The sequence below is a fragment of the Crinia signifera genome, chromosome 12 (genome assembly GCF_055691185.1).
Source record: "Crinia signifera chromosome 12, ASM5569118v1, whole genome shotgun sequence".
Lineage (NCBI taxonomy): Eukaryota > Metazoa > Chordata > Amphibia > Anura > Myobatrachidae > Crinia > Crinia signifera.
The window spans coordinates 31,421,649-31,482,596 of NC_139228.1; the positions used below are offsets into that span (position 1 = coordinate 31,421,649).

A 60,948-nucleotide genomic window follows, 5' to 3' on the forward strand; every position below is an offset into this window, starting at 1 on the left:
GGTACACATCCAAAATTTATTACTGAGTTGAAAGAAGTGGATTCTGGTGCATGGTTTTGAAACCGCAGTCAGAAAAAAAAACACATCCATATCAACATTTTTATAACCCTCGGGGCTGTCGTTTTGGTCAAAAAATGAAAATTCTAAAAGTTCCGTTTTTTCTGCTTTAAACTCTAGGTACACATCCAAAATGTATTACTGAGTTGAAAGAAGTGGATTCCGGTGCATGGTTTTGAAACCGCAGTCAGAAAAAAAAATCACAACCATATCAACATGTTTATAACCCCCGGGGCTGTCGTTTTGGTCAAAAAATGAAAATTCTAAAAGTTCAGTTTTTTCTGCTTTAAACTCTAGGTACACATCCAAAATGCATTACTGAGTTGAAAGAAGTGGATTCTGGTGCATGGTTTTGAAACCGCAGTCAGAAAAAAAATCACAACCATATCAACATGTTTATAACCCCCGGGGCTGTCGTTTTGGTCAAAAAATGAAAATTCTAAAAGTTCCGTTTTTTCTGCTTTAAACTCTAGGTACACATCCAAAATGTATTACTGAGTTGAAAGAAGTGGATTCTGGTGCATGGTTTTGAAACCGCAGTCAGAAAAAAAAACACATCCATATCAACATTTTTATAACCCTCGGGGCTGTCGTTTTGGTCAAAAAATGAAAATTCTAAAAGTTCCGTTTTTTCTGCTTTAAACTCTAGGTACACATCCAAAATGTATTACTGAGTTGAAAGAAGTGGATTCTGGTGCATGGTTTTGAAACCGCAGTCAGAAAAAAAATCACAACCATATCACCATGTTTATAACCCCCGGGGCTGTCATTTTGGTCAAAAAATGAAAATTCTAAAAGTTCCGTTTTTTCTGCTTTAAACTCTAGGTACACATCCAAAATGTATTACTGAGTTGAAAGAAGTGGATTCTGGTGCATGGTTTTGAAACCGCAGTCAGAAAAAAAATCACATCCTCATCAACATGTTTATAACCCCCGGGGCTGTCGTTTTGGTCAAAAAATGAAAATTCTAAAAGTTCATGTTTTTCTGCTTTAAACTCTAGGTACACATCCAAAATTTATTACTGAGTTGAAAGAAGTGGATTCTGGTGCATGGTTTTGAAACCGCAGTCAGAAAAAAAAACACATCCATATCAACATTTTTATAACCCTCGGGGCTGTCGTTTTGGTCAAAAAATGAAAATTCTAAAAGTTCCGTTTTTTCTGCTTTAAACTCTAGGTACACATCCAAAATGTATTACTGAGTTGAAAGAAGTGGATTCCGGTGCATGGTTTTGAAACCGCAGTCAGAAAAAAAAATCACAACCATATCAACATGTTTATAACCCCCGGGGCTGTCGTTTTGGTCAAAAAATGAAAATTCTAAAAGTTCAGTTTTTTCTGCTTTAAACTCTAGGTACACATCCAAAATGCATTACTGAGTTGAAAGAAGTGGATTCTGGTGCATGGTTTTGAAACCGCAGTCAGAAAAAAAATCACAACCATATCAACATGTTTATAACCCCCGGGGCTGTAGTTTTGGTCAAAAAATGAAAATTCTAAAAGTTCCGTTTTTTCTGCTTTAAACTCTAGGTACACATCCAAAATGTATTACTGAGTTGAAAGAAGTGGATTCTGGTGCATGGTTTTGAAACCGCAGTCAGAAAAAAAATCACAACCATATCAACATGTTTATAACCCCCGGGGCTGTCGTTTTGGTCAAAAAATGAAAATTCTAAAAGTTCCGTTTTTTCTGCTTTAAAATCTAGGTACACATCCAAAATGTATAACTGAGTTGAAAGAAGTGGATTCTGGTGCATGGTTTTGAAACCGCAGTCAGAAAAAAAATCACAACCATATCAACATGTTTATAACCCCCGGAGCTGTCGTTTTGGTCAAAAAATGAAAATTCTAAAAGTTCCGTTTTTTCTGCTTTAAACTCTAGGTACACATCCAAAATGTATTACTGAGTTGAAAGAAGTGGATTCTGGTGCATGGTTTTGAAACCGCAGTCAGAAAAAAAATCACAACCATATCAACATGTTAATAACCCCCGGGGCTGTCGTTTTGGTCAAAAAATGAAAATTCTAAAAGTTCAGTTTTTTCTGCTTTAAACTCTAGGTACACATCCAAAATGTATTACTGAGTTGAAAGAAGTGGATTCTGGTGCATGGTTTTGAAACCGCAGTCAGAAAAAAAATCACATCCATATCAACATGTTTATAACCCCCGGAGCTGTCGTTTTGGTCATAAAATGAAAATTCTAAAAGTTCCGTTTTTTCTGCTTTAAACTCTAGGTACACATCCAAAATGTATTACTGAGTTGAAAGAAGTGGATTCTGGTGCATGGTTTTAAAACCGCAGTCAGAAAAAAAATCACAACCATATCAACATGTTAATAACCCCCGGGGCTGTCGTTTTGGTCAAAAAATGAAAATTCTAAAAGTTCATTTTTTTTCTGCTTTAAACTCTAGGTACACATCCAAAATGTATTACTGAGTTGAAAGAAGTGGATTCTGGTGCATGGTTTTGAAACCGCAGTCAGAAAAAAAATCACATCCATATCAACATGTTTAAAACCCCCGGGGCTGTCGTTTTGGTCAAAAAATGAAAATTCTAAAAGTTCCGTTTTTTCTGCTTTAAACTCTAGGTACACATCCAAAATGTATTACTGAGTTGAAAGAAGTGGATTCTGGTGCATGGTTTTGAAACCGCAGTCAGAAAAAAAATCACAACCATATCAACATGTTTATAACCCCCGGGGCTGTCGTTTTGGTCAAAAAATGAAAATTCTAAAAGTTCCATTTTTTCTGCTTAAAACTCTAGGTACACATCCAAAATGTATTACTGAGTTGAAAGATGTGGATTCTGGTGCATGGTTTTGAAACCGCAGTCAGAAAAAAAATCACATCCATATCAACATGTTTATAACCCCCGGGGCTGTCGTTTTGGTCAAAAAATTTAAATTCTAAAAGTTCCGTTTTTTCTGCTTTAAACTCTAGGTACACATCCAAAATGTATTACTGAGTTGAAAGAAGTGGATTCTGGTGCATGGTTTTGAAACCGCAGTCAGAAAAAATATCACAACCATATCAACACGTTTATAACCCCCGGGGCTGTCGTTTTGGTCAAAAAATGAAAATTCTAAAAGTTCCGTTTTTTCTGCTTTAAACTCTAGGTACACATCCAAAATGTATTACTGAGTTGAAAGAAGTGGATTCTGGTGCATGGTTTTGAAACCGCAGTCAGAAAAAAAATCACATCCATATCAACATGTTTATAACCCCCGGGGCTGTCGTTTTGGTCAAAAAATGAAAATTCTAAAAGTTCCGTTTTTTCTGCTTAAAACTCTAGGTACACATCCAAAATGTATTACTGAGTTGAAAGATGTGGATTCTGGTGCATGGTTTTGAAACCGCAGTCAGAAAAAAAATCACAACCATATCAACATGTTTATAACCCCCGGGGCTGTCGTTTTGGTCAAAAAATTAAAATTCTAAAAGTTCCGTTTTTTCTGCTTTAAACTCTAGGTACACATCCAAAATGTATTACTGAGTTGAAAGAAGTGGATTCTGGTGCATGGTTTTGAAACCGCAGTCAGAAAAAAAATCACATCCTCATCAACATGTTTATAACCCCCGGGGCTGTCGTTTTGGTCAAAAAATGAAAATTCTAAAAGTTCATGTTTTTCTGCTTTAAACTCTAGGTACACATCCAAAATTTATTACTGAGTTGAAAGAAGTGGATTCTGGTGCATGGTTTTGAAACCGCAGTCAGAAAAAAAAACACATCCATATCAACATTTTTATAACCCCCGGGGCTGTCGTTTTGGTCAAAAAATGAAAATTCTAAAAGTTCCGTTTTTTCTGCTTTAAACTCTAGGTTCACATCCAAAATGTATTACTGAGTTGAAAGAAGTGGATTCTGGTGCATGGTTTTGAAACCGCAGTCAGAAAAAAATCACAACCATATCAACATGTTTATAACCCCCGGGGCAGTCGTTTTGGTCTAAAAATGAAAATTCTAAAAGTTCCGTTTTTTTCTGCTTTAAACTCTAGGTACACATCCAAAATGTATTACTGAGTTGAAAGAAGTGGATTCCGGTGCATGGTTTTGAAACCGCAGTCAGAAAAAAAATCACAACCATATCAACATGTTTATAACCCCCGGGGCTGTCGTTTTGGTCAAAAAATGAAAATTCTAAAAGTTCCGTTTTTTCTGCTTTAAACTCTAGGTACACATCCAAAATGTATTACTGAGTTGAAAGAAGTGGATTCTGGTGCATGGTTTTGAAACCGCAGTCAGAAAAAAAATCACAACCATATCAACATGTTTATAACCCCCGGGGCTGTCGTTTTGGTCAAAAAATGAAAATTCTAAAAGTTCCGTTTTTTTCTGCTTTAAACTCTAGGTACACATCCAAAATGTATTACTGAGTTGAAAGAAGTGGATTCTGGTGCATGGTTTTGAAACCGAAGTCAGAAAAAAAATCACAACCATATCAACATGTTAATATCCCCCGGGGCTGTTGTTTTGGTCAAAAAATGAAAATTCTAAAAGTTCCGTTTTTTCTGCTATAAACTCTAGGTACACATCCAAAATGTATTACTGAGTTGAAAGAAGTGGATTCTGGTGCATGGTTTTGAAACCGCAGTCAGAAAAAAAAATCACAACCATATCAACATGTTTATAACCCCCGGGGCTGTCGTTTTGGTCAAAAAATGAAAATTCTAAAAGTTCCGTTTTTTCTGCTTTAAACTCTAGGTACACATCCAAAATGTATTACTGAGTTGAAAGAAGTGGATTCTGGTGCATGGTTTTGAAACCGCAGTCAGAAAAAAAATCACAACCATATCAACATGTTTATAACCCCCGGGGCTGTCGTTTTGGTCAAAAAATGAAAATTCTAAAAGTTCCGTTTTTTCTGCTTTAAAATCTAGGTACACATCCAAAATGTATTACTGAGTTGAAAGAAGTGGATTCTGGTGCATGGTTTTGAAACCACAGTCAGAAAAAAAATCACATCCATATCAACATGTTTATAACCCCCGGGGCTGTCGTTTTGGTCAAAAAATGAAAATTCTAAAAGTTCCGTTTTTTCTGCTTTAAACTCTAGGTACACATCCAAAATGTATTACTGAGTTGAAAGAAGTGGATTCTGGTGCATGGTTTTGAAACCGCAGTCAGAAAAAAAATCACAACCATATCAACATGTTTATAACCCCCGGGGCTATCGTTTTGGTCAAAAAATGAAAATTTTAAAAGTTCCGTTTTTTCTGCTTTAAAATCTAGGTACACATCCAAAATGTATTACTGAGTTGAAAGAAGTGGATTCTGGTGCATGGTTTTGAAACCACAGTCAGAAAAAAAATCACATCCATATCAACATGTTTATAACCCCCGGGGCTGTCGTTTTGGTCAAAAAATGAAAATTCTAAAAGTTAAGTTTTTTCTGCTTTAAACTCTAGGTACACATCCAAAATGTATAACTGAGTTGAAAGAAGTGGATTCTGGTGCATGGTTTTGAAACCGCAGTCAGAAAAAAAATCACAACCATATCAACATGTTTATAACCCCCGGAGCTGTCGTTTTGGTCAAAAAATGAAAATTCTAAAAGTTCAGTTTTTTCTGCTTTAAACTCTAGGTACACATCCAAAATGTATTACTGAGTTGAAAGAAGTGGATTCTGGTGCATGGTTTTGAAACCGCAGTCAGAAAAAAAATCACAACCATATCAACATGTTAATAACCCCCGGGGCTGTCGTTTTGGTCAAAAAATGAAAATTCTAAAAGTTCAGTTTTTTCTGCTTTAAACTCTAGGTACACATCCAAAATGTATTACTGAGTTGAAAGAAGTGGATTCTGGTGCATGGTTTTGAAACCGCAGTCAGAAAAAAAATCACATCCATATCAACATGTTTATAACCCCCGGAGCTGTCGTTTTGGTCAAAAAATGAAAATTCTAAAAGTTCCGTTTTTTCTGCTTTAAACTCTAGGTACACATCCAAAATGTATTACTGAGTTGAAAGAAGTGGATTCTGGTGCATGGTTTTAAAACCGCAGTCAGAAAAAAAATCACAACCATATCAACATGTTAATAACCCCCGGGGCTGTCGTTTTGGTCAAAAAATGAAAATTCTAAAAGTTCATTTTTTTCTGCTTTAAACTCTAGGTACACATCCAAAATGTATTACTGAGTTGAAAGAAGTGGATTCTGGTGCATGGTTTTGAAACCGCAGTCAGAAAAAAAATCACATCCATATCAACATGTTTAAAACCCCCGGGGCTGTCGTTTTGGTCAAAAAATGAAAATTCTAAAAGTTCCGTTTTTTCTGCTTTAAACTCTAGGTACACATCCAAAATGTATTACTGAGTTGAAAGAAGTGGATTCTGGTGCATGGTTTTGAAACCGCAGTCAGAAAAAAAATCACAACCATATCAACATGTTTATAACCCCCGGGGCTGTAGTTTTGGTCAAAAAATGAAAATTCTAAAAGTTCCGTTTTTTCTGCTTTAAACTCGAGGTACACATCCAAAATGTATTACTGAGTTGAAAGAAGTGGATTCTGGTGCATGGTTTTGAAACCGCAGTCAGAAAAAAAATCACATCCATATCAACATGTTTATAACCCCCGGGGCTGTCGTTTTGGTCAAAAAATGAAAATTCTAAAAGTTCCATTTTTTCTGCTTAAAACTCTAGGTACACATCCAAAATGTATTACTGAGTTGAAAGATGTGGATTCTGGTGCATAGTTTTGAAACCGCAGTCAGAAAAAAAATCACATCCATATCAACATGTTTATAACCCCCGGGGCTGTCGTTTTGGTCAAAAAATGAAAATTCTAAAAGTTCCGTTTTTTCTGCTTTAAACTCTAGGTACTCATCCAAAATGTATTACTGAGTTGAAAGAAGTGGATTCTGGTGCATGGTTTTGAAACCGCAGTCAGAAAAAATATCACAACCATATCAACACGTTTATAACCCCCGGGGCTGTCGTTTTGGTCAAAAAATGAAAATTCTAAAAGTTCCGTTTTTTCTGCTTTAAACTCTAGGTACACATCCAAAATGTATTACTGAGTTGAAAGAAGTGGATTCTGGTGCATGGTTTTGAAACCGCAGTTAGAAAAAAAATCACATCCATATCAACATGTTTATAACCCCCGGGGCTGTCGTTTTGGTCAAAAAATGAAAATTCTAAAAGTTCCGTTTTTTCTGCTTAAAACTCTAGGTACACATCCAAAATGTATTACTGAGTTGAAAGATGTGGATTCTGGTGCATGGTTTTGAAACCGCAGTCAGAAAAAAATCACAACCATATCAACATGTTTATAACCCCCGGGGCAGTCGTTTTGGTCTAAAAATGAAAATTCTAAAAGTTCCGTTTTTTCTGCTTTAAACTCTAGGTACACATCCAAAATGTATTACTGAGTTGAAAGAAGTGGATTCCGGTGCATGGTTTTGAAACCGCAGTCAGAAAAAAAATCACAACCATATCAACATGTTTATAACCCCCGGGGCTGTCGTTTTGGTCAAAAAATGAAAATTCTAAAAGTTCCGTTTTTTCTGCTTTAAACTCTAGGTACACATCCAAAATGTATTACTGAGTTGAAAGAAGTGGATTCTGGTACATGGTTTTGAAACCGCAGTCAGAAAAAAAATCACAACCATATCAACATGTTTATAACCCCCGGGGCTGTCGTTTTGGTCAAAAAATGAAAATTCTAAAAGTTCCGTTTTTTCTGCTTTAAACTCTAGGTACACATCCAAAATGTATTACTGAGTTGAAAGAAGTGGATTCTGGTGCATGGTTTTGAAACCGCAGTCAGAAAAAAAATCACAACCATATCAACATGTTTATAACCCCCGGGGCTATCGTTTTGGTCAAAAAATGAAAATTTTAAAAGTTCCGTTTTTTCTGCTTTAAAATCTAGGTACACATCCAAAATGTATTACTGAGTTGAAAGAAGTGGATTCTGGTGCATGGTTTTGAAACCACAGTCAGAAAAAAAATCACATCCATATCAACATGTTTATAACCCCCGGGGCTGTCGTTTTGGTCAAAAAATGAAAATTCTAAAAGTTAAGTTTTTTCTGCTTTAAACTCTAGGTACACATCCAAAATGTATAACTGAGTTGAAAGAAGTGGATTCTGGTGCATGGTTTTGAAACCGCAGTCAGAAAAAAAATCACAACCATATCAACATGTTTATAACCCCCGGAGCTGTCGTTTTGGTCAAAAAATGAAAATTCTAAAAGTTCAGTTTTTTCTGCTTTAAACTCTAGGTACACATCCAAAATGTATTACTGAGTTGAAAGAAGTGGATTCTGGTGCATGGTTTTGAAACCGCAGTCAGAAAAAAAATCACAACCATATCAACATGTTAATAACCCCCGGGGCTGTCGTTTTGGTCAAAAAATGAAAATTCTAAAAGTTCAGTTTTTTCTGCTTTAAACTCTAGGTACACATCCAAAATGTATTACTGAGTTGAAAGAAGTGGATTCTGGTGCATGGTTTTGAAACCGCAGTCAGAAAAAAAATCACATCCATATCAACATGTTTATAACCCCCGGAGCTGTCGTTTTGGTCAAAAAATGAAAATTCTAAAAGTTCCGTTTTTTCTGCTTTAAACTCTAGGTACACATCCAAAATGTATTACTGAGTTGAAAGAAGTGGATTCTGGTGCATGGTTTTGAAACCGCAGTCAGAAAAAAAATCACATCCATATCAACATGTTTAAAACCCCCGGGGCTGTCGTTTTGGTCAAAAAATGAAAATTCTAAAAGTTCCGTTTTTTCTGCTTTAAACTCTAGGTACACATCCAAAATGTATTACTGAGTTGAAAGAAGTGGATTCTGGTGCATGGTTTTGAAACCGCAGTCAGAAAAAAAATCACAACCATATCAACATGTTTATAACCCCCGGGGCTGTAGTTTTGGTCAAAAAATGAAAATTCTAAAAGTTCCGTTTTTTCTGCTTTAAACTCGAGGTACACATCCAAAATGTATTACTGAGTTGAAAGAAGTGGATTCTGGTGCATGGTTTTGAAACCGCAGTCAGAAAAAAAATCACATCCATATCAACATGTTTATAACCCCCGGGGCTGTCGTTTTGGTCAAAAAATGAAAATTCTAAAAGTTCCATTTTTTCTGCTTAAAACTCTAGGTACACATCCAAAATGTATTACTGAGTTGAAAGATGTGGATTCTGGTGCATAGTTTTGAAACCGCAGTCAGAAAAAAAATCACATCCATATCAACATGTTTATAACCCCCGGGGCTGTCGTTTTGGTCAAAAAATGAAAATTCTAAAAGTTCCGTTTTTTCTGCTTTAAACTCTAGGTACTCATCCAAAATGTATTACTGAGTTGAAAGAAGTGGATTCTGGTGCATGGTTTTGAAACCGCAGTCAGAAAAAATATCACAACCATATCAACACGTTTATAACCCCCGGGGCTGTCGTTTTGGTCAAAAAATGAAAATTCTAAAAGTTCCGTTTTTTCTGCTTTAAACTCTAGGTACACATCCAAAATGTATTACTGAGTTGAAAGAAGTGGATTCTGGTGCATGGTTTTGAAACCGCAGTTAGAAAAAAAATCACATCCATATCAACATGTTTATAACCCCCGGGGCTGTCGTTTTGGTCAAAAAATGAAAATTCTAAAAGTTCCGTTTTTTCTGCTTAAAACTCTAGGTACACATCCAAAATGTATTACTGAGTTGAAAGATGTGGATTCTGGTGCATGGTTTTGAAACCGCAGTCAGAAAAAAATCACAACCATATCAACATGTTTATAACCCCCGGGGCAGTCGTTTTGGTCTAAAAATGAAAATTCTAAAAGTTCCGTTTTTTCTGCTTTAAACTCTAGGTACACATCCAAAATGTATTACTGAGTTGAAAGAAGTGGATTCCGGTGCATGGTTTTGAAACCGCAGTCAGAAAAAAAATCACAACCATATCAACATGTTTATAACCCCCGGGGCTGTCGTTTTGGTCAAAAAATGAAAATTCTAAAAGTTCCGTTTTTTCTGCTTTAAACTCTAGGTACACATCCAAAATGTATTACTGAGTTGAAAGAAGTGGATTCTGGTACATGGTTTTGAAACCGCAGTCAGAAAAAAAATCACAACCATATCAACATGTTTATAACCCCCGGGGCTGTCGTTTTGGTCAAAAAATGAAAATTCTAAAAGTTCAGTTTTTTCTGCTTTAAACTCTAGGCACACATCCAAAATGTATTACTGAGTTGAAAGAAGTGGATTCTGGTGCATGGTTTTGAAACCGAAGTCAGAAAAAAAATCACAACCATATCAACATGTTTATAACCCCCGGGGCTGTTGTTTTGGTCAAAAAATGAAAATTCTAAAAGTTCCGTTTTTTCTGCTATAAACTCTAGGTACACATCCAAAATGTATTACTGAGTTGAAAGAAGTGGATTCTGGTGCATGGTTTTGAAACCGCAGTCAGAAAAAAAATCACAACCATATCAACATGTTTATAACCCCCGGGGCTGTCGTTTTGGTCAAAAAATGAAAATTCTAAAAGTTCCGTTTTTTCTGCTTTAAACTCTAGGTACACATCCAAAATGTATTACTGAGTTGAAAGAAGTGGATTCTGGTGCATGGTTTTGAAACCGCAGTCAGAAAAAAAATCACAACCATATCAACATGTTTATAACCCCCGGGGCTGTCGTTTTGGTCAAAAAATGAAAATTCTAAAAGTTCCGTTTTTTCTGCTTTAAAATCTAGGTACACATCCAAAATGTATTACTGAGTTGAAAGAAGTGGATTCTGGTGCATGGTTTTGAAACCACAGTCAGAAAAAAAATCACATCCATATCAACATGTTTATAACCCCCGGGGCTGTCGTTTTGGTCAAAAAATTAAAATTCTAAAAGTTCCGTTTTTTCTGCTTTAAACTCTAGGTACACATCCAAAATGTATTACTGAGTTGAAAGAAGTGGATTGTGGTGCATGGTTTTGAAACCGCAGTCAGAAAAAAAATCACAACCATATCAACATGTTTATAACCCCCGGGGCTGTCGTTTTGGTCAAAAAATGAAAATTTTAAAAGTTCAGTTTTTTCTGCTTTAAACTCTAGGTACACATCCAAAATGTATTACTGAGTTGAAAGAAGTGGATTCTGGTGCATGGTTTTGAAACCGCAGTCAGAAAAAAAATCACATCCATATCAATATGTTTATAACCCCCGGGGCTGTCGTTTTGGTGAAAAAATGAAAATTCTAAAAGTTCCGTTTTTTCTGCTTTAAACTCTAGGTACACATCCAAAATGTATTACTGAGTTGAAAGAAGTGGATTCTGGTGCATGGTTTTGAAACTGCAGTCAGAAAAAAAATCACAACTATATCAACATGTTTATAACCCCCGGGGCTGTCGTTTTGGTCAAAAAATGAAAATTCTAAAAGTTCCGTTTTTTTCTGCTTTAAACTCTAGGTACACATCCAAAATGTATTACTGAGTTGAAAGAAGTGGATTCTGGTGCATGGTTTTGAAACCGCAGTCAGAAAAAAAATCACATCCATATCAACATGTTTATAACCCCCAGGGCTGTCGTTTTGGTCAAAAAATGAAAATTCTAAAAGTTCCTGTTTTTCTGCTTTAAACTCTAGGTACACATCCAAAATGTATTACTGAGTTGAAAGAAGTGGATTCTGGTGCATGGTTTTGAAACCGCAGTCAGAAAAAAAATCACATCCATATCAACATTTTTATAACCCCCGGGGCTGTCGTTTTGGTCAAAAAATGAAAATTCTAAAAGTTCCGTTTTTTCTGCTTTAAACTCTAGGTACACATCCAAAATGTATTACTGAGTTGACAGAAGTTGATTCTGGTGCATGGTTTTGAAACCGCGGTCAGAAAAATAATCACATCCATATGAGCATTTCCGTAAGCCCCGGAGCTGTCGTTTTGGTCAGAAAATGAAAATTCCAAAAGTTCCTCTTTTTCTGCTTTAAACTTTAGGTACACATCCGAAATGTATTACTGAGTTGACAGAAGTTGATTCTGGTGCATGGTTTTGAAACCGCGGTCAGAAAAATAATCACATCCATATGAGCATTTCCGTAAGCCCCGGAGCTGTCGTTTTGGTCAAAAAATGAAAATTCTAAAAGTTCCTCTTTTTCTGCTTTAAACTTTAGGTACACATCCGAAATGTATTACTGAGTTGACAGAATTTGATTCTGGTGCATGGTTTTGAAACCACGGTCAGAAAAATAATCACATCCATATGAGCATTTCCATAAGCCCCGGAGCGGTGGTTTTGGTCAGAAAATGAAAATTCCAAAAGTTCCTCTTTTTCTGCTTTAAACTTTAGGTACACATCCGAAATGTATTACTGAGTTGACAGAAGTTGATTCTGGTGCATGATTTTGAAACCGCGGTCAGAAAAAAATCACTACCATAGGAGCATTTCCGTAAACCCCGGAGCTGTCGTTTTGGTCAGAAAATGAAAATTCCAAAAGTTCCTCTTTTTCTGCTTTAAACTTTAGGTACACATCCGAAATGTATTACTGAGTTGACAGAAGTTGATTCTGGTGCATGGTTTTGAAACCACGGTCAGAAAAATAATCACATCCATATGAGCATTTCCGTAAGCCCCGGAGCTGTCGTTTTGGTCAGAAAATGAAAATTCCAAAAGTTCCTCTTTTTCTGCTTTAAACTTTAGGTACACATCCGAAATGTATTACTGAGTTGACAGAAGTTTATTCTGGTGCATGGTTTTGAAACCGCGGTCAGAAAAATAATCACATCCATATGAGCATTTCCGTAATTGTCGTTTTGGTCAGAAAATGAAAATTCCAAAAGTTCCTCTTTTTCTGCTTTAAACTTTAGGTAGACATCCGAAATGTTTTACTGAGTTGACAGAAGTTGATTCTGGTGCATGGTTTTGAAACTGCGGTCAGAAAAATAATCACATCCATATGAGCATTTCCGTAAGCCCCGGAGCTGTCGTTTTGGTCAGAAAATGAAAATTCTAAAAGTTCCGTTTTTTCTGCTTTAAACTCTAGGTACACATCCAAAATGTATTACTGAGTTGAAAGAAGTGGATTCTGGTGCATGGTTTTGAAACCGCAGTTAGAAAAAAAATCACATCCATATCAACATGTTTATAACCCCCGGGGCTGTCGTTTTGGTCAAAAAATGAAAATTCTAAAAGTTCCGTTTTTTCTGCTTAAAACTCTAGGTACACATCCAAAATGTATTACTGAGTTGAAAGATGTGGATTCTGGTGCATGGTTTTGAAACCGCAGTCAGAAAAAAATCACAACCATATCAACATGTTTATAACCCCCGGGGCAGTCGTTTTGGTCTAAAAATGAAAATTCTAAAAGTTCCGTTTTTTCTGCTTTAAACTCTAGGTACACATCCAAAATGTATTACTGAGTTGAAAGAAGTGGATTCCGGTGCATGGTTTTGAAACCGCAGTCAGAAAAAAAATCACAACCATATCAACATGTTTATAACCCCCGGGGCTGTCGTTTTGGTCAAAAAATGAAAATTCTAAAAGTTCCGTTTTTTCTGCTTTAAACTCTAGGTACACATCCAAAATGTATTACTGAGTTGAAAGAAGTGGATTCTGGTACATGGTTTTGAAACCGCAGTCAGAAAAAAAATCACAACCATATCAACATGTTTATAACCCCCGGGGCTGTCGTTTTGGTCAAAAAATGAAAATTCTAAAAGTTCAGTTTTTTCTGCTTTAAACTCTAGGCACACATCCAAAATGTATTACTGAGTTGAAAGAAGTGGATTCTGGTGCATGGTTTTGAAACCGAAGTCAGAAAAAAAATCACAACCATATCAACATGTTTATAACCCCCGGGGCTGTTGTTTTGGTCAAAAAATGAAAATTCTAAAAGTTCCGTTTTTTCTGCTATAAACTCTAGGTACACATCCAAAATGTATTACTGAGTTGAAAGAAGTGGATTCTGGTGCATGGTTTTGAAACCGCAGTCAGAAAAAAAATCACAACCATATCAACATGTTTATAACCCCCGGGGCTGTCGTTTTGGTCAAAAAATGAAAATTCTAAAAGTTCCGTTTTTTCTGCTTTAAACTCTAGGTACACATCCAAAATGTATTACTGAGTTGAAAGAAGTGGATTCTGGTGCATGGTTTTGAAACCGCAGTCAGAAAAAAAATCACAACCATATCAACATGTTTATAACCCCCGGGGCTGTCGTTTTGGTCAAAAAATGAAAATTCTAAAAGTTCCGTTTTTTCTGCTTTAAAATCTAGGTACACATCCAAAATGTATTACTGAGTTGAAAGAAGTGGATTCTGGTGCATGGTTTTGAAACCACAGTCAGAAAAAAAATCACATCCATATCAACATGTTTATAACCCCCGGGGCTGTCGTTTTGGTCAAAAAATGAAAATTCTAAAAGTTCCGTTTTTTCTGCTTTAAACTCTAGGTACACATCCAAAATGTATTACTGAGTTGAAAGAAGTGGATTGTGGTGCATGGTTTTGAAACCGCAGTCAGAAAAAAAATCACAACCATATCAACATGTTTATAACCCCCGGGGCTGTCGTTTTGGTCAAAAAATGAAAATTTTAAAAGTTCAGTTTTTTCTGCTTTAAACTCTAGGTACACATCCAAAATGTATTACTGAGTTGAAAGAAGTGGATTCTGGTGCATGGTTTTGAAACCGCAGTCAGAAAAAAAATCACATCCATATCAATATGTTTATAACCCCCGGGGCTGTCGTTTTGGTGAAAAAATGAAAATTCTAAAAGTTCCGTTTTTTCTGCTTTAAACTCTAGGTACACATCCAAAATGTATTACTGAGTTGAAAGAAGTGGATTCTGGTGCATGGTTTTGAAACTGCAGTCAGAAAAAAAATCACAACTATATCAACATGTTTATAACCCCCGGGGCTGTCGTTTTGGTCAAAAAATGAAAATTCTAAAAGTTCCGTTTTTTTCTGCTTTAAACTCTAGGTACACATCCAAAATGTATTACTGAGTTGAAAGAAGTGGATTCTGGTGCATGGTTTTGAAACCGCAGTCAGAAAAAAAATCACATCCATATCAACATGTTTATAACCCCCAGGGCTGTCGTTTTGGTCAAAAAATGAAAATTCTAAAAGTTCCTGTTTTTCTGCTTTAAACTCTAGGTACACATCCAAAATGTATTACTGAGTTGAAAGAAGTGGATTCTGGTGCATGGTTTTGAAACCGCAGTCAGAAAAAAAATCACATCCATATCAACATTTTTATAACCCCCGGGGCTGTCGTTTTGGTCAAAAAATGAAAATTCTAAAAGTTCCGTTTTTTCTGCTTTAAACTCTAGGTACACATCCAAAATGTATTACTGAGTTGACAGAAGTTGATTCTGGTGCATGGTTTTGAAACCGCGGTCAGAAAAATAATCACATCCATATGAGCATTTCCGTAAGCCCCGGAGCTGTCGTTTTGGTCAGAAAATGAAAATTCCAAAAGTTCCTCTTTTTCTGCTTTAAACTTTAGGTACACATCCGAAATGTATTACTGAGTTGACAGAAGTTGATTCTGGTGCATGGTTTTGAAACCGCGGTCAGAAAAATAATCACATCCATATGAGCATTTCCGTAAGCCCCGGAGCTGTCGTTTTGGTTAAAAAATGAAAATTCTAAAAGTTCCTCTTTTTCTGCTTTAAACTTTAGGTACACATCCGAAATGTATTACTGAGTTGACAGAATTTGATTCTGGTGCATGGTTTTGAAACCACGGTCAGAAAAATAATCACATCCATATGAGCATTTCCATAAGCCCCGGAGCGGTGGTTTTGGTCAGAAAATGAAAATTCCAAAAGTTCCTCTTTTTCTGCTTTAAACTTTAGGTACACATCCGAAATGTATTACTGAGTTGACAGAAGTTGATTCTGGTGCATGATTTTGAAACCGCGGTCAGAAAAAAATCACTACCATAGGAGCATTTCCGTAAACCCCGGAGCTGTCGTTTTGGTCAGAAAATGAAAATTCCAAAAGTTCCTCTTTTTCTGCTTTAAACTTTAGGTACACATCCGAAATGTATTACTGAGTTGACAGAATTTGATTTTGGTGCATGACTTTGAAACCGCGGTCAGAAAAAAATCACTACCATAGGAGCATTTCCGTAAGCCCCGGAGCTGTCGTTTTGGTCAGAAAATGAAAATTCCAAAAGTTCCTCTTTTTCTGCTTTAAACTTTAGGTACACATCCGAAATGTATTACTGAGTTGACAGAAGTTGATTCTGGTGCATGGTTTTGAAACCACGGTCAGAAAAATAATCACATCCATATGAGCATTTCCGTAAGCCCCGGAGCTGTCGTTTTGGTCAGAAAATGAAAATTCCAAAAGTTCCTCTTTTTCTGCTTTAAACTTTAGGTACACATCCGAAATGTATTACTGAGTTGACAGAAGTTTATTCTGGTGCATGGTTTTGAAACCGCGGTCAGAAAAATAATCACATCCATATGAGCATTTCCGTAATTGTCGTTTTGGTCAGAAAATGAAAATTCCAAAAGTTCCTCTTTTTCTGCTTTAAACTTTAGGTAGACATCCGAAATGTTTTACTGAGTTGACAGAAGTTGATTCTGGTGCATGGTTTTGAAACTGCGGTCAGAAAAATAATCACATCCATATGAGCATTTCCGTAAGCCCCGGAGCTGTCGTTTTGGTCAGAAAATGAAAATTCCAAAAGTTCCTCTTTTTCTGCTTTAAACTTTAGGTACACATCCGAAATGTATTACTGAGTTGACAGAAGTTGATTCTGGTGCATGGTTTTGAAACCGCGGTCAGAAAAATAATCACATCCATATGAGCATTTCCGTAAGCCCCGGAGCTGTCGTTTTGGTCAGAAAATGAAAATTCCAAAAGTTCCTCTTTTTCTGCTTTAACTTTAGGTACACATCCGAAATGTATTACTGAGTTGACAGAAGTTGATTCTGGTGCATGGTTTTGAAACCGCGGTCAGAAAAATAATCACATCCATATGAGCATTTCCGTAAGCCCCGGAGCTGTCGTTTTGGTCAGAAAATGAAAATTCCAAAAGTTCGTCTTTTTCTGCTTTAAACTTTAGGTACACAGCCGAAATGTATTACTGAGTTGACAGAAGTTGATTCCGGTGCATGGTTTTGAAACCGCGGTCAGAAAAATAATCACATCCATATGAGCATTTCCGTAAGCCCCGGAGCTGTCGTTTTGGTCAGAAAATTAAAATTCCAAAAGTTCCTCTTTTTCTGCTTTAAACTTTAGGTACACATCTGAAATGTATTACTGAGTTGACAGAATTTGATTCTGGTGCATGGTTTTGAAACCGCGGTCAGAAAAATAATCACATCCATATGAGCATTTCCGTAAGCCCCGGAGCTGTCGTTTTGGTCAGAAAATGAAAATTCCAAAAGTTCCTCTTTTTCTGCTTTAAACTTTAGGTACCCATCCGAAATGTATTACTGAGTTGACAGAAGTTGATTCTGGTGCATGGTTTTGAAACCGCTGTCAGAAAAATAATCACATCCATATGAGCATTTCCGTAAGCCCCGGATCTATCAAGTTATTTGTAGACTTGCATCGGGGTGGGATTTCCCTATGATCTCACTGCGATCAGGTCTGAATCAGGCCCATAGTCAGTGGCGTAACTACTGTGGGTGCAGGGGACGCAGCTGCTATGGGGCCCGGGCCTTTGGGGGGCCCAAAGGCCCTGCAGGCTATCCCCTGCACCCATTTGTTTTCCTTCATATACTGCTGCAGCGCGGCCGCGGTCTACCTTCAGTGGCGGGACCCAGCGCACAGGAAATCAGCGGCTTCCTGATTCCCTTGCAGGAGCCCGTGCCACATGACATGAGGGGGGGCCCTTACGAAAGTTTGCTATGGGGCCCACACAGTTCTAGTTACGCCTCTGCCCATAGTTATTAGAAATTAGAGAGTGAGGCATAAAGAGGTGGTTTAAGGGGAGGAGGGGAGCCATCTTGGGCCCCGCAGAAGCTGCATCCCATGCACCTATGGTACTTTATATATATATATATATATATAGAGAGAGAGAGAGAGAGAGAGAGAACTCCAAATACTGCAGCACTCCAGTCTTGTGAAACAATCGTGAAAAATTTAATGAGCAACGTTTCAATACAAAATAGCTGTATTTTCCTCAGGCTAACAAACATGACAAACACACCAACCTTATATGTGTACAACCACGCTGACCCAGCCCGCCGGCGCGCACGCCTCGGCTGTCAGCGCTAACACATGACGTCACACTATGCCGTGATCGGCTTTTCCAAACATCAGTGTATCAGAGGTTGCTCATGGCAACCAAGTAGGAATGTGGAAATATATATATCTAAAATCTACATAATATATACATAAAAAATATATATAGAAAAAATGTGAAAAAGGTTAAAGAATGAAGAATAAAAAAATGAAGAATAAAAAAATACAAAACAGTATATGGCAATATGGCTAATATCGGACATATAGAATAGCTGTTCACTAATTAGTAACAAGTAGACCTTCTTAAGATCCTTAGGACCACCAACAATTCTTAGATAAAGGCCCCTAATCCCGCTGCTTCATTTAAGCCGCGGGGGGAAATAGTATCAAGCTGCATAATCCATTTTGCCTCACATTGGATGAGGAGTCTACCCCTATCTCCTCCCCGGATTGATGCCACAATATGGTCTATCATGCGATATTTTACACTTGTTAAAGAATGCCCAGCAGCGGCAAAATGCCGAGCAACAGGTTGTTGACTATTTCCAGTCGACAGAGCTGCTTTTATGGCCGACCGGTGTGCCGACATCCTCTCTTTGAAGGCACACTCGGTCTTACCAATATAGCTGAGCCCACACGGGCAGATTATCTGATAGACCACAAATCTCGAATTGCATGATAAAGTGTGTCTAATTTTTAAAGGTTTCCCCGACTGAGGGTGGTAGAAGGTATCACCTGGGATTAAGAATTTACATGTAGTGCACGTGCACCTGACACAGCCAAGAATTTTCTTAGGTGTATGGGCCTGATCTGCTGGTGTGTATGTTTTAACCAATGTATCTCTAATGCTCCTAGATCTTTTATAGCAAGGGAGTAAGCGGGTGTTATTTAGTTTGAGATCAGGATCGGTTTGAATTACCGGCCAGTGTTTCTTTACATTTTTTACAATTGCAGGGCTATTGTCGGTGTAAGTACTTACAAAAGGTAAATATCCTACATTGGGATTTTTCTTTTGATTGTTTCCACTAGAGGACAGTAAAATATCTCTGTCTAGTCTAGTTACTTGTTCTTTAGCTTTAAGGAGATGTTCTTTTTTATATCCCCGTTTGGTGAATTTTTCTACCATCATATTCATTTGTTCTTCAGCTTTACTTGCATCAGAATTGATGCGTTTGACTCTCATTAATTGGGACCTTGGAAGACCTTGTATAGTTCCTCTGGGATGACAACTCGAGGCATGCAAGAGATTGTTTCTATCTGTTTTTTTTTTTTTTTTGAGAAAAGGCTAGTGTGTATCAAGCCATTTTCAATATCGATCTTTACATCTAGAAAAGTGATACTCTTGTTACTCATATCGTGTGTGAATTTTATGGGGCTCAGGCCATCATTATGTGTATCAATCACGTTCTTGAGGATCTCAGGGGGACCCCTCCAAATAATGAACAGATCGTCGATATAACGGACATAGAATAAAATCCTGTCCGCTATATCGATGTTGGAGAAGAATACCTCTTGTTCTATTTTGAACATAAAGATGTTCGCAAATGAGGGAGACACCGCCGCCCCCATTGCACACCCAATCTTCTGTAAATAGAATATGTCCTTGTAGACAAAAAAAATTCTAGTGAGAACCAGTCTCAATAATTGGAGTACAAGTTCCACAGCAGGTCCATCATAATTAGAGTTATTTGTTAGGAAATCTTCAATGGCTGACAGTCCATCTTCGTGGGGTATAGCAGTATACAAACTGCTCACATCGACTGTACACAGCCAGATCTCTCCTTCCAATTTAGGTAAAAGGCGCAGTCTGTTTAGCAACGATGTTGTGTCCAATAAATATCTAGGTTGTTCCCGAATATACGGCTGTAAGATGCTATCAACATACACTGAAATTCTCTGGTACAGTGAGTCTCGGGCAGACACAATGGGTCTGCCCGGAGGATCCACCAGCGATTTATGTATTTTTGGGATACAATAAAAAGCTGGGGCTAATTGAAACTGAGGGATGAGCTTGTCCATTAACTCCTTAGAGATGTCTTTTCTAATGACCGCTTGTCGCAATACTTCTTGTAGTTCTTTCTTATATTTATCAGTGGGGTCCATTGGCAAACGACTGTATGTATCCTTATCTTCCAGATGTTTTAGTACTTGGGTATGATATTTATCACTGTCTTGGATTACCAGGGCACCCCCCTTGTCCGCTGTTCTGAATATTAGCGTCTTATTTTTGGACAGCTGCTCGAGTGCTATTCGGTCTGCTGTATTGAAATTACTCACAATGTTCTGCTGCGTATTTAGTGTTGCCAAAGAGTCCTGTTGTATAAGCCGCATAAATGTTTTGGTTGATGCATTGAATGATTGAGGTTCAAATGAGGACTTCGGCAATATTTTCATCAACTGGGCTGGCAATTTTTCTTGAGTCGACTCTGTGTCGTCTTTTTTGGCATAGTACTCCTTAAGCTTTAATTGTCGATGAAATTTGTGTTTTTCTATTGACCACTGCTCTTTGGTATGACGGGTAGAAGGGATAAAAGACAACCCTCTATCTAACACCTTGATCTCTTCAGGTGAGAGGGTATAAGACGAGAGGTTGACAATTAAACTCTCTGTTGTGTCGGCGGTTTTGCTGAACGACCTCTTCCTTTTTGTTTGGCCACCTCGGCGGGTATAATGCCGCCGCCTCTTGCCACCCGGGCCCTTGTCTTGGCCCCTAAAAGGTGACTCGGTACATTAAAGTTACCTTGGTTCCTTGGGCCTTCGCTTTCGCTATTAGTGGAATTGAAGTCTGTGGACGACTCCTGGTCACCAGCATACCGGTCTCTATTACGCCTAAAGAAAGGTATTCTTCGGGGCTTCCGCTTCCGGGTTCGATGGAGTAGCAGCTCCTTCCCAGAGCTCCGTTCACCCGCCCGCATCTACGCTATTCTAACGGCTCCTGGAGCCTCCACGGACTCAGGTCCCGACACCCTTAACTCCCGCAGCAGTGGGGGAACCCTGATGGAGCGATCCCTGGCTCCACAGAGCACGCAGACGCTGCAAACACCGCGCGCTGATCGGAGGAGGGCAGCAGGCAATATGGCGCCCGACGATGCCGGCGAAACGCAGCTCCCAGCAACAAAAAAGCCCACAACCTCAGGTACAGCTCAGGGGGGACACACCAGACAAGGGCTGGACACCCCAGTGACATACAGAGAGGTAGTGGAGGCTATTACAGCCACGATGACTCCCCTCCTTAACAGAGCAGTTGAGGATATCACTGCACAGATACAGCAGCTGACACAGAGAGTGACTATCACTGAAAATCAAATCGGGGCTGTCGCACATGACATGGCTATTGCCCAACAGGACATAATTAAAATGTCTAAAGACAGTTACCAATTATGGAACAGGGTAGAAGAACTCGAGAACAGGTCGCGCAGGAATAATATCAGACTGGTCGGCCTCCCCGAATCAATTAAGGGCCCTGCTCTGGCCCATTTTGTTAGAAACACCCTGCCTTCGCTACTGGGGATTGAAGCAATTTGCCAGGACATGGTTATCGAGAGGGTGCATAGGGTGGGACCGGCACCAACCCCCAACAGACCCAGACCCCGGGTCACCCTATTTAAGTGTCTTAATTACCTACATAAAACTGAAATATGGTCCGCCTCAAGAAAAGTCAAAAACCTCACTTGGGAGGGGAACAGGCTGTTTATATTCCAAGACTTCTCTGCGGAGTTATCACGTGCACGGAAAGCATTTTCCCCCATTTGTTCTGCTATGGCCACAGACGGTCGGAAGTTCGGCCTATTGTACCCAGCCAAGCTCCGTATATATGAGGGAACCTCATTCAAAGACTTTACAAACCCCAATGATGCGGCTGCCTATTTAAAAGAATTATCCAAAACCTCTCCAGAGGACATCTCGGATAACCCAGCCTGAGTTACATTGCTGACTGATTTCTCCCTCACCGACGGGCTTATTGCTCTATCCTTAATATTTTGCTCTGTTGTGCTGCCCTCAGGGACTACATAACCGTGGCAAATGGTACTCTCAGTTACTGATTAATAGCCTGGGAACTTTCGCATGATCAACCCCTTCTCTACTGATGTCGCCATACCATGTGTTATATGAACGGTGCCTCTTCCTGGATATCGCGCTCTTGGTCTGGGTCACTTCTGTGGTCTATACGTTTCACCACAAACCCAGGTTCACGTTATCTCCAGAATGTTTTTTCTATGCCCATTAACATTTATCATCGACCCAAGGCTAATGTTTATTAATGGCGGATTTTAACATTTGAGCACATATATTTAATCTGCTGTTTCTCTCATATGGCCACATACTGCAACATGCTCTCAAACCAGCAAGTCTCTCCTTTCTTTTTTTTTTTTTATTACTTTATTACTTTTTATTTTTATTTTTTTTTTCCAAAAAGGACTGTTCGGTGTCGGAGACCTGGACTCGAAAATGTTATGATTATGCTATGTTTAATTAGTTGCGTGGGTGTGGGGTGGGGGGATGGGGTTATGGGTACGTCCCGAAAGATTAACCCATACTTGTATTTCATGTGGTTCATTGTAGGAAGTCTGCCCCCAGGTTTTTATACCTGCGGGGCTCTCTATGTTCTAATACTACTTACTTTCCTGTCCCTCTCTCCCTTACCTTCTTTCCCTTTCCCCCTTCCTTTACCCTGTCCTGTCGGCATCTCCACACATTCCGTCGATTCTCCAGGGGGCATGACGTCAACCAAAATGATGCCCGATGTGGTCAGACCTCTTCTGAGTCTGACCGCTGAGGGACCTTGTATTGGTTTACCTCTCTTCTGGTTCCACTTCCACTGGTACATTGGATGACTTCTGAATTAAAAATTGGGACATGGAACATGGGAGGGATTAACTCACCGATCAAGCGGAGGAAACTCCTGATATATCTCTCTAAAAATTATGTGAATGTTGCCTTTTTGCAAGAAACCCATCTCTTGTCAGCGGAGGTACTCAAATTACAGATGCTAGGCTGGTGTGTACTTGCTCACTCCTCTTTTACTTCCAGAGCCCGAGGGGTGGTGACCTTGGCCCGACGGTCTCTCGCACTGGACACTGTAAGCTCACAGGTGGACGCCGACGGCAGATATGTGGTGGTCACGGTAAAACTAAATGGTCAAACTTTCACTCTGGTTAATATTTACGCCCCTCCACCATATTCAAAGCCCTTCTTTCGTAACTTAATAGCCCTTATCACTCCCTTTATGGATGGGAATCTCATAGTAGGTGGCGACCTTAACTTAGTTTCCTCTCAGGTGCTGGACAAGTCCAATATTAGGGGAACACCTCCCCCTTTGCCAAAAGTTGGGGTAAACTTATTAATTAAATCCCTGAGGCTGATTGACGTGTGGAGAGCCCTCCACCCTGTGGACCGGGACTTCACCTGTATTTCTGCTGCACACGGCTCCCTCTCTCGCATTGACTTCCTCTTTGTCTCCCATTCCCTCTTCCCAATGGTCCAAGACTCACACATAGCCCCTATCGTAATATCAGACCATGCTCTGGTTTCAGTAACACTTCAGTTACCCAAAGAGCAGGGTTGCACTAGATCATGGAGATTTCCTTCCCGTTTCACTAAGTCTCCCAAATTCAAACAGTTCCTGGAGGCGGCCTGGAAGGACTATCTCAGCAATAATTCGGATCACCTTACTGCAGACCCAATATTATTTTGGATGTCCCTGAAGGTAGTTCTGAGGGGAGAGTTGTTGTCCTTCACGGCGGCCTCTAATAAAAAGTACACTCAAAAATATTTATCTTTACAATCCTCGGTCACTGACGCTTTCCATGACTTTAAAATACAGCCCTCGCCCCTGGCTAAACAGAAATATCTAATGGCCAAAACACAATTAGAAGGATATATAGCAGAAATGGGTGACAGGCAATTTTTTGCTGTTTCTCATAAATTTCATCGCTTTGGCAATAAGTCAGGCAAACTTTTATCCAATTTGTTGAAAGGCTCTCAGAAACCAGCCGTGGTTTACCCTCTTCAGACACCCTCAGGAGACCTGACTAAAAACAACAAGGAAATAGCCCAAACTATGCAAAATTTCTACAAAGAACTCTATTCCTCTACCATAACTCCATCCAGCTTATGATCTGACACTTCCCCCTCCAGACCCAATGGTACTGCCCCTCCCCACTCTCCTTCCCCCATGTGGGATTCCTTGGTATTCCCCTCGCTGACCTCAGAGCAGTCTGCCTCTCTTGTCTCTCCCATTATGTTGGAAGAAATAGATAAAGCTATCAAGCATCTAAAGCCCAATAAAGCCCCAGGCCCAGATGGGTATAGTGGGGAATTTTATAAACTCTTGGCTCCCCTCCTAGCTCCAGTTCTACTCAAAGTATTTAATGCCTTACTCTCCACCCCCAGCCCTCCCTCTCACTTTAACACTGCAATATTAAAAATCTTACCGAAACCGGGGAGGGATTTATCTATGCCAGGTTCATATCACCCCATTTTCCTGTTGAACCTTGACTATAAACTATTTGCAAAAATTATCGCTGACAGGCTTAAACTAATTTTACCTACAATCATTCACCCAGACCAAACAGGATTTATCGCAGGGCGACATTCTAATCAAAATGTTCGGAAGGTCATCGCTGCAATATCTCCTAACCCCCACAATCCCTCACCATCGGCCCGAGCCATTATCTCATTAGACGCTGAAAAAGCTTTCGATCTCATTGAGTGGCCACACCTATATTATTCCCTACACAGATTCGGCTTTCCCCCAAATTTCATTCAGATCCTGAAGGTCCTGTACCACCGCCCCCACACCCAGGTCTCATGCAATGGCTTTCTATCTGCCCCATTTGTTATTGAGAAGGGAACCAGACAGGGGTGCCCGTTGTCCCCACTTCTGTTCGCCATTGCCCTGGAACCGCTGGCGATGGCCCTGAGAAATTCACATATATACAAGGGGACCCATATCAGACAGGTGGAACTTAAAGTTTCGCTGTTCGCTGACGACATGTTGTTGTTCGTCTCTGACCCAATCCCATCCATTCGAGAAATACTGAGACTTATAGCCGAATTTGGCTCAACGGCGGGATACAAAATCAATATAACTAAATCAGAGCTGCTCCCTCTAAATTTTTCTCCTTCCCTTCTCACACAAATAACCGCCTTATCTCCATTTACAATCACAACCTCCCACTTTAAATACCTAGGGGTACAGATACCAAGGGATCCTCACGATATCTACGACCTTAATCATAAAGCTATAATCTCAAAAATAATCAATAAAATGGAAGGTTGGATGGAGCTACCCCTTTCACTACTGGGCAGAATCGCGGTGGTCAAATCAATCCTCTTTCCCAAATTGCTCTATGTATTGCAGCTTCTTCCTTTTAGCATCTCTGCAGCAGAGGAAAAACGTCTGAAGAGGGCTATCACATGCTTTTTGTGGCAAGGAAAGAAGCCTAAGATTGCATTCAACAAATTGGTCCTTAACAGGGAGGAGGGGGGGACAGGTACACCCGACTTTTCCACTTACTCTCTGGCCATCCTAACCCGCTGCGCAGCTGACTGGATACTAGGCCAGAGCACTTACACGGACTACACATTAGACTCAGACATAGTTTTTCCCTACTCACTCAATGCTCTTTTACACACGAAAAAATCTCTCATCCCAACACAAATACTTAACCACCCCCTGTTCCGGGATACATTCTTGGCATGGGTTGGTGTCCACAAAAAACTAGGGCAGAACCACACCACCTCCCCGTTTGCTTCTCTTTGGGGCAACCCTTCCTTTCCCCCTTCATTGACTAATAATCTCTTTCTCCAGTGGAAGAGGAGGGGCCTGTGTGCGGCGAACCAGATGTTTGACCCGGGGGGCTCTGTAACCACCTTTGCAGCACTAAGGGATTTATATGGGCTCCCTAACTCCCATTTCTTCATGTTTCTGCAAGCCAGACATTACGTCCTATCTCCACGTCTTGTTAATCCCGTCCCAGGGGATTCTAACCCAATCCTTAAAATCCTGCAGCGTTGGAAATCTTCCGCATATAAACTAAAACATATCTACGATCCACTCATCCACAGCCAGGCTAGACAACCCTTTCAGACTCCCGTCAGCGCCTGGGAGAGAGACATACCTTCCATAATCTCAGTTGATTTATTACTTACCAATTATGCCCCTACATTAAAACTATTAGGCTCAGCCTATTTACAAGATGTCCACATAAAAACCATCCACAGAGCTTATATGCCTCCTGCAACAAGAGCTCATTTCGACCCTTCCGTAGAAGCGCAGTGTTCCAGATGCAGGAGATCTCGGGCCGACTTCCTACACTGTCTCTGGGACTGCCCCAAGATCCGAAGGTTCTGGTATAAAGTATATTCGTTTGTTAACACTCATTTCTCTGTAAACCTGCAATTATCTCCTAGTGCTAGCTTATGTTTAATATTCAATGAATGGGAGTCGGACTTAAATGTTAAACCACTACTTTATCTGCTCTCAATGCTATTTACAGTTGCCAAAAAATTAATTTTGAAGCACTGGACCGTCAAGACTACTCCCTCAATTTCACAACTACACATTATGATGCTACAACAACTGTACTTTGATAAGAGGTCTCTTATTTCCTTGTCGGGGGGATCTCCCGCCAGATTCCATAAAAAATGGGATCACTATATCTCAACGCTGACCCCACTCGATAGAGATAAGATCCTACGCTCCAACGACATACTCACATGGACTTCTATAGCCCCACCCAAACCTTGCAGGCCCAATCCTTAAGCACTCATAGCCAAGGAGACTTTGCATATGTTCCTGATGGTCTGAGTCCGCCGGGATGGGCATCTGGCTGGGTCGCCCACGAGAACTCCTTATTGCTATCTCTCGTATCTTTTTCCCTATATTCTTTTTAGCAGGCAACTCGATGTGACGGAAGGTGAACCCCTCCCAGATATCATGCCAAACCCTTATTTTACAAACAAGGGCAGGCTCCCTTAAATTCTATTGTGTGGTGTACATGCCCCCCCTCCCCCCCCCCCTCTACCCCTCCACCCTTACCCCCCCCCCCCTCCCCTTCTTATACTACTTAGTATTGTTGAAAGATGTAGTGCATCAGGCCCTGCCTGTACTTTTTACTCAGAATAATTTTGAAGATGTTTATGCCCTCTTGTAGGAATGATGTTGTTATTAAGCTGTGTTAACTCTATCTTGAGGTGTACACAAATGTTTATTGTTTATTGAAAAATACAATAAAAATGTTTAAAAAAAAAAAAAGAAAGGTATTCTTCGATTACCTTGTTTCTGGGTATCTGTCCATCTATATACAAGGTTTGCCTCATAATCCCCATCTACCTTCAGTCGCTTCTCTCTCTTGAATTTCAAGAGGTCTCGCTTATATACTTGAATTTGGTTTTCCAGTTTTTCATACCAATTAGTTTGTGTGTCAGCAGTCAATGTGGTTTTATGTTGTGTCTCAAAGACGGTAATCTTCTCCTTGGTTATATTAATCTCTTTTGTACACTGTTTGATTATCAGCAATATTAAATCGAATGAACAAGTGCTATAATCGCTACCCACTTACGGCAGAATATCGGGTCACTCTTACCAATTGTGGGGCTATTTCTCACCCTCAGACCTCTTGGTATCTTTTTACTCCTATGGTATTCACTTAAAGTGGACCCATGCAGGAAAAGCTATTTTGTATTGAAACGTTGCTCCCGTCCAAGCTGAGTTTACAAGCGGCCGTGACGGACCACCGTGCTACGATATATATATATATATATATATATATATATATATAACTTCAGTTTGGAGGTGCGGCACTCACGGCATAAAGAAAGAAGATGTGGTACACTGAATCAGGTTATAACGTTTCAATGTCGTTTATTTCGACATTTTCGTCAGGTATAAAGAACAACAAACATATGCATACATTTATACCCCACCGTGTGAGCGTGATCCAGACGCTGGAAGATGACGTCAGACCCAAAGGGCTGCGTGCTACCATCACCATGGATACATATACATCACCATGTATATGTGTTATCTACTACCACAGTGAAGGCACCGGGTGAAGTACTGTATTGAGAAGCGCCGCTGCGGCGCTGTCGTGTGTGCCGGACTTCTGCTCCCCCTATATATATATATATATATATTACACAATATCTCTAGAGTTTGCGCTAAGCAGGGTCGGTCGCTTGATAACACTTGATCTCCTACTAGAGAGATCCACAACCAATAGCCAAACCAATAGTGTTATGTAGCGCCCTATAAAAATCAAGATACTTCTAGTCTTTCCTTTATAATACCATGATTACCATCAGCATTTTCCAATATAAAACATTTATTAAAACATTTAAAACAAATCACAATGCAAATCTTGAGGCAATTTTTCTAGTACAGACGTATTCTTTAGATTTATAGATCGTAATGGTTTTCAATGGTTACCCAACGCGTTTCGTCTCTTTATGAGACTTCATCAGGGGTGAACAATTTTATATCAGATCTTAATAGGTCTTTTATCAAAAATAGTTTTGCTATTTTGCAGAAATACAGGGTCCGTTTATAGGCTCAAGTTTTTTACTCTAATGGGTAGAGGAATAGGCTCCTGGGTCTTTATATTATGTTAGAGATCTTTAGGCAATGGGCGGTTGCCCGTACTTGCAGCTTGAAGAATTATTGTTTATTCATAATTTTTAGGTACCATTAATGGACCTTTAATGTTCTTAAGTCCTAATTTGAATAAAGTTTTTAGAGTATAATATTTGAAGAGTGGTCCCCTTATATAATAATTAGGAGTATACTCCAATTTCCAATAAGCAAACTCCTTAAGGATCACAGGAGTGAAAATGTGGTCCAAAAAAACCTTTCTGGCTCCTAGAGATGTGCATTCTCCTGTGTCCAAACACCAAGTGACTTCCAAAGAACCGGACAGGGTTTCCAATAGAACAGACCATACGGCGGCACTCCTCCCAATAAACGATTCTTTAAGCAGTGATGATAATCAACGTTTCGAACTTTTAATAGACAGTTCTTCTTGTATCCTGAAGAAGAACTGTCTATTAAAAGTTCGAAACGTTGATTATCATCACTGCTTAAAGAATCGTTTATTGGGAGGAGTGCCGCCGTATGGTCTGTTATATATATATATATATATATATATAGCATCTCACATGCAATTTTAACTAGATGCAATGTGATCAAGTACAAAACTCCTGCTCCAGCGATTCCCTCCAAAGCACATAGCACATGACCACTAGGCTGATGCGCTATGTCTCACTGGCCATCCAGCTCCATGTCAACATAGGTCGACATGGACACCGCCTAAGTGTACCGCATCTCCTCGCAAAAGGTTGAAATTGAAAAAGCCGACATTGAAAAAGGACAACGCAAGTTTTTTCAGGGTATTTTGTTTCTATCTGGACATTGGTTAACATGTGCTCCATAGTAGTGTACCGCTGTGACTGTTTATACATTTGCCCCCCGCTATTGGCATGCCAAGGGGCGCTATCAGTGATCACGATTGTCCTCCTTCATACATGGGCGAGAGTTGGGGTAAGCGCAGATAACGGCACTGATACCACTTCTCGGAGCCAGATTAAGGTCTAAATGGGCCTGGAGCTGAAAATGATCAAGGGCCTATTATAGGCAATAATAGGGGTTGCGGCCAGCACCTAATAATGTGGGGGGCGTGATCAGTGTTCTGTTTGGGTGGTCTGCTCATGGGTGTGTCTCTATTTGTGTAACTACTTTCAACTAATTACTGTATATATGCCTGGAAAAGGCAGGGGGCTGGCATAGGAAAAATGAAGGGAGATATATTGGTGGGTGCCCTCCAAAGGTGCACCCGCAGGATGCCAATGTCCTAAAATAGTTGCGGGTGAGGCGGCACTCCAGTCATAAAAAAATACTGAAAACCGAAACTTGGTAGACAATATGTCAGCACCTTTTATGTGGTAACCTAAGTTTACCACACCATATACCCCTTATACAAATCATGCAACACAATAGTAACCCCTTATTACTGTACTTGCTTCTTACATATTTTGCCACATGGAATGAGACAAAATTCACACCGATTGAGCAAATATTCACACTATGGCACACAGATTGAGTCAAAATTCACGTTATGCCACACAGATCAAGGCAAAATTCACATTTTGCCACATGGATTGAGCCAAAATACACACTGTACAAGGTACAGATGGGGCAGGTCCCATCTTGGCAGGGGATGGTGATGGCGACGCCAGCCGCCATCCCCCGCCAGCGGCATATCGATGGCGAGAAGGGGACGCGCGCGCACGAGAGGCACGCGCGTCCCCTTCCGACGGCGCTTTCATCCGCTCCCCCGGATTCCCGCCGGCTTGTCGACGGTAACCCGGGCTCCCCGCCGCCTGCCCACACCTCCCCCTAACCCCCCCTAACCCTGTCCGTCTCCCTGAGGCGGAGACTGACAGGGTTTCCATCGCCCCGCCGACGGAGATTGAGACGAGCGTGCGCGTGAGACGCACGCACGTCTCAGTCTGATGGATGGCGAGGCTGCTGGCGGATCGCCAGTGGGGACGTTCTGGCGATCCGCCAGCCAGGATGAAGCCTGCCCCATCTGATTGTCCAAACAGTGGCCCTCCAGATGTTGTGAAAATACACGTCCCAGCAAGCCTTGACATAGTTTTAGCATTTCGTAATTGCAAAACTGTGGCAATGCATGATGGGACTTGTAGTTTCACAGCTGGAGGGCCATAGTTTGGACATGCCTGCACTATGCCAAGCAGATTGAGCAATAATGCACAATATGTCGCACATTAAAACTTTACACCATAATTTCCATTACGTATTATGCCAAACACCATAATGCCTATTAAAAATTATGCTACATAAGTGTTGCTTACCTACATGTTCATTGCCAGGGGTTCTATGTTCATTGCCAGGGGTTCCATGCTCATTGCCAGGGGTTCCATGCTCGTTGCCATGTGGGATTACATGCTCATTGCCAAGGGGGAATACATGCTCGCGGTAACTGGGGGACAGTCGCCGCCGGGCAGAAATGACAGCCATTAACAACCGGGCAGAGAGCAGGGGGCTGCCCGGCTGTATTCAGAGTACTGCATATCCCGGCTATTTGAAATAATACCCCTTTCATATCAGAAAATGCAGGGAATATGGTCCCAGGATCATGCAGGGACATTCTCGGACTGGCCCCATTTACACCAGCCTAGTCCCTGCATTTTCTGGTGTGAGGAGGAAAGAAAACCACCCCGCCCCCCTTTAAACAACCAGCTATATCTTCGGAACCAACTGACCCATTTACATGTAGCCTTCGAATGATTTTGGTCCCGTGAAACTGGGCCGTTTGGTTCTAGAGAAATCTGTCCTCAAACAACATGAACAGCCATGAAATTACATTTCAGAAATGAAAAAAAAAATAGTTTTACCTGCAATATCTCTAGAACCAATGAACCCATATCGGCCAGGTATCAGATTGAAGGCCCAGCGATTTGGGTTTGACTGAGATCAACCTCGAGTTTCTGTGATGCTGTAGGGGGAACTGGCAGCCGTTGGAACCGGGTGGAGGTCGGAATTAGCGGGTCCCATGTTATCCTATGGGGAAAACGTTCCAGGTTTGCCTGGCCATATCTCCGGTTCCCGGGGGGCTAGAGACGCGGGGCTGGTCTCGTTGGAAAGCCCTGACCCTCAGCTACAAAATGGGCCTATTTGGAGAGTGGGCCTGGAGCTATAGCTCCATCAGGCCCATTGTTAATCCGGCTCTGCGCACTTCTCCCCTATAATGACATGTAATACATTTCCCTCATGGTTCTTAAAAAAAAAAAAAAAATCGCATAGGTTAGGTCTTGAGCTCAGAGTGTATAAGATCTGGACACAGCAGCTGATGACTGACTTTCACATCTAGCATGCAACTTTTGGTTGTGGACTTATTTATTATAATTTTTTTTACAAAAAGTCTTCTATCGCTCCCCAGGGACATAACAGGTATTATCAGTCCAAGCTGGAGCCAATGGGCAGCCTTGATGCGCCGCAGAAACAGGGGGAACTGCACAAGCTTGGTTATCTCTTTCCGGGGGACGCGTTTGTAGTAAGGACGTAGTAATGACTGCCAGTTTGCTGAGGCCGTTTCCGGGTGCACGTATGGTGGAAGTACGGTGTGTTGCGGATATATTGTTCCCCCTTAAGGTGATTGAGGTTATTACAAGATGCTGAGCACGTTATGGCAATCTTTTAAAAACAATAGGACGTTGCGATATGGAGTTCCCATGATGGTGAGTTGTACTGGAGAAAGGATATTGTTATATTATTAAGAGGGTGTCCCTGCCAAGTGTGTGCCAGTAGCAGGTCTGATAATCCTGGCAGTTTATGGGTAGCTGTGTGCTCTGTGTAATAACATAATGCAACCTTAATGGATTTTGTAAATTGTCCCTGTTTTGTGCCAGGCGTGCGCTCAATGCCATGCTACAGGTGTGCCCTCACTGCCGCACTCCAGGTGTGCACTCTCTGATATGTGCAAGGTGTGCCCTCGCTGCCACGCGCCAGGTGTACACTTCTGCCTCGCTCCAGGTGTGCGCTTGCTGCCTTGCTCCAGGTGTGCGCTTGCTGCCTTGCTCCAGGTGTGCGCTTGCTCCAGGTGTGCACTTGCTGCCTTGCTCCAGGTGTGCGCTTGCTGCCTTGCTCCAGGTGTGCGCTTGCTCCAGGTGTGCGCTTGCTGCCTTGCTCCAGGTGTGCGCTTGCTGCCTTGCTCCAGGTGTGCGCTTGCTGCCTTGCTCCAGGTGTGCGCTTGCTGCCTTGCTCCAGGTGTGCGCTTGCTGCCTTGCTCCAGGTGTACGCTTTAGCCTTGCTCCAGGTGTACGCTTCTGCCTTGCTCCAGGTGTACGCTTCTGCCTTGCTCCAGGTGTACGCTTCTGTCTTGCTCCAGGTGTGCGCTTGCTGCCTTGCTCCAGATTTGCGCTCTCTGATATGTGCAAGGGGTGCGCTCTCTGATATGTGCAAGGTGTGCGGTCAATGCCGCACTCCAGGTGTGTGCTCTCTGATATGGGCATTGTGTGCCCTCGCTGACTTGCTCCAGGTGTGCACTCTCTGATATGTGCAAGGTGTGCGCTCGCTGTTATGCTCCATGTGGGTGCTGTGGGTGCGCCCTGTAAAAAAAGGTCACTTTTGCCTTGGCTGCAGGTATGCGCTTGCTGCCGTGCTCCAGGTAGCCGTTCACTGTTATGTGCAAGGTGTGCGCTCACTGCAGCGCTCCAGGTGTGCACTCTCTGATATGTGAAAGGTGTGTGCTCGCTGCCTTGCTCCAGGTGTGCACTCTCTGATATGTGCAAGGTGTGCGCTCGCTGTTATGCTCCATGTGGGTGCGCCCTGTAAATTCTCCAGGGGGAGGCGTTGACTAGTATATGAGTGTCAGATTTACACATACTCTTATACGATTTGGTGGTGAGTTTTTTTTTTTTTTTTTTTTTTTTTTATATAAAAATTTGTTATAGTAATACACAGATTATATGAATAATTTAACATTGTAAGTATATTATTTGTATCCCAGTTAGATGAAAGGTAGCATATAAATGCATTACACATTCAGTCATGTATATTCTTTATTTGCAGACACCATTTAATAATAAAAATGTATCTAATGATTATAACAAAAACTTAAGGTGCGTACACACGGGGGGAGATATATTGCTAGCAATATATTGCTGAGCAATATATTGCTCAGTGTCTCCTTTTCATCAGCGACCAGAGATGGTCGCTGATGAAAAGAAACCTCTGCTGGGGGAGCCGCAGATGTAATTAGCTGGTCGCAGGAGCTTGCGATTACAGTGGTGCAGAAACCGGGAGCGCGCACCCGGCGATTTATCGCCGGGGCACACTTCCATCACTGGCAATATGGTCGCCTGCGACCATATTCCCAGCGATTATAGCCCCTATCGCCCCCGTGTGTACGCAGCATTATTTATTGTAGTTGTTACATTGTTGTATAAACAAATAGCCGTAAAGTACTGTATACACTTTCCCTTTAATGTGTACATGCAGTAAGTTATAATGTACTACACAATATTACCTGAGTACTCGTGGGCTATTACTGCACTCATATGGTACATGGTGGTTAGGTTGACACTATTAAGGTCACATTGGGTCGACCACTGAAGGTTGACATGGCTTTAGGTCAACAGGTTCATAAGGTCGACGCAAGCATTAGGTCAACAATGGGAAGGTCGACAGTCAAACGGTTGACATGGGTTTTTTATGTTTTTTTTTGGAGCCGGCGTGTGCCGACAGGCGGTATTTCATGCCCTACCATCCACTAGGGTGTGGGGGGAGAATATAATAGTGTGCTGAGCAAAGTGAGCCATGCGAGGGGGCGCTGTGCACTTTTTCAGAGTCCACGTTGACATTTGGGACAGAAAACGTGAAAAACCTGTGTCAACCTTTTGCCTGTCAACCTTTCCATTGTTGATTTAATGCATGTGTCAATCTTATGACCCTGTCGACCTAAAGTCATGTCAACCTAGTGAAGGTGTCGACCCAATGCAAAAACTGCTGAGCGTATAAACAGTACCTGACATCTCGACTGTATTGTAAACTGTCTTCATTTATGTGACGCTCAATCCTTAATTAAAAAACAAAACACAAAAAAAACAGTACCTGACATCTAGCGCCAGACACAGTGATCAGTATTGGAGAAAGATGCACTATGCAGAGAATCCAGTTGTCTGCATGCCAGTCATACAGGAAAAGTGAATCTGTCTCCAACTCCAGAGATTCTGTTAATAAGTGCGCATTTCACCGCGCCATTTATTTATACAGGGGTCAACTTACTAACAAAGACTGTGGCCGCGCCCATGGAAACACTACATGTACCCCTGCGAATGCAGGCATTCCCCTGCATCCTCTGGGCGGGTGGCAGACATACATGATGTCAGCACCTGCCCCCAATTCTGCGGATTGCGGGCATCTGAAAAGCAAGTATAGACTTTTCAGAGTGAAGACTGGAGAAATCTTTTGATGGTGATTGACCTTCGAAGGATTTCTCTTCTGTGCAGCCGCATGCGAGCGGATTTGTAACCATACACATCCGCTTGCATGCTAGTATGGGGATTCGCTCAGCCAGAGGGGCGTGCCTTCAGTGGTGTGGTGTTTACCTGCTCACTAGGCAGCGATTATACGCAGCCTAGCAAGCAGGACTGAATCAGGCATATAGAGAGGTCCTTTTTAATATGAAAACGTTATTCATTCCAAATGGAATATGTATGTATGTATATAAGGGTTACTAAATCAAAAATCTACTTCTATAGACATTCTGGGCCAGATGCACTAAGCTTCAAAAGTGATAAAATGGAGAGTGATAACCAACCAATCAGCTCCTGTCTGTTGTTTTTTAAACACAGTCTGTGACACGGCAGGTGGGAGCTGATTGGCTGGCTGTTTATCACTCTCCATTTTATCACTTTTGAAGCTTAGTATGTTATTGCAGTTGTAGCTATGCCAGCAGTATTGTATGTACTTTTATGACCGCACAATATATTTTTAATGTTCCAATTAACATATGGGGTGAGATTTAATAGGAGAGATTCAGAAAGTGAGAGATTTGGGAGAAAATCTCCAGGTTTTTTTTTAAAGCGGCAATCATTTACACTGTAAAACCAATTTGATTCTGTAAATGATTGCTGCTTTAAAAAAAAATGGAGATTTCTACCCAAATCTCTCACTTTCTGAATCTCTCATCCTATTAAATCTCACCCTTAGAGTCCCAAAAATATCAAGATTTTCTTCAACATGTTCTCCCTTTACAGCTATTGGTCATAGGTGGCTCCTTTGGGCTCCGTGAATTCACCCAAATCCGGAACGACGGGAAAAAATCAGTAAGTGATGTACCATATTGTAGGCTGATTGTTTCATTGTGATCTTCTTTATGTTGTATGTTATTGCCGTTCTTTCTGGTAACTTCAGAAATGTTGCTTGATTGAATAAATCTTGGCTGATGCTTACAGCAGTGGTTCCCAATAGGACTCATTACTCAGGAGAAGGCCAGATAATGGAAGTACCAAGGGGACCTGGGTCTGTGCTAGAAATGCGTGGCTGGCCGGCAGGGCACAAATGGTGCATACACACTGAGCGATTTTCGTCCGTCCAAGTGATCTTCCCAGGGGTGGACAACTTTCCATCACTTATATGCTGGTAATGCTAGCAGATGAGCGGCAGTGACCTGAGATGATGTGAGAGCGCCCATCAGTGCTCACCGCTCATTGCCAGGCCATACACATTGGGTGGATTTTCAGCTGAAAGCCGCCCAGTGTGTATGGCTGGGCGGTGAGAACTGACGCGCGCTCCCACATTATCGATGGCTGCCGCCGTTCATCTGCTGGTATTACCAGCCAAGTGGACGTCCTTCCATTGCCTCCTGTTATGGAAAGCCGTCCACCCCTGCGAAAATCTGTGTATGCACCTTAAGAGGCATTGTAGTGACAGTAAAGTGGGGTTTGCTCAAAGCTATAATATTTGATGGGAACCAGAAACAGTGGAGTAGGACCGGAACATTATAGAGTGAGGGGTCCCTATTTTTTTTTAACTCAGAGCATGGTCACTACCTACAGTAATTCCACCACACCCCCATAGTAATGGAACACACAGTCTCCCATAGTAGTTCAGACCCACAGCAATTAAATACCTGTGCACGTGAGTAAAAAGTTTTCCCCTCAGTGTCAGGAGCACTGTGAGGTGGCGGAGAGCTGCACGGACACTGATCAGAACCATGCAGCAACGACAAAAGTGCAGGGAGGGGGTATTAGGACAGGGCTGTGAGGTCAGAGAGGAGAAGTATTAGGACAGGGATGTGAGTGCAGAGAAGGGGGTATTAGGACAGGATTGTCCTGATTATACAAATAAGATCAGCACTACATAATGGGCTTCTTAGTACAGTGTGCCCAAATGACAGTAAAATGTGTACTCTGCATAAATGTATTACATGCATACCATGGGCACCAAGATCTCCAGTCTCTTACTAAAGTCCTGGTCCACATCTTTCACCACAGTTGAGCCTCCTCAGTTCTGCACTGTCTGGTTGGAAGAATGGATGGTGTCGCATGTTGCCGTTGACTCCGAGTCGTCTGGCGGGATCTTGATTGAGAAGCTTTTCAAGGATGTCTTTCACTGCATTTCCAAGTCCATGAAATCGTGTAAGATCATAATGTAATGTAGACTTCCAGTGATCATTTGTGTCATAATAACACCAAATGAGAACTAGTCAGCACTGGCACTGTACATCTTCCCAGCACACACCCCAGGAGCAATGTATCCACGTGTTCCAGCGCAGCCAGTTGCCCTCTGGTATCCAAGGATGTTCTTGAGTGTGAGACCGAAGTGGGCGATCTTAATGTAGCCTATTTCAGCCATCAGGATGTTTTGTGGCTTCAGGTCACAATGGATTATTCCCTTGGAGGAACTGTATTCCACATGCAAGCTCTGCAGAGTAGAACGTGGCACTCTAGATAAGAAGGCATCCTTTTCTCGGCCAGGAGGGGATACGGTCATTTGGTATACAGCATGATGGTCGACAGTCATTAGGTTGACATGGGAAAAGGTCGACATGGGTCTAGGTCGACATAGGAAAATGTCGACATGGTTCTAGGTCGAAAGGCCATTAGTCCGACAGGTCGTTAGTTCGACAGGTCATTAGTTTGACAATATCTAGGTCGACAGTCAAAAGGTCGACATGGGGTTTTTCACTGTTTTTTGAGCCTGTGTGCCGACAGGTGCTATTTCATGCCCTACCATCCACTAGGGCATGGTGGGAGAATAAAATAGTGTGCCGAGCACAGCGAGGCACCGTGCCCCACACATTGCGAGCGCAGCGGTGCACTTGAAACTGTGTCCATGTCGACTGTGTTGACATTCAAGTAAAAAAACAGTGAAAAACCCCATGTCGACCTTTTGACTGTCGACAGATATGGTCGAACTAATGACCCGTCGACCTAGAACCATGTCGACATTTTCCTATGTCAACCTAATGACTGTTGACCATCATGTTGTAGACCCAATGACCCCAACCCACCAGGAGGTGGTTGAAATCTCCTCCAGTTGCATATTCCATTCCAAGTAGCAGATGTTCCTTTGTCTGTAGAGCAAATTGGCCATGGATAAGTAAGGTGCTTCCTTGTGCCATTTCCAACACTCTCCTTTCCGCAAATGCTAGTTCTTTGCCCCTGGCTAGCAGCCATCTTTTCTTTATAACTTTTACAGCTGCCACTTGACGGATAGACCAATCTGCTGCCAGCAGGACCTTTCCAAAGCCGCCCCAGCCTAACTGATGGGAAAATGTCAGTCTCTGGAGGGTGTCCCTGGTGCAGGATGACGCAGCACTGCTGGTTCCCACTCTCTCTACATATTCTTTCTTAATCCTCTTATGTGCAGCCTTCTCCTCTGAACTGGATGAGATCCGCATATAACTCTTCTTCTTTCTTCCTTTCTGGATGCAGATGTTCTCATCAGAGTCGTCAGAAAGGATCCAAGGATCTTTCATGTTCTTTCTCTGCGACAAATTCTTCCCCCATCGTTTGTTCTCCTTGATGGGGATGTTTGCCTTTTGCTCTACGGGGGGGAGTCTGAACTAAAAATCTTTCTACTCCCATGAGCAGGAAAAAATGGGATGCAGTTTAAATCGGTGTGTATACCCCTGGGCAACGGCGATGCATGGTCCTGCACGTCACAATTGCCTGGCTAGATCTTGGCTGCATGTAGTCAAAATCTAGCCAGCTCACCAGTGTCACCACCAGAGAACATGGGTGAGCACAGATCGCTCAGCAATTTTTGGAGAGGAGAAGAACAAGGCTGCTCATGGAAGTACTTATGGGGGGGAGGGGAAACAGGAAAGTGGGCCTAGGGCACAGGACTAATTTGGCTAGAGTTGTGAAGGCTACTCCGTTCAACAAATTTTTTTTTTAAATATAATATCGCTGCGGAGGTGCTCCCAGGGAGTATGGTAAGTATATGCAAGAAAAAATATCCAAAGAGGGATATGAAGAATCCCGACCGCCGAAATCCCGACAAGGGGGGACGTGGATCGCTCCCCCTTGCGGGCTCGCTGCGCTCGCCACGCAGCGGGCCCGGTGCCTCGCTACGCTCGGCAAGCTAATTTATTCTCCCTCCAGGGGTGTAGTGGACACCCACGGAGGGAGAAACTGTCGGGATTTCGGCGGTCGGGATTCCGGCGTCGGGATTTTTTACGCCGGGATCCGGACCGCCGAGATTTCATACTGAATCCGAAAAAATATCCGAAGAGGGATATGAAGAAATCTCCCGGGCGGGGCACAGCCTTCTTGTGACAGAAAATATCTCTGTTAAAAATGTTAATTTTTATTGAATAAAAATAGGTCCCATGGAGTTGGACCTAAAGAACAAACAAACGACACAGAAATTGCTCCCACCTATAGCAATAAGTAGTAATAGGGTCCACAAATCCTACAATCAACTAACACTTATATAGCGTTAGAGACTTTTTTGCGGTAATCTGGATTTACTGGATGATATAAAATCTTTTTGTGATTTGCCATATTATTAGCTTTATGTATATGACGTGGCGACCTGAGGCATTCTATCTGTATTAGCTGATCTAGAGATCACCAATTAACCTTTTATGGGTCATGTAATTCTCTCTTTTTCTGACTTGCAGATTATAAACTTTGAAAGCTCATATTTTCACTGCTTTCTCGTTTCTTCAATGAACATCGTCTACTCCCACCCTATTACTACTTATTGCTATAGGTGGGAGCAATTTCTGTGTTGGTTGTTTGTTTGTTCTTTAGGTCCAACTCCATGGGACCTATTTTTATTCAATAAAAATTAAAAATTATTAACAGAGATATTTTCTGTCACAAGAAGGCTGTGCCCCGCCCGGGAGATTTCTTCATATCCCTCTTGCATATACTTACCATACTCCCTGGGAGCACCTCCGCAGCGATATTATATTTAAAAAAAAAAATTGTTGAACGGAGTAGCCTTCACAACTCTAGCCAAATTAGTCCTGTGCCCTAGGCCCACTTTCCTGTTTCCCCTCCCCCCATAAGTACTCCCATGAGCAGCCTTGTTCTTCTCCTCTCCAAAAATTGCTGAGCGATCTGTGCTCACCCGTGTTCTCTGGTGGTGACACTGGTGAGCTGGCTAGATTTTGACTACATGCAGCCAAGATCTAGCCAGGCAATTGTGACGTGCAAGACCATGCATCGCCGTTGCCCAGGGGTATACACACGGAGCCGTCCATGCTTAGTTTAAAAAGTGATCTGGTCAGATTGTGTATGGGCCTTAACCCCTTGAGTGGTGGGTTTTGCTGGGGCAGGACAAACTTACCAGGGCAGGTTTATCCTGCCCCAGCAAAACTCACCACAGGAATTTGGAAGCCCCCCCCCCTCACCTCTGCTTCGGCGTTAGTATGCCGGAGCTGCTGCTGCTGCCCCCACTGCCTTAGCCGGCCATCTGTCACATTCAGCAGTGACGTCGGCGGCAGGCTGGGGGATGTTTGCAGCGGCTTGGGAGGACTCGGGTGGTTGAGCGCTCCTGCACCACGCTTACCATACCCGAGCCTGTCGCCGACGTCACTGTAAAATGAGTGACGGGCGGCTGGCGGGCGGGTCAGGGGAGCTCCGGCGTTCCGATCACCGGAGCAAAGGTGATGGGGAGGACAGGGGAACTGCAGGTTTGTGGCGGGGGGGTGCACCTATTGTATATTAGTGGTATGCCCGGAGATTTTCCGGGACAGCCTGCAGCTGAGCACGGAAAATCTCCGGGCGTACCACTCAAGGGGTTAAGTCACTTAATGACGCACCTCCCAGATGTAACCACACACGTCCACTGCGCTTACAGGTGCCACATTCACAAACTCCTTGACATTCTTTTTCACAAATAGGCAAGTATGGTTATATATACATTTGGAGTTTATTGCATAGGCAGGGCCGAAACTAGGGTTTTCAGCATCCGGGGCAAGGCAGTCATTTGGTCCCCCCCCTGACTGGGGGGACCAAATGACTGCCTTGCCCCTGGCGCCGGAGGCTGAGCGAACCCTGCGCACACATACCATTGTGCAAGGCAGTCATTTGGTCACCCCCCTGACTGGGGGGACCAAATGACTGCCTTGCCCCTGGCGCCGGAGGCTGAGCAAACCCTGCGCACACATACCATTGTGCAGCGGGGGTTCCAGTCCGGGCAGCGGGGGATGGGCAGCGCCGCAGCGGCTTTCACTTGTAGTAAGCTACGCTACTTGCCTGGCGGCGGGAAGCACTGCTGATTTTTCAGAAGACTTGCCGGACGCTGATTGGCTGAGAGAATTCAGCCAATCCGCGTCCAGCAAGTCTTTTCAAAATCTGCTTCCCGCCGGACAAATAGCGTAGCTTGCTTCCAGCTGCCGCTACACCTGTCCACGGACCCCTGCTGCCCCCCCCCCCCCCCCCCCCGACAGCGCCCCCCCCCCCCCCCCCCCCCCCTAGTTATGGCCCTGGCATAGGCATTTATTATCCTGTATATTGTGCTGAGTGAGAAAAAAATAAATATCACTTAGCGACCCTAAGACAGGAGGCACCGACTCCCTGGTCCCCCACTGAATCTGGCTCTGGTCCATTTATGGAACTAAACACGCCTTTTGGGTGGAGCATTATACACTCCCTCAGTGGGGCAGCATGCAAAACTATATTCTCCCTGAAACTAGATTTAAAAAGTAGGCAAGTATGACTTACGCCACTGCATTGATGCTCTTCCTCTCCCAGGGCACTGAAGTGTCAGGTACAGCACTGGCTAGGGCGATTCCTCCTGGCAAAATTTCTAATGGCTAAAATATCTCTCTATAGATTGGGGCCTTATATATCTGGTTTGAAAACATACAGTATCTGGTTGGAAAACCGAAGGAATGATGCCAGGAGGCACATATGAAATAATGTAACAACTTTGCAGCTGACAAAACAAGAAAAAGAAAACAAATTGAAATGACTCTCCAAAAGGGGCGGATTGGCCCTGGCGGGGAACTGGGCCATTTCCCGGTGGGCCGGTCTCCCCCCCCCCCGCCCGGGCCACAGACCGTGCTACTACATTGGTTAGTGGCCACGGCCGCAGCATCCCTCTTCCGCCCAAACCAAATATGGCCTCTAACAATAAAGAAGAGCAAAATTGTTTTGTATAATGCTGCTCGAAGGCAGACCTTCTGACAGTATACTATTACCCCTTTCACACTGCACTTGTTAAATGGTATATTGCATTTTTTTTTCCCATTTCTAAATGTTTAAGGCTGCAGTGGGAAAGCGCCAGAGTTGATTTACCGGTTAAAGATAACCGGTATTTCAACACATTTAAAAAGCCTACACGTTTCAGAGCCGTTTTTTATGCAGTGAGAATGGCTCTTAAACGGTATTTAGTAAAAACAACAGATTCCACACCTGTGATAGGCTGTCCCCTGCATTCTGCCTTGAAATGTGTTCAGGGGATTAAACCGGTTGACTGATGTGAATGGTACTTAAACGGTATTTAAAACGGTAATCTACTGCAATGTGAAGACTCAGACCCGTTTTAAATACTGTTTAAAAATACCGGTTCTTTAAACGTTTTGGCAGTGTGAAAGCGGTATCAGTGTCACGAACCTTGGTGTGTGTTCTTCTGTTTCCCAGTTTCTACATGGTCCTTCAGTATGTTCTGCCTGGATTCATTCAGCCTGCACATAGGCTGCAATCACTGTGTGTGTGTGAACTATGGTCAGCTCTCCTTAATGACACACCTGCTGTGAGATTTCTCTAGCCCAGGTTCTGACAGCTGTAACCCCTGAAGCCCCGTACACACGGGGGAGATATATTGCTCAGTTTCTCCTGTTCATCAGCGACCAGAGATGGTCGCTGCTAAAAAAGAAACTGGCGGGGGAGCCCGGCAGTGGTAATCAGTTGGTCGCAGGAGCATGTTCCCTCGACCAGCGATAACTACAGGGGTAAAAATGGGAGCGCGCACCCGGCGATATATCGCCGGTGCACACTCCCATCGTGGGCAATATGGTCGCTTAGCGACCATATTTCCCGCAATAGTGTACAAAATCGCCCCCGTGTGTACGCACCTTTAGCTCCCTGCTAGCAGTAGTTAGCATTTCTCCATCTGAACTCTCATGGAATTCCTCTATAAGTAATTATTACAGCCTTGGTGCAGCCCTTGGCAAACCTCTGCAAATCAGCACTCGGTAACTGGATCTGAAAGCCAGCATTCCCTGTGTATGTTAGGAGTTGGGCTTCAGTGTTTTACGGCCTACTAGGCCTCTCTCCAATTCAAGCCTGCCTGGAGTACTGACCAGACTTGCCTACCCTCAAATCGGGTCCCCCTCCCCCGGTAAGGTAGGCAAGTCTCCCGCATTTTCCATACAGCCTTGGCTCCCCCCTTCCCTGTGGTTTAAAGCTCCGAATTTCGCGGGTCCATGGGGAGGGGGCAGGGCTAAAACGACGCGATTCGTGTCATTTTAGCCCCGCCCACCATCCACTGACCTGCAAATTGATGTGGCTGCTGGTCATGCCCCCACAACGTAGCCTCTTCCCGCCCCCCTTTCACCCGGAGAGGAGTTTTAAAAACCCGGCAAGTATGGTACTGACATCGCAGGGTCTGAACATCTGACCATGAATCATCCAATCCTGTGTCTGCCTGAATCTCTCAGTATCACCTGTCTCCAGTCATCAATCACCTAGGTATAAATAGAGAGACCTGGAACTCCAAGGTTGTCAGTTCCTTAAGTTCCTTTGTATCTGAGCCTCCAGTGTGTAATTACCGACCTCCCTGGTTCATGTTTACCTGCACCCGCTGCCAGTTACCAGCATCAAGTGGCAGTTGCCTGCATCCATTACCAGTTACCAGCATTTATTACTAGTTACCCTCATCCACTGTCAGTTACCAGCATCCAGTGGCAGTTACCTGCATCCATTGGAAGATTAAATTAGGAGTTATAAATCAATTAGCTTTGTTTATATAAATATACTGACATATATCTAACTCAAAAGAGAGCGCCACACATCTGAATAGTATTTAAAAAGATTCATATGAAGATTTATTATATAAAAAAGAAAAATCGTAAAATTACATATAAAATCACAATACACAGTATCTCAAAGATAAAGGTTATCCTCAATAGGATGCAAAAAAAGGCATGAGCCAATGGTATCACTTGTTAATTTGCTGGTACAACCCAACTCTGGGTGGTATTTCTGCACAAATGTAGAATATTTAATTGGTATACATAGAAAGTCAGTTGGTGTTGGCCCTGTATACTCCAAAGGGTTAAGCTAGGTAGATGATTTTTGGTTGAGGGATATGTGCATCCAATGCAATAGAGTGTTCCTTATTTTATAAAGGGCTCACAGGAGATGATTTGCACCAATGAATACAATGGGAACAGTACCTCTTATATTGTTGGGAACAACCTATGCGATCCCTGCAGTGGACATCTATGTGGGCTCGCTACAACCCGCCTGGCTCCAGCTGATATCGGCGAGCCTTTGATGTTTGTAGCGTGGCGGGGAGCAACCTCACTGACCTGTGTTGTTTGAGCAGGTCTTCCGTGTCCGGCTTTCCAAGTACGCAAGTTCTACAGTCGGCTGTGTGCCGCTTGCAAGGAGGAGGTGTTTCTGTTCATTAGCGTGCAGTCTCCGGGAGTAGCAGGGAATCTCTGCAGATGAGAGTTGGGTTAGCAAGTGTCCAGATACGGGATCCCCATCTCCAGAATTGCCTTTGGGAGCAGCCATAACACATTTTTATATATAACCAATACAAATTGGTATAAAGATTGATTGGTGGAGCATATGTAGTATTATTGCGCCCGATTGTTGTTCATGTAATTTTTTTACCTGCATCCATTACCTGTTACCTGCATCCGGCACCTGTGATCCACCTGCATCAGCACCTGAGCATCATCTGTAACCTGCACTTGTGCATCTGTGCTTCCAGCACCTGTGCTCCACCTGCATCAGCACCTGAGAATGCATCAGCACCTGAGAATCATCTGTAACCTGCACTTGTGCATCTGTGCTTCCGGCACCTGTGCTCCACCTGATTCTACCACCAGTGCACCTCCTGACGTCCGGTCCAGTATTCCTGGTCAATCGTTCCAGCCTCCAGTCGTATCGTGTATTCAGCCAGTCCAGTTGTTTCCAGTATCCGATCTGGTACAGTCCTATTTATATATTGACTCATCCATAGAACACTAATAACCCATATAATTCAGTCATACTACTATACATCCATCATTCTGCTTCGAATACCAACTCCCTGGTGATCCAGTGGTTAGGATATGGCTCTCTGCTGAAGCCCGGGTTCGATTCCCGGTCAGGGATTGATCTGTCTCTTGCCTGTCTCCACCCTCTTGCACAGACTTCACACACACGGCGGTTTCACAAACATAGCTCTGATACTATGGTTACAGTACACACAAAGAATAAAGAAGAGGAAAAAAATTATTTGGATTTTTTAAGTTTAATTATTTTTAATGCGCAGCTTGTATAATGCTGCGTGGATGCAGAACAATCACACACGGAACTTGTGGTGTGTATATAAGACACTGTAACAGAATCTGCTGCGCTATATAAGACACTGTAACGGAATCTGCTGCGCTATATAAGACACTGTAACGGAATCTGCTGCGTATATAAGACACTGTAACGGAATCTGCTGCGCTATATAAGACACTTAACGGAATCTGCTGCGCTATATAAGACACTGTAACGGAATCTGCTGCGCTATATAACATTCTGTAAATAAATAAATATACAGATAAAGATATATACAGCACAGCAGGGTGGCAGCAGAAACCAGAGAGATTCACACCTTCCCCCGGGCCCCACCAATCCCCAAGTTTATTACCATAAGTTCATTACCACAATTAATTAGCTTTATCAAAAAAAAATAAGAAATCCACCTTGAATTATATATATTCTGTGGCAAACGCAGGATTTTTAAAGCACAGCCTTTATGAGTGAAACTTTTTTTTTGCTGGAAATACATACATATATATGAATGGCACCCTGTAACGAAACTGAAACAACTGGCTCTGGTGCCAACTACACCTAAAGGAAACAATATCAACCTCCACGTGGACAGCAGTGAGCAGACTATCTTCAATCAATGACACTGCTAAAGGGCATAGTTTTGGGCTCCTATGCCCTTTATCAAGATATAATAAAACACACACACTGTAAGCACCACACACACTCACTGTAAGCACCATTCGCGCACACACACACACACTGTAAACACAACTCTCACACACACACTGTAAGCACCATTCTCACACACACACACACTGTAAGCAGGATTCACCAGTTGCAGTGCTTCAGTAGTGGCAGTCAGGCGGCTGCCACACTGGTGCTTCTTTCAGCCCGCTGGTGCACCCTGTCACGCTCTCTACTAAGTGCGCGCACAGAGACTCAAGTAATGCAGGCGGGTCCTCCGCATGACGTCAACGGTACCCGCAGTGCTGAGTGCTCTTCTGGGAGAGATTATTGGGACCATGGCATCAGGGACTGGGTGAGCAGGCAGGCCGCAGGCGCCGGGCAGAGCAGCCGCCGGCGCACGCTGCCCCTTACTATTATAACAGAGTGTATTGCAGAGCTCATTTGCGGAGGGGGGGGGGTGGGCCGGCGGCGCCAGGTGCCCAATCGGTGCTCGGAGTGTGTGCTCCAGTTGCTCCGCCCTCCCTACGCCTCTGACTATACCACCAACTCATAACTGTACACCTCTCCAACCTGCTCTACACATACCACACCCACCCCACTACGGACTATCTAAGACATACTGTACACTACCCCTACACACCATTCTTAACCCCCGTTATCACCATGTTACTCTCCAACCACTATTCATATTACTAAAACAGGCTATACCCCGTTAACAATCATACCCTTTTCATTCTAAACATTTCGCCTCTTACTAGAGTAGAAATAAAACACATCCTTCAACAAATAACAAACATATTTCTACCTTCTGCTTTAAAAAAACCTGGAGATTTCTTACCAAGGGCGAGATGTATCAAACTGAAAATGCGGTAAAACCCCGGTTTACCGCATTTTCCAATGTATCAAAACTGATACCGCATTGAAGGGTATCGCCACCTTTGGGTGGCGATACCCTATAGAAGCCTATGGGCTTTTCACCGCCTCTGGCGCAAATTCTCCTCCTCGCCGACCCCCCCTCTGGCTTACCTTCCTGAAGGGTCCTCCTGGACCCCGGAAGGTAAACCCCTCCTCCCCCTAGTGAAGCAACCAGACATCCTTCCGGCTGCAGGGGGGAGGAGGAGGCGCCGGGGACAGCCTGCTTAGCTGTCCCCAGCGTGAGGGGAGAGCCAGGCGGCAGGGAGGTGACGGAGACCCCCTGCACACCAGAGTACAGGTATCGCGGGGGGGGCTCCATCACTGCATCGCGATGCAAGCCGCATATGATAGTACATATGCGCTGGCATCGCGGAGAAGGGCGGCGATACATCCCGCCGAAATCTCTTACCTTCTGAATCTGTCATCCTATTAAATTTCACCCAATGTGTCCGTAAACCAGTGCTATGTATGGTAGGATGTTGGTTACACACAATGGGCCAAATGTAATAGGGTGAGAGTTTCAGAAAGTGAGAGATTTTGGGAGAGTTTTCCCATGTTTTTTAAAGCAGCAATCAATTACATGGCAAAATCAACCTGGTTTTGCAGTGTAATTGATTGCTGCTTTAAAAAAAAAAGGGGAAAACTCTCCCAAAATCTCTCACTTTCTGAAACTCTCACTATAGTTACACACAATATTGAATATGGAATATGAATTAGGTAGAGGCCAGTGCTATATGGGCTGAGGTGCTATAGATGCTCACAATGAAGAAGAAGATTGATTCTCTGAAACGCGTAGTTGAAACTTATTGTGCACATTTTCATCAAGCACTTTGGATGCACTTGGACACTTTATTTATTTGGAACAGATGCACCAGCACTTTGTCCTAAGACATCTGCGGTGGTGCTGCAGACTTTGCCCAAAGTATAGCCCACCGCAGCATCCCTATTGGGTGAGGTATTAATTTCTATTGATTGTACTACTCATGCTAATTTTTTTTCAATAAATTATGTATAAATCTTCAATCTAAATGATTGTAGGTATTGGAGTTGAATATCTTTTTATAAACACCTGCGCCAAACTATCCCTTTTTTCTTGTAAATTGTTTAGGAGAAGTTGTTCCTCCTCTATGGTTAGTAGGCAGCGGTGTTTTAAATTCATTGCCCAAATATTTCACAGAAACCATTATTTGATCTAGTAGGGATATTTGTGTACAGCTTCATTGTTATTTAGAATTTCTATTTTATCTTTATTAATTTAAGGTGATGCAGAGCTACTCCTCCCGGCAGAGGCAAGCACCACCGGCACCCCGGGAGAGGCAAGCACCACCGGCACCCCGGGAGAGGCAACCACCACCGGCACCCCGGGAGAGGCAAGCACCACCGGCACCTCGTCAGAGACTGGCCCCACCACCTCCCCGGGTGTGAAATGCTCCGCCCTCCTCGGGTGAGAAAGGCCCCACCACCTCCCGAGTGAGAAAGGTATCGTCACCATAGAGGAATTTGCCCCCAGCAACACCTTTGGAGCGGCATGCGCCCCCAGCAACACCTTTGGAGCGGCATGCGCCCGCAGCAACACCTTTAGAGCGGCATGCGCCCCCAGCTACACCTTTGGAGCGGCATGCGCCCCCAGCAACACCTTTGGAGCGGCATGCGCCCGCAGCAACACCTTTGGAGCGGCATGCGCCCGCAGCAACACCTTTGGAGCGGCATGAGCCCCCAGCAACACCTCTGGAGCGGTATGCGCCCCCAGCAACACCTCTGGAGCGGCATGCGCCCCCAGCAACATCGAAGAGGTGCTTGCATACACATAATACAATTTGTTTGATACAATGTATGTTGTATAATGATCTTGTTTCTCTTACTTTATTTCCCCCCCCCCCCAATTGAAGTGTCTCTATGCTGAATGAATGCTTGGGGCCTGCGATGTCACCATTTGCAAAATATAACAGAGGTATACTTTTACTTTTATAAATATGAGCCCTGTAACCGATCAGTCACCTGTCTACATACATCTCAGAGGTTTTGCTTGGGTTGGTCCATACAACAAACCAGCTGGGTGTACAGGGAAAAACCATCACAGAATAATAACATTAAATCCCAGAAAACAAACTAGGGTATTGGGGTTGCAGTTGCATACCTCCCAAATGTCCCGTTTTTCGCGGGACCGTCCTGCTTTTTTGGGATGGTCCTGCGTTATCCCGGGGCCGGCAGTGTCCTGTGGCGAGGGGGCAGTTGGGAGTCCCTGCAGCCTAATGAATAGACGCTGTGCGCATGCACACAGCGTTTATTCAGCGCCGCAGACCAAAAAAATGGGGGCGTGACCTAATTGTGGCTAATTTGCATATGTCGCACGCTTATTCGCATAGGCAACGCCCCCCTTTTCGTCCTGGTGTAAATCACTACATTGAGGGCTTAATTAGACAATTTGCAATCTGCTGTTTTCCGAGTGTGTCTGAAAAAATGCCGGTGTGCCCAGCTGGATTTGATTTGTAAATAGATACCAGTTTGTGACCCATTCGCAGTTCTTTCCTAATCTAGCCAGGGGCGTTTTCTCTTTATGGACCAGATGCACCAAACGTCATAAAGTGGAGAGTGATAAACAACCATCTAATCAGCTCCTCGTGGTCATGTTACAGGCTGGGTTTGAAAAATGACAGTTGTGAGCTGATTGGCTGGTAGTATATCATTCTCCTCTTTATTCTTTTTTGAAGCTTGGTGCATCTGGCCCTCTGTCTGAGTGGCAGCTTTCTCATCGCAGTCCACCTCAACCTCTCACATTAGTGATCCATGCTGAATTAGGCTCCCAAGCGGCTATATATAATCCAATGGTGGCCCTCCGATAAAATAAAGTGACAATCTATTTATGGCACTGTTGGATTTTATAGGAAACATGGGCTGTTCATTTGGAGGGCACCGGAGCATTTACATAGTTACATAGTAGGTAAGGCTGAATAAAGACTTGCGTCCATCTAGTTCAACCATTTGTGTGTAGCCGACATCCCTCAGGGAAGACCTGCGGACAAGCGGGGTTATTTTGGTTCATTCGGTCCTCCATGTGTAATGGCCTGGATGTATATAATATTGTGCAAGCATATAGTGGGGGAATCGCAGTGGACAAGGGAGCGATGGGACTTGTAAAGTGCATGTGTAACATCATTAGCTAGAGGACCAGGAACTACCCATTGAAGGGGCTCACATCCCCAGCACCAAGAAAACTGACAAGTGTAGCTTGGCCAGCCGGAGGACAGGCTCGTGCAAATGTACGAGCAGAATATAATAAAGTTGGACGGCGCGAGTGCTGAGGGGTTATAAAAAGCAGGACAGGAGACGTTAGAAGGGACGGTTGGCTGAGGAGGCTCGGGGAGTGCAGAGCTGCGCAGCCGGATAAGGGACAGAGAGCGGTGCTGAATACGGCTGTGACACTAACCAGCGTATCTGGGACCGCCGGGGAGCCTTCGGCGGCAGCAGGAGAGACCTCCGGCGGTGGTGACTTCAAGATCCCGACATAGTGTCCCGGAGTCAGCCGCGTCATCGCCGGGCGGCATCTGAGGGGATTCCCGTGTGGAGATTGAGTCCGCCGCGTCATCTGACAAGGAGGCGGAGGAGGCCGCATCATCCAGAAGGCGGCACGGAGGCGGAGTCCAGGCGGGCTCTGTAGAGACGCTGACCGGCTGCAGAAAGAGGAGATGGGGTGTGGTGAGTGTTGTCCAGCCCCACCATACTGAAGTCAGGTCCGCCCCTACTGCCCATAATTAAGTATACAAGGAGGACTGTGAGAGCTGAGTGACAGGTTATGTAAAAAGCTCAGTACAGAAGAAAGTGAGCAGTGAGTCATAGCCTAGCACTATATAGAGAACTAGCCACTATAGCACCAGCAGTTTGTGTTGTACTTTCAAGTGATCACCCACAGAGAGGGGGAGAGAGACAGAGGCTTACTATAAAAGTGATACCAAATTCCCCCCTGCTACTGGGTGTTCCGTACAAACTCTGTTTGATTCAGTATCAGCCACCTTATACAACGTACAGGCAGAGGCAGACTGGTGAAGACTGTAAAACGTTTTCCCTCAGTAACAGTGCAGTGAGGAACAGGGTGACGCAGCTGTATTTACCTGAGGACAAAGCTCCAGTCTATCTCCTGCTGCCCCGGTGACCGGCGCTGGAAGGAATAGCGTTGGTCCACCCAGAGGTGTGACGCCATTGTGGGCGGTCCCGGAGGCGGCGGTCGACGATGGAGTAGGCGGAGTCCCGGAGGACGGCCTACTGGAAGCCGGTGAGCAGCTATTGGAAGACAGCGCCAGGTGGAAAAGAGGCGCGGCTAGTGACCGGATTGAAGTCAGCTGTGTACTCGGCGCTGAGAGAGACCTCCAACAGCTGATGCGCAGAGAGAGAGACGGCCTAATCTTGACAGCAGAAGAACGGGGAACTGCGGTGACGCACTCAGGAAATCCTCACAGTGAGTAGCCGTGGGAGGGCCTCTAAGAGGTCTAAACCCGGCATTAACAGGGGCACAGCATTGAGCAGCATAGGGACAGGACCAGCCTATCGCGAGGGACAGCCTACTACCCCGAATCCATACGATATATCACCCTATTCCCGGTGATGCCAGCCCAATGATTACCCTGCAGTTACCTACCAGATTCAGTGTTTATCCAGTCAGACTCCACAAGTGAGGGAAGAAGGGGAAGAGGCACGTATAGTACCGTGATTCTAAGTACAGACATAGACAGCGCAACAACCAGGGATCCTTATATATTGTTCTACAGTGTAGCGATCAGTAACATCAGGAACTTACCTGGACACGTACAGATAGCTGTTGCCACGCGCAGTAAGGAGGAATCTCTGTGAAATAGAGATAATACCATAAATTACTACTTGCCTGTCAGAATAGACTACGGTTCTGCATACAGCTTGGTTGTAAAGGACACATCAGATTGTACTCTTAGTGAACTGGACACAAAAAGCTATTTTAGTACATATATTATCCTATTTGCCCATCAGGGTGCGTTTATAAGTCATTAGGTCATAGTGAATTGGCGTATTGTAAATATATTATTGTAGAACAGATAGTCTCTCTGCGAAGAGGCAAACACAATCTCTGTTGGATCAACTGTATATAGTAAAGAAACGTGTGTAGGCGATAAGTAGCATAACAAAGAAATGTTCATTCGTATAATATGAATAGTCATTCCATACAGTGTTTACTGTAAAGTTATTTAAATGTTGAGAGTATTTGGGATTGAATTGCATATCTGTTCTTGAATAGTATTGTACTACATTTGATAAGTTGGGACACTGTCCTTGTTTAACCTATATACCTGATATCAGAATTCCGTATACTACCTTTTCAAAAGATAAACCCCCGTATTGTTCCTACGTTATCTGTGCAAAAGAAGAAAGAATCTGCAAATAAAGAAATACTTACCGACCTTGAATATCTGTTCCTTGAGTCGCCTGGATCTGGGAAAAGAGAACGCGGGTTCAGAAGGGAATAGTATTATCCAATAGAGTAGTACATATGCATTCGCACAGATAATGTGGATCTGTACAGACGCATTTCTCTGCATGTGCAGATGTGGATTGCAAGCACGCACCCTACACGACGAGTAGGGGGCGGAGAAGGGTGGGGGGCGCCGGGCAGCCCCATTACCATATGGGAACACCCAGCGTTTCATGGGCGTTCCCATGAGAACACTGGGTGTTCGCATGGTAATGAGGCTGTGACGGGTGCGGGCGGCGGGCAGCGGATCACCGGATGTCAGCTGCCCACCCATTTCCGTCCAAGCGTGCACTTATATGTAAGTGACTTGAAAGTCACTTTTGTATGCCCGACCATCGAAAGATGTGGGTGTTCCCCGCTGCATGCGAATGGATGTTTATGTTAAACATATATTCGCAGCCAGTGCGGGCAAACCTGCGCTGCGAGGGGGGGGGTAGGCATTCTCTGGGCGGGGTTTGGTGGACTTGCGAGGCTGTGAATTCGCAGCCTTGCAAGTCAACCAGAATAGGGGCCAAGGTTAAGGTACCCATACGCTGAGCCGATTTGGCCTGATTTCGATGAATCGGGCCATGAAATTGGCCCAAATCAGCTCAGTTTTATGTCCCCTCTGCTCCGATGCGCATCGGACCTGATCGGGTGGTCAGACCTGCTGGAATCTGTATTGGCCAAATTATTATATTTATCCCTTTCAGTGCCAAGTGAAGTTGGCAAAATAGGTGTGTAAATTGCCAAGCAAACATTTTGTACTTGTGTATTATCTGGGAGCCCAATTTTATCATCGCAGGGCAAAAAATCGCGTTGCATCGCATGCAATCATATCGCATGCGATGCGACGCGACGCGATTGGACCCAATTTTTAATTGTACAGGCACCCAGATGCCTGATTCCTATGTTAAATGCCCCCCCAGACCCGATTTTTTATTGTACACCCAACCTGATGGGTAATTACTATGTTAAATGGTCCCCCATTGTTAACGCCACCCCACTATCAACGCCAACCCGAAGCGTGGCGAGCGCAGCGGTATACGTCCTCCGACCTTTTCATACCCCCACTATCCACGTCGGCGTGGAGTTGTTTTTACATAGTGTGGCGAGCGCAGCGAGCCACCGAGCCTGAAGCGCGGAGAGGGGACGCGGATTACTTCACATATATTCCGCGTCCCCTCGCGGGGCTCGCCATGCTTCGGGCTCGGTGGCTCGCTGCACTCGCCACACTATATAAATTCAACTCCACACCGACGTGGATAGTGGGGGTATGAAAAGGTCAGAGGACGCGCACCGCCACCCCTCGCGGGCTCGCTGCGCTCGCCACGCTTCGGGTTGGCGTTGATGCTGGGGTGGCGTTAACAATGGGGGGGGGGGGGGGATTTCACATAGTAATCACCCATCAGGGTGCTTGTACAATTAAAAATCGGGTCTGGGGGGCATTTAACATTGTCATCAGGCATCAGGGTGCCTGTACAATGTAAAATCGCGTCGCATTGCATCGCATGCCATTATAATGGCATGCGATGCGACGCACTATTAAAATTGTATACTTGTATGCCTTAATTAGTGGCATGCGATGCGATATATCGGGCGCCCAGATAATACACAAGTACCAAACATTTTTATTCATCATAATGACCTGTAATGTTTACCTTATATAGGAAATATCATCTTTTTTACACATTTTTTTTTATTTGAATTTATATAACAAATATGAGCGACGCTGGCATTTTTTGTGGATATTTTGCACATCTCACATATTAGCACTCAAAGGGTTAAACTCCTCCAGGTTCATGATCATTTATTAGGAGTGGAGTACCAGAGGTTCTGCCCTGTACACATTTACCTTAAACCAAAGTTTTTACCTACTTTTGTATCTGCTCAGCGGGTGTGCAGAAAAAAAAAAACACATAGAAAATGCAGGAGTAATTCGTAGTGCAAGTTGGGTTTAAGAATAGCCCGCAGGACCCAACTCACACCTACTTACTCCTGTGACAATGAAAAGTATAATGGAGTATGTCTTCCTCATTCCTAACACACCACAAAAGACACCACAACCAGCTGGGAGATATTTTGAGACACGTAAAGATGTCCTGGGCACTTCTGTCAACAGTAATGCTGAAAATGGTAAAAGGAGATAGAACTTCAGAAATGACCAGATATCAATAAATGAAAAATTGGATACACTCATATCTATGGGGACGGTATTATTATGGCGCTATTTAACAAGTTTAGAAAAGCTTAGCTTATCTGAACTTCCTCTTTGGGGAAATGATGCCTGGAGAGGGATCATATGATCCCTATATGGAAAACTGGACCAATTCCCGTTGCTTAACACAGTTATTCTACATTGTGCTCTGGGTCTGAGCCCGTAAGTAAAGAAAATGTGTTGATTTCTTTCATATACCGGGGATAGGCTCTTATGGATGCTATGGCTGCACATTGATAAATGGCCCCGAAAATAGATTCAAAATCACTGCAAGATGTGAAGAAAAGAAGGGACTAAGTAAGAACCGGGACATCAAACTCTGTATTCCAGAGCTTGTAGTGTCCCATCCGGGGGTGTCTTGTCTTGGGGAATGCCTGTGATAGCTTTTACCAGGGACATGGGGAAGGAGAGCTTACAGCCTCCCCATATGCTCTGGACCAATTCAGTTTTTGCTACATGCGCGGACCATACAGGGAGGCGTTATTCTCTCCCTCCTCCCTCTATCCCTGGTGACAACTGTCACATGCAGCCCCCCCCCCCCCCCCCCCCGGACAGGACACCCCCCATTCCGGGGTCTTGTCCGGGTCCAGTTTTTACAGCACCGATATGCAGACCATGGGGGATGCAAGACGGATTGCAGCAGGGATCAGAAATTCCTGCTGCGGTCCCTCCCACATACATTCCAGTCATACTTAGGGGGGTATTCAAATGTTTACTTTTGGGCGTCATATTTATCACACCTTTCAAATTCACACATCTGACGTCTTTTGAAGTAATGGTTGGGTTTGCTATTCAAATGTTTTTTCTTTTCTTAATCTGCTGTAGCTGTCTTATTTATTCCCCTCTTTTAATCTCACGCCCATTTATTCCCCTCTTATAATCTCACGCCCATTTTATCCCTTTTTTTTTAAATCACGGATTGCATATATTTTATTTGCGTACCATTTTATTCTTTTTTTATTCCCTATTTTGTTCCACCTGTTTTACCCTGCCCTCTGCCCAGTCATATAAGTTTGTCTCCATTATAAGAGCGACCCTAACCCCGTTAAGCAGACGCCATTTAATTTGCACTGCCCTCGCCCAACTACACCCTCATGTGTCCTGCACTGTGATTCTGAAGGGTGCCAGACGGGGTCCCGACAGTTATTTACCCGACGTCGGGGTCCCGACTGTTAAAACACAGACAGACTGGTTCCCGGCGGCCACCGGCTATTCTCCCTCGTGGGGGTCCACGACCCCCATAAAGAGAGAATAGAATAGGTGGCGAGCCCAGCTAGCCTGTAAGGGGCTTTGTTGCGCTGGCCACGCTGTCTGAGTCTGGCTAGTCGAGATCACAATATCGCACTAATGACTGTCGGGATCCTGACTGTCGGAACCCTATACCACACCCGATTCTGAAAAGCAGATGTGCGAGCAGGCGGATGCCACATTCAGGGAGCTGCTGGGGAAGACGAAGAGCAGAGTATGTATGCTGCAGCTTGCCACCCACAGGAGAGAAGACGAGCCGCTGCGCTGTGCATGGACCTGGAGTCTGACACCCACAGGAGAGACGACGAGCTGCTGCGCTGTGCATGGAGCCTGCCGCCCACAGGAGAGAAGAGGAGCCGCTGCACTGTGCAGGGAGCCATCAACCGCTGACCCACCAGGGTGATCCGTCTGCCACACACACACACTTGGGAGACTTGTGTGTGAAGGAGTTGGGGGGGGTTGCCTGTATACAGTCATTAGGTCGACACTATTAAGTTTGACATACATTGCTTAACCACTGAAGGTCAACATGGAAAAAGTCGACACAAGCATTAGGTCGACATTGGGAAGTTCAATAGTTAAAGTGTCGACATGGGTTTTTCTGAGCCGACATGTGCCGGCAGGTGGTATTTCATTCCCTACCATCCACTAGAACGTGTAGGGAAAATATAATAGTGTTCTGAGCGCAGCAAGGCACCGAGCCCGAAGCATGGTGAGCACACGCAGGACACTTTTCCGGTGTCCATGTCGACTACTGTATGTCAACATTAGGGGGGAATAAAAAGTCAAAAGGTCAACCCTTTGACTGTCGACCTTCCCATTGTTGACCTAATGCATGTGTTGACCTTGACAACCTTAACCATGTTGACCTTTTCCAAGTGTCGACCTAAGCCCTGTTAAACTTCAGTGGTCGACCCAATGACCCATACGTGTTTTGCCGGTGTGCTTACACTCTATGTGGGAGGTGTGTCTATACTCTATGTGGGAGGTGTGTCTATACTCTATGTGGGAGGTGTGTCTATACTCGATTACACAGGTTCTCAAACTCGGTTCTCAGGACCAACACAGTGCACGTTGGTACTTGTTTTCTAGCACGGCGCCCAAGATTTTGATCTTATGGCATCTTATGCGATCGCATGCCATATAGCCGCATACGATGCATGCAATGCGATGTGATGCAATGCAATGCGATATGTTATTTAATTGTATAAGCACCCAAATGGGTGCTTTCAATGTTAAATGCACCCCCAACGCCACCCTCAGGATCAACGCCAACCCAAAGCGTGGCGAGCGCAGCGGTACGTGTCCTCCGACCTTTTCATACCCCCACTATCCACATTGGTGTGGAGTTGATTTTATATAGTGTGGCGAGTGCAGCGGGCCACCGAGCCCGAAGCGTGGTGAGCGGACGCGTATTACTTTACATGTATTCCGCGTCCCCTCGCGGGGCACGCTGCGCTCGCCACGCTTCGGGCTCAGTGGCACGCTGCACTCGCCACAATATCTACAATCAACTCCACGCAGACGTGGATAGTGGGGGTATGAAAAGGTCGGAGGACACGTACTGCCGCCCCTCGCTTGCTCGCTGCGCTCGCCACGCTTTGGGTTGGCATTGATACTGGGGGTGGCGTTGACAATGGGGGGCCATTTAACATTGTAAGGACCCATCAGGGTGGTTGTACAATAAAAAATCGTATACCATCGCATTGTATGGCATGTGATACAATATTTTATTGTTCAATATCGCATCGCATACCATATTTAGTCTTATGGTATACGATGCGATGGGCGCCGTGCTAGGAAACAAGTACCTGTACGTTTTTCAGGTCTCCTCACAGAGGGCCTTATTCTGATCGGTGCGGCCGGATCCGAATATGCGGCCAGGACCGTGCGTGCGAAACCCCGCCTTCCATACGGATCGCCAACTCCGTCCGTACGCGGTAAGAAGCTGGCCGAACGGACCGCACATGTATTTTTCACGGAATACGCCTCCTCCATCTCAGGGAACCTCCCCCATCATTCGATGGTCGCAGACCATCGAATGCAGGACCGAGTGGTCCACCAGCTCCCGCAACCTCAGACCACACGGACATTTTTCCGTGCAAAAGCAGGGATCTGGGCGGGCAGCTGACATCCGGTGATGTCATATGTCCGGCCCCTACACGTGCGTCACGGCTGCATTACCCTACGTATGCCCAGCGTTTGTATGGGAACGCCCATGAAACGCGGGGCGTATGCATATGGTAATGAGCCTAAATAGCCCTTCACGCCCCTCTCCACCCCCTGTTCAGAGTGTTCACATTTCATGCGGGATTTGGCCGTACGCCCCGCTCGCACATGCGCAGAGACGCCTCTGCACATGCGCAGACACAAAACATCGGCGGCACGAACGCACGCGGATATTACCGCACCAACCAGAATAAGGGCCAGAATCACAAGTGAAATAATTAGCTCCACCTGCGGATCTTTTAAAATGTGTCAGTGAGTAATGAGTGCACCTGTGCACCTGCCGGGGTAACCTGGGAAATGTGTCAGTGAGTAATGAGTGCACCTGTGCACCTGGCAGGTGATCTGGAAAATGTGAGCTGTGTGGGGTCCTGGAGACAGAGTTTGAGAACCCCTGCTCTTTTGCAAGTTTATCCTTAACCCCTTATAAAAAAAAAAGGAAATCTCATTAAATAAGTCATTCATTTTTTTTTTTTATAAAAATAAAATAACACTTTTATCACCACCTGACACCCAGGTGAATAAAATGATGAGAAATTGACCAAGTTTAGACGACTATTTAAAGACGTGAAACTTATCACCAAACAATTGAATACGAAGCCCATTGAAAGTGACTGTGAAGTCAAAGATGTTCAAAAAACTGTCAACTTTTAAAAGACGGGGAAGAATTGAATAGCAAACTAATATCACAACATATAAATGTTGGGGAAATAAGGGAGAATAGGCGTGAAAAAAAGAACAGACCAACATTTGAATACCCCCCTTAATATTTGCAGATACATATGCAAGCATTACCAGGCCAGTTTTGCTTGTAACTTATTACCGCTTCAAAAAGGGATGCGGTCATCTATTAGAATGAACTTAGGTCTACAGTCATTAGGTCTACCCCACTAGGTCGACTGGCAGGAAGGTCGACCTGACTTAAGGTCGACATGGGCCAAGGTCGACATGACTTAAGGTCGAATTTGCATAAAGGTCGACATGAGGAAGGTCGACTGGTCATAAGGTCGACATGGGTTTTTCACTGTTTTTTGAGCCGACATGTGCCGACAGGCGGTATTTCATGCCCTACCATCCACTAGGGCGTGGTGGGAGAATAAAATAGTGTGCCGAGCGCAGCGAGGCACCGTGCCCGAAGCATAGCGAGCGATGCGAGGGTCCAATTCTCATTGCCAACTGTGTCCATGTCGACTGTCTCGACATTCGGATAAAAAAACAGTGAAAAACCCATGTCGACCTTATGACCAGTCGACCTTCCTCATGTCGACCTTTATGCAAATTCGACCTTAAGTCATGTCGACCTTGGCCCATGTCGACCTTAAGTCAGGTCGACCTTCCTGCCAGTCGACCTAGTGGGGTAGACCTAATGCTTGTAGACCTAAATGCAGTCTGACGAATGATCCCATTCCTTCAAAAATACGGGGCAACTCACAGAAATTCTTATACATATTGCCCCCAATATTAATTGCCACTGTGTTGGCATTGCAGGATTATTCTGCATTATTTCTCCTATCTTTCATGTACTTTACAAAGGTTGTTCCTCACAAAGTGCCTTATTCTAGTTCACTCTTAGAGGCAAATTCCTTCTTAGCTGGACAAAACCATGTGCACTGCAGGTGGGGCAGATGTAACATGTGCAGAGAGAATTAGATTTGGGTGGGGTTTTTCTTCAAAGTGAGATCTATATTGCAGTGTAAAAATAAAGCAGTCAGTATTTTCCCTGCACAGAAACAAAATAACTCACCCAAAGCTAAATCTCTATGCACATGTTACATCTGCCCCCCTGCAGTGCACATGGTTTTGTCCAGCTAAGAAGGAATTTGCCTCAAAGAGTGAACTAGAATAAGGCCCAAAATGACTGAGCAATCATCAGTAGGAGAAGAGTTTCATGAAAATATCCTGCACAGAACCTGCCACCAAGTTAATAGTTGGCTGCTATTGGCCGACATAAAACTCCTTTCCCTGCAAATACCGCATTCCTCTACACCAAAGGCACACAACTAACATTATAGCAAATGTATTAATGCTTTACTGAATACAAGGAAAAATATCTAATATCAATCAATGGGCCTAATGCAGGCCTTAAGGTGCCCATACACGCTCCGATCTTGGCGGTGCGATCTGTGCTTTTGAGGTGCGTGCTCCCGCGGCATCTCATCGCACAGTACAAAAAGTATGCACATACTTTTTGTACTTGCTTTTCATCGCATCGCATTGCATGCACAAGGTATGCAATGCGATGGATGCTATTTTAGCCCAGAACGTACACCAGGATCGGAGCGTGTATGGGCACCTTTATCTCTAATGGGCAATTTTGCAAAGCCCTGGGACCAGATAGCTGCAACCAGCGGCGTAACTATAATTTGGGCGCCCCCCTGCCGATAATAAAGCACGACCCCAGCCGCCCATGCCCCCCCCCCGCATATTTACCTGTATTCGCTGCGCTGGCCCCGGCTCCCATCCTGGCTTCATTCTGATGCTATGAAACACGGACCATCACAAAATGGCCGCCCCCATACAGCAGACAG

The 60,948-nt window shown here is 43.8% G+C and overlaps 1 protein-coding gene across 5 annotated transcripts; it reads left to right on the forward strand.

Annotated features, from left to right (window-relative positions):
- Nucleotides 1-32,200: 32,200 nt before the first annotated feature.
- On the forward strand, nucleotides 32,201-52,672 carry LOC146050409 (uncharacterized). Of its 5 annotated transcripts, XM_083167408.1 has the most exons (5): nucleotides 32,217-32,441; nucleotides 35,964-36,032; nucleotides 37,203-37,346; nucleotides 45,115-45,332; nucleotides 48,513-52,672. In XM_083167408.1, the coding sequence occupies exons 3-5, from the start codon at nucleotides 37,244-37,246 to the stop codon at nucleotides 48,675-48,677; spliced, it is 486 nt and encodes a 161-aa protein (XP_083023534.1). In that variant the 5' UTR covers nucleotides 32,217-32,441; nucleotides 35,964-36,032; nucleotides 37,203-37,243; the 3' UTR covers nucleotides 48,678-52,672. The 5 variants fall into 5 exon arrangements, 2 of the variants coding, with proteins under 2 accessions (XP_083023534.1, XP_083023535.1); XR_014466305.1 differs by lacking the exon at nucleotides 37,203-37,346 and having other exon boundaries at nucleotides 32,201-32,441; XR_014466304.1 differs by lacking the exons at nucleotides 45,115-45,332; nucleotides 48,513-52,672 and adding an exon at nucleotides 42,003-45,107.
- The last annotated feature ends 8,276 nt before the right edge of the window (nucleotides 52,673-60,948 follow it).

Coding starts and splice junctions, on each gene's coding strand:
- LOC146050409 (XM_083167408.1), top strand. CDS start 37,244: ATGGTGTCGCATGTTGCCGTTGACTCCGAGTCGTCTGGCGGGATCTTG. Junction 37,347..45,114: donor TTCCAAGTCCATGAAATCGT/GTAAGATCATAA, acceptor CTGTGCTTCCAG/CACCTGTGCTCCACCTGCAT. Junction 45,333..48,512: donor TGTTTCCAGTATCCGATCTG/GTACAGTCCTAT, acceptor TATTAATTTAAG/GTGATGCAGAGCTACTCCTC.